The sequence below is a fragment of the Physcomitrium patens genome, chromosome 10, assembly GCF_059467195.1.
Source record: "Physcomitrium patens ecotype Gransden chromosome 10, ASM5946719v1, whole genome shotgun sequence".
In the NCBI taxonomy this organism is placed as follows: Eukaryota; Viridiplantae; Streptophyta; class Bryopsida; order Funariales; family Funariaceae; genus Physcomitrium; species Physcomitrium patens.
In genome coordinates, this window is record NC_143419.1 from 4770607 (window position 1) to 4842181 (window position 71575).

At 35.3% G+C, this 71575-nt stretch overlaps 6 protein-coding genes and 1 long non-coding RNA gene across 13 annotated transcripts; 4 read left to right on the forward strand and 3 right to left on the reverse strand.

Annotated features, from left to right (window-relative positions):
- Nucleotides 1-260: 260 nt before the first annotated feature.
- Nucleotides 261-4349, forward strand: LOC112287689 (uncharacterized). Its single transcript, XM_024530971.3, has 6 exons — nt 261-430; nt 865-1022; nt 1196-2477; nt 2639-3154; nt 3272-3889; nt 4070-4349. The coding sequence occupies exons 1-6, from the start codon at nt 397-399 to the stop codon at nt 4072-4074; spliced, it is 2613 nt and encodes an 870-aa protein (XP_024386739.1). The 5' UTR covers nt 261-396; the 3' UTR covers nt 4075-4349.
- Nucleotides 4350-6223: 1874 nt separating this feature from the next.
- LOC112288097 (pumilio homolog 23) lies at nt 6224-10477 on the reverse strand. The gene is made up of 8 exons (XM_024531949.3): nt 9843-10477; nt 9087-9395; nt 8783-8953; nt 8451-8594; nt 7965-8273; nt 7659-7810; nt 7328-7510; nt 6224-7087 (listed from the first exon to the last, which is right to left on the reverse strand). The coding sequence occupies exons 1-8, from the start codon at nt 10422-10424 to the stop codon at nt 6451-6453; spliced, it is 2487 nt and encodes an 828-aa protein (XP_024387717.1). The 5' UTR covers nt 10425-10477; the 3' UTR covers nt 6224-6450.
- Nucleotides 10478-11442: 965 nt separating this feature from the next.
- Nucleotides 11443-13101, reverse strand: LOC112287822 (uncharacterized). The gene is made up of 7 exons (XM_024531287.1): nt 12980-13101; nt 12723-12895; nt 12361-12608; nt 12156-12256; nt 11920-11957; nt 11728-11805; nt 11443-11597 (listed from the first exon to the last, which is right to left on the reverse strand). The coding sequence occupies exons 1-7, from the start codon at nt 13099-13101 to the stop codon at nt 11443-11445; spliced, it is 915 nt and encodes a 304-aa protein (XP_024387055.1).
- An 11388-nt stretch (nt 13102-24489) lies between these two features.
- Nucleotides 24490-28153, reverse strand: LOC112287195 (putative L-type lectin-domain containing receptor kinase S.7). Of its 2 annotated transcripts, XM_024529956.3 has the most exons (3): nt 27640-28127; nt 27244-27358; nt 24490-27064 (listed from the first exon to the last, which is right to left on the reverse strand). In XM_024529956.3, exon 3 carries the CDS (start codon nt 27023-27025, stop codon nt 24716-24718), a length of 2310 nt encoding a protein of 769 aa, XP_024385724.1. In that variant the 5' UTR covers nt 27026-27064; nt 27244-27358; nt 27640-28127; the 3' UTR covers nt 24490-24715. The 2 variants fall into 2 exon arrangements, with proteins under 2 accessions (XP_024385724.1, XP_090109643.1); XM_090253517.1 differs by lacking the exon at nt 27244-27358 and having other exon boundaries at nt 27640-28153.
- A 13961-nt stretch (nt 28154-42114) lies between these two features.
- LOC112287518 (uncharacterized) lies at nt 42115-43997 on the forward strand. The gene is made up of 2 exons (XR_002971314.2): nt 42115-42860; nt 43096-43997. It is a non-coding gene; the product is annotated as an uncharacterized LOC112287518 (long non-coding RNA).
- A 6126-nt stretch (nt 43998-50123) lies between these two features.
- LOC112287646 (ABC transporter C family member 8) lies at nt 50124-58345 on the forward strand. Of its 5 annotated transcripts, none has more exons than XM_024530866.3 (17): nt 50124-50883; nt 51006-51134; nt 51291-52431; nt 52558-52885; nt 53127-53390; nt 53620-53889; nt 54049-54369; nt 54494-54580; nt 54847-55500; nt 55660-55824; nt 55947-56241; nt 56364-56578; nt 56685-56786; nt 57034-57237; nt 57458-57521; nt 57680-57919; nt 58089-58345. In XM_024530866.3, the coding sequence occupies exons 2-17, from the start codon at nt 51113-51115 to the stop codon at nt 58193-58195; spliced, it is 4479 nt and encodes a 1492-aa protein (XP_024386634.1). In that variant the 5' UTR covers nt 50124-50883; nt 51006-51112; the 3' UTR covers nt 58196-58345. The 5 variants fall into 5 exon arrangements, 4 of the variants coding, with proteins under 4 accessions (XP_024386634.1, XP_090109644.1, XP_024386632.1 ...); XM_090253518.1 differs by having other exon boundaries at nt 50174-50785; XM_024530864.3 differs by having other exon boundaries at nt 50217-50883; nt 56352-56578.
- A 10839-nt stretch (nt 58346-69184) lies between these two features.
- LOC112287477 (uncharacterized) lies at nt 69185-71017 on the forward strand. Of its 2 annotated transcripts, none has more exons than XM_073536590.2 (3): nt 69185-69493; nt 69574-69725; nt 69978-71017. In XM_073536590.2, the coding sequence occupies exon 3, from the start codon at nt 70120-70122 to the stop codon at nt 70777-70779; it is 660 nt and encodes a 219-aa protein (XP_073392691.1). In that variant the 5' UTR covers nt 69185-69493; nt 69574-69725; nt 69978-70119; the 3' UTR covers nt 70780-71017. The 2 variants fall into 2 exon arrangements, with proteins under 2 accessions (XP_073392691.1, XP_073392692.2); XM_073536591.2 differs by having other exon boundaries at nt 69581-69725.
- Nucleotides 71018-71575: the final 558 nt, after the last annotated feature.

Consider the following 71575-nt stretch of genomic DNA (forward strand, 5'->3'; position numbering starts at 1 on the left):
GCTCCCGATGGAGTCACCATCCCAGCATGCATGTCAGAGGGTGACCAGCTCAAGAGTGCAAATTTAGCACTCTGGTGGCCATGTGTTCCCACAGTAGCACTGGCCTGCGGTGGACAGGCCAGGTGTCACTAATCCTGTGTGGCTTCTCCCCCTGGCTGCCACGTTCTCGACGCTGAGGTATGAGTTTTCGTTTCGGCATTTGACACTCGCTGCTCTCTTAAAACACCCTTACCCTTGACCTTGCAATTTAACCCAGCTGCTCTCAGCTCTGTGTATTACGTCGATTTCATTCCTCTTGTAAAGGACTCGGAGCTCTTGTGGATATTTTGTATATTGGTTTTGTGGAAACAAGGTGGGGGTTAGTGACAGTGAAGGCGTGAAGGAGTGAAGGAGAAGATGTCTTACGTGCACCCCCCAAGCGATGTTTCAGGTTTGGTTTTCATTTCTGTATGAAGCGGGGATGGGTGTGAACCTGGGTGTCGCCTAGAGTTGTCGCTCGGGTTGGACGATGGAAATTAGAATTTTTTTGCGTGACAGGTTTAACGATCTGTTGCTAGGTTGCCGGGCATTTTACATTCATCAATTGTTTACTGGGTTTGTCGCTTGACGGGTTTATGATGACAATTACAACCTGGATGCTGGGTTCTAGAATTTTTCCAATAAAAATGTGGTTGTCCTGATACATGGTTCTGGGGTCTATGCTCTTAGAGATGAGGTTTTGCCATTTTGGGTGATGAATTCACACGTAGATGTAAGTCGTAACCGGTTCACGCGGTGAGATTCAAGTTTGTTGCAGAAATTCGAACAGTTGTATGTGAATTCGTACATTTGTCCACATAGTGAAAGGAACCTTTTTTGGTGCAGCCGGTGAGAGTCACGGTGAGGGTGGCCACGGAGGTGGTCTTCTCGGGAAGCTGAAAGACAAGACCAAGAAGGCCACCTCGAAGATTAAAACCAAGGTTGGCAGGAGGCACGATGATCCCACCGATACTGATCCTCATTACGATGAGGAGGAGTACGAAGTAAGTCCACAATCTACGTGTGTTTCTCTGGAGCATCCTGAATTTGTTTGTTGTTTGCTTGTTAGTTTTTCTTTTTCTTTTATTTTCTTTTTTACAGATCCTTTTTCCCCTTCTTCCTCCTCTCTCTGTTTCGTTCTCTTCTCATCCTTCCATTCCTATTACACGTTCTGCAGGAGTCTCCCCATGCTAGCTCTCCATTAACAACCCCAGGGAGTCAAGCGACTCCATTTGACCAGAAATCGTATGATTCCAAGCCCAGTGCATTCGATGCATTCGAGCATCCCGCACCTGCGTCTTCATACACGAACACAGCTTCTTCCGCGACGTCGTTCCAACCTGAGCAGTCGCAGCCATCGCCCCTGACCTCACACAACAAGGGGTCGAAGTCTCAGGATGTCTCAGCTGGGAGCCCCTATGACTCCAGCTACAACAAGGTTCCTGAATCAGATGCTGTGATTCCCGAGGGTATCCTGAAGACGAAGCCTGGAGGTTTCGATACAGAGGGCGACTACCCTGCTGGCTCTATGGGTGTTGATGAGCCTAGTCCTTCCCCTTACGCCACAGGCTTATCTGGGGCCATTAATGCAGGAACCCCTTACAGTTTTGGCGACAACAAGGTCAATGAGTCGGAGACCAAGGTTCCTGAGGGAATTGTAAAGCCCGTCGGTTCTACTACTCAAACAACTGACGATATGTACAGTAAACCAGAAGAGTCTGACAAGGTGAACGATGGTGCTTACTATAGTAAGTTTGGCGCTGAAGGTGCATTGGGAAGGAGTCTGGGTGGCAAGGATGACGATGAACTCTCTGCCCGTGAAAGGATGTCGAAGTCTGGCTACGATGGTGAAGATACAGGCTATGGCACTTCAGCTTACGATTCCGCGAAGGACACGAAGGACACAGTTTCGTCTGAGGTCGGCGAAGGATATGAAAAGGCTAAGGACAAGGTGGGCATGAACCAACCATCTTATGAGTCCACCTCTGATTATCCTGACGTTCCCAGCAGCGCTACCGAAGCCACTTACCAGGCGAAGGATCATGTTCAGGAGAAGGCTCATGACTTGAACAATGCTACTGATGCTAACCAGACCTACACCGAGAAGGCTACGAACACGGCGTATGCTGCTAAGGACAAAGTGGCAGACACCTTGGGATTGAACCAGCCTTCAACGGGTCCGACCTTCACAGAGAAGGCAAAGGATACATTGGGATATAACCAGCCATCTACAGGTCCGACCTTTACAGAGAGGGCGAAGGATACCTTGGGCATGAATCAGTCCTCGACGGGTCCTTCTGTGGTTGACCAAGCAAAGGGCTACCTCGGAGCTGCTGCTGACACCACTCGGGATCAGGCCGCACGAGCAAAGGACGACGTGGCATCCTACACCGGAGCAGCTACTGACACTTCCAAGGATTACGCAGGTTCCGCCTCCGACACCACGAGGGGGAATACTGGTAATTTATACATTTCTAACGAATATGATCGTCTTTTCAGTATTTTTTTTTTATAATAATTGTGGTCCCATTTTCATTTTATTTTCAGAAGGTAATCGCGGATGGTTTTATTTCATTTCACTTAATTATTAACAACTTTTATTACTGAATTCAATCGACAGGTTCAGCTGCTGACACTACTAGAGACACCTCTTACCAAGCTAAGGATACTGTTCAGAGCAAGGCTGCCGATGTGAACAACGCCACTGATGATAGTGAAACCTATACCCAGAAGGCTGCCAACACAGCATACGATGTGAAGGATAAGGCTGCCAATGCTTTGGGACTAACCCAGCCTTCTACGGGTCCTTCTTTGTTGGACAAGGCGAAGGGGTATCTGGGAGGAGCTGCTGATACCACTAAGGACTACGCCGGATCTGCTGCTGATAACACTCGTGAAGGCTTAAACCAGCCATCCGGCGGTTCTTTGACGGACACGATTAAGGGATACACGGGATCTGCCGTTGACACAACGAAGGATAACGCCCAGAGGGCCACTGACGCAACCAACGATTACGCAGGATCAGCTGCGGAGAATACCCGGCAGGGATTGAACCAGCCATCGACAGGCCCATCCATGTTGGACAAGGCCAAGGGATACTTGGGAGTGGCTGCTGACACCACCATGGATTCCACAGGTAAACAACGCCTTCAAAAGTCAAAAGCTGTCTGAACTTTCATAGGAGCTGTTAAAACGGTTTGTGTGATTTGCTAATTTGAAACTTACTATGCATGCTGTGAATGTGGGTCTACAGGCTCAGCTGTTGACACCAGCAAGGAATACGCTGGAAAAGCTTACGACAACACTGCCCCATACGGCCAAACTGCGAAGGGTAAGGTAGCAGAGAACACTGCTGTGGCGAGGGACGTGGCTTCAGAGAATGCTGTTGCTGCTAATGACAATGCTGCTGAAGCTGCCCAAAGGGCTACTGAAGTTGCGAAGGACTATGGCGCCAAGTCATATGATGCATCAGCTCAATACGGCCAAGTTGCAAAGGAAAAAGTCACAGAGACTGCAGCCGTTGCGAAGGACAAGGCCGTCGAGGTTACCACCCCAAAGCCAGAGGACAAGGGACTGAGTGAAAAGATCACTGAAGCGCTCAGCAACTTGCCATTTCAAGCTAAGGATACTGCTGCCGCTACAGCTCAAAATGTTGCCCAGACCACCACAGACAAGGCTCATGAGGAGGCTCACAAAGATACAGTTCTTGGGCGATTGACTGGGCTTCTCGGATTTGGATCAAAGCAGCCAGCAACTCATGATGTCAACCCTGCTAGCCAAGTAACTAAGGATTATACCTCACCTGCTGGCTCTGCTAGGGATGATACTCCTGCCGCAGCTCCTCATGATGTTCCATCATCTGGCCCAACTCGTAAGTTGTTGCATTGAGCTTGGTATTATTATTTGAGTGGTTTCTTCGAACCTGAGTGCACAACACTTTCAAAGCAAAAATGGAAATGAGTAGAATTTGGTCTGCAAGGTCAACTTTATAACTTTATGATTGTATTATGTTGCAACTTTCTTGTATTGATCTTGTTTTCTGTGTGAGCAGAGTAAATTGGACGAGATTCGCCACACAATTGTTTTGTAAAGCTTTCGTTTACTCTTTCTATGTAGAGGTCTTGTAATTCGGGGTTATTGGAGGTTACGAAATATAATATGTAGTTGATATATGTTTAATAATCTCACAGTCCTCTCACTAGAATGCGGCAGCCTTTCGAAGTTTTCCGTCGTAATTTTCTCATTATTTTCTCTGAGGAATCTTGTTTCCTCGAGGGAAAGCTGTACATGGTATCAGTTTACTTTTAATTCAATGTTTTCATCTTTTCAAAGGTCTATTCTCAAAGTCACCAAGTGTTTCATAGCATGTAATGAAAAATGATACATCTTTTTTCTGTTGTAATATGATATATCGGTAGAACTTGAGCTGTACCTGAATGTGACTTCATTATAATTCACATTTACAAATCTTGCAGATAATTAAGATGAACACCCAACCCTCAAAAAAATGAATCCTTTTAATGCTAACAAGTGCATTAATTGGGGCAAAAAATTGTTGTTTCACAAAAATCAGAATATGCTTCATAGAAGCATGTTAAAATGGGGTTCACCCGATGCATTGATAAAGTAAAATGATACAATCAGCAACTTAACACCTAATATTCACAGGGCGGAGTAACGAGTAGTATGTAATATAAACATTTTCTGTAACCGTTTCGTTCTTCCAATTCACATTAGAATCTTCGATTGAAGCTATATGGGTTCCCCCTTTTATGATTTTACAAGTTTGCCTCTATTGTCATCTCATCCGTGTTTGCATTTCCAGTTCTGTTTCCTTCACTATTCATGCTTGCAAGCATCACTAAGTTGGAGTTTATCTCTAGCACATACTCTGGGTGTGCGTCCTCATTACATCCATGAGTTTCTTAATTACTAATTATAATCCTGATTTACGTTACTTTTTCGTTTCTATAAAATTGCGAGTAAAATGTTCTGAAAGTCGGGAATGACTTTTTGTTTTGCATTATTCTGTTTGTGGGTTGCCAAAAGATCTTAAGTAGTATCTTATCTCATTTCATTATCCTCAAAGATCTGTAGCAGTCCTTTACTTTTTTCAAATATTCAAGGAACGTCTGAGTGAAGAATATTATTTGTTTCTTGTTTTCTTTCGAGCCAAGACTTGATAAAAAATAAATAAATAAATAAATAAAAACAACATTTTCTAATGTGGGAGGAAGGTGTGACGAGCATGAGTGATAATGAAATTGCTGGTCCTGAGAGTCAGTATCCACATCCTTGTTTGTACTGACCTGTGCTTCCTAGAGTCCATATTGGTCATCTTCTCATAATGTTTGGTCACAACAGAGAGCATGCAAATGGACCCCCAGCACCGACAAGGATGCTAGGTTTCTTTAAATAATTTATTTCATTTGACCTACCATGGCTTTGATCCAGTTTGTAAGAAGTTTGTATGAAGTTCATAACATCCGTTATTTTGATCCTTTGCTTTATCTGCTCTCTGTTTTGCATTGGAAAATAATTGTGTCAACGTAGTGCTTGCTTGATTGCTCATATGGAGGAGATTTCCTTGCATGGGCAATTCTGTGCTTGATTTTGAAATCAAGATTCTCAGTATTGTTTAAGTGGTTTCCAAGCTGTGGACTTCTTTTGGCGACAATGGGAAGGGTGTAAAGATTCACTCATCATGCCACCGGAACCTCGAGTTTCCTGACTGCACATTGATTGAATGTTTTCTTGAGTTGCTTAATATTTCTAGTGGGTATGCTTGCTACATTAGTTACCAATTCATTATATGATTCACTCTGAGAAAACGTAAAGTATTGCTCAAGACCTCACACGTAAATAATTCAGTTGCAAAGTACTATCCAGAATTATGGACTAATAATTGCATCTAGGTACATTTGTAGTTCTTCCTGATGCAAGTTTTGCAAGATCTGATATTCATCCTGGTGTATTGTAAGCTGGCATGCGACCAAGTTCAAATTCAGCGCTCACGATTCCTGATGCTCGCCACTCAGTAGCGCTGGTAATTAGGTTGACAGTCTTCGTATCACTCGAGATTGCAAACAACTCAGCAATGGGCAAATGCTGTCTGAGAAAAAACTGAAAAAACCAAGCAATCATCACGTCCCAGGTGGACAGGGCATCCGCGTACACAAATGGGTCACATGCGGCAGATAACGTGTTGTCTAAGAGAGGCACATGTGTGATTGCCAAATATCCAAAACTCTACAAGTTGAATATTGTACAATTATTTCCTACTAAATACTCAGATCAAATAAATCGATGACTGGTAAGAATTGGATCCAGTTCAAGTATCCACGCTACAAACTCAGGTCCTAACTACTACTACACACCACTTATATATCCTAAGGCGATCAAAAATTGGTGGACTAAACATAAGAATCAGTTTCAAATCATCACGTTCTGGGTCCTCTGCTTGCCAGACCCATCACTTTTCTTCTTTTTATTCTGTCTTACTCCCCCTTCCAACGCTCCCATTACAGCTTTCAGAGAGTCGGCCACAGATGCACTCTCAGCTTTGACGGCTTCAGGCTCTACTACACTCTTCACCTCCCCTTCTTGCTTGTTACGTTTCTTACCCTTCTTCTCTTTCACACCTTTTTCTCTCTTGTCTTTTTTAGTCTTATCTCCTTTTTTCTCCTTGAAAAGAGCATCGATCTCGTCCTTTTTCACAACTGCACCTTCCTCCGGCTCAAACAAAGTCAATTCTGGTTGTACGGCAGCATCTTTTTTCTTGCGGCCGTGCGGAAACTTGTTAGGATTGAAACCTAGTTGTGCCATTGTTCCATCTAACTCCAGCGCACTGATAGATGGAGGCTCCCTCACAATACCTGGCACTTCACTCTTTTGTTCTGTTTCCTCTACGAACTTTCTTTTCTTCTTTCCTTCACTTGCGGCTGGTACAGCAGTAGAATCAGTTTGGGTGTCTGGAACATCTTCTACTTGAAAAAGGTTGGCATAAGCTTCTCTAGTCCCTGCCTTCGAACTCTCACGCGTCCTCCACTGCTCAGGACCCTTGGCGTATCTGTGAACCAGTCAAAAACATCCTTAACACTTGTGCGCGGATAATGAAAAACTCAAAATCGTTATCTTAACATGAACTAAAAAACTCCGCAAAAGCATATTGAACTCTAGGAACCACGCATTTCCATTCGACACTACGAAGGGCAGTGATTTGGCGAATTTCCTAAAAACAGTAATAAATATGAAGTAAATATTGACCCTACGCCTATTGCTAAGAGGTGACGGGGCACAGAGCACACACAGGGCAATGTCGCATCGTTTCAGCAAATATGGACCATGTCGAGTCTTCGAGATTTCTGGTTGAGATAAAGCCAGTTCTGCAGCTATCATCTCCTTTATCTTGATGTCACCAGTTGAAAAACATTTCTCTACGGTGTAAGAACAGATCGGAGAAAGTGCAAGTTCTGAAAAATGTCCCTTCAACCTGCAGCAAAATTTGTCGAAGAATTATCAGGAGAAGCGACGTCCTTCCATTCCCACCCGATGTATGCAAGACAAGCACCATAATTCACTCTTCGAAAATTAGTGCATAGATACAAAAATTTGCATACCAAAATTCCCAACAAGCTTACTTTGATATCAGTCGATGCTTATGTTTCATCGGAGCGGCAACAGAAGAGAGAAAAGCTTCTATTACTCGGCTACCTCCAGAATCCCTCACAGTCTCTAAGACATCATCAGGCTCTTGCGCTGCCATGCTTGCACAAAACTGCTGACAGCAATCCTGCATAACACAAAATGCATTTAAATCCACTAGTGGAGAAGGATTAAACCATATTCAAGTCCAATGTTTAGTGACATATTAACCAGACCATTGAAATAGATCGCTGACAAGCCGAAAAGTTAGGATTAAAAGTTTTTATGATCAGGATATGTACCTCGGGATAGCTGAAAGCAGTTTGTAACATAGCACACCCAAGCACTGACATGCGAGAGCCAAAAGGTGCCTTCCAATCCTGTGGAAATCTTCCGGTTCCTGCTAGACCCTCAAGAAATAGCATCCGCGGAACAATGCGGTTTGGTGAAGGTGAGTCGGGATTGATGGCACGAGTGAGGGCTCGACAAACCTCACGCTGCTTAATTCGAAATCGTAAGCAAGCAGCCAAGAGAGACCCAACTACGGTGCCCCTGCGCTCTGCGAGAATCTCGGAAAAACTGTTCTCTAGCTCCTCTAAAATCATCGTAACCTGCACTACATGAACTGTGTTTGTCAAGAAAGCACGGGTCCATCACCAAGGCCTTCTGAATTTCCCCATTAAGCGCAGTTCGATCAGCATCCAAAAAGCGCAAACATGTGAAATAACAAGAACATAAAACTAATATTCAGCTTAACAAATGGCGTCGGGAGAAGGAAGGGAGCGGACCTGACCCGGATGCCTTGCAGCGGCGATTAGTGCTTGTACCACAAAGTTAGCTGACGGATGGATAGATAACTGAAGCAGACGGTGCCTAAAAAACCGTTGAAATATCTCCAAGTACAAAGCATCTGATGCAACTTGGATCATTACCTGTAATAGCATAATACAAAAGTTATCAATTTCCATGAACCTAATAGTTATAAGATGCAAGTGCCATGACATTTCAGTGCAGACACGTTACTGAAAACCCATCACATTCTCCCACATTGCGATCCAACAGTCTTTGAAATTGTGGCTGTCACAAATGTCCCATGAAATATACGGGAAAAGCAACCAACCTCCATGAGATGACTGCTGCTAGAATCTTGTATCATTTCCACTATCTTTTCCACATCACCTTTCTCCAAGGCCGACCCTTCCTTTGGCTCATCCTCTCCGGCACAATCCAGCATCAATGCTATGCAATGACTCACAGCTGCTTCGTCTCCTTGAAGGGCTCGCAGCATAAACTGCACGAAAAATACAAATAGATCTCATCATATGGAGAAAAATTATGAAGAAAAATCACCATCACTCTTACATCTTATTACTCAATCAACTTGCATCAGCATCAAAATCATTTAAATAAAAAAAAGGCTACACCTGTAGTGCTGGACCTCCTGCTGAACTAGCCCGCAAATCTTCCATTTTCCCTTCACAACTTTTCAAAAGATTTCCCACGAGCGTGTGCAGATGCTCTCCGAAACGATGACCCCGAAGACGTGCTGCTCCAGCACCTTTAAATTTCGATCCTTTGGTTCCAAGGCGTTCGGCGAGGCTGTTGCTCTTACCTCCAGATTTACACAACGTTTCAATAGGAATACCACTACACAAAGAAAGAAGCTGTCGAAGTACGTGGGAGCCATATCGATTATTCATGAGGTCGGATCCAGTGTAACCTTCTCCAAGAGCCTGTCACATGAAGTACACAATATTGCTATGAACGAATATCCAATTCTGTAACTAAATAAATTATGAATTAAATGGGTGCTATTCACATAACTTCATCAACGTCTAAACACGAGAGAAATATGAGCAGGACCAACGCAAGGTGATATTGTAAGACTAGATAATAGAAGTCAGCGTCCACACAATTTATTTTGTGTCAACTCAGACCGTCTCATGTGCGTCACGCGCAGATTTCAGAAAATTTAGAACCACCTCGAAGTAAAAGAGTGCTATAGAATTTCATTTCCAATGACCTCACTAACTTCACTGGTGATTACAGTTAAAAAGACCGTAAATAGAGAAGAAATGTATTAAAAGAAAAGAAGAAAAGTTAAAGCAGGTTACCCACAACCTAAAACCCTAGCCCCCCTCAAATCCCAACCTCTGTGAGACCTGCCAAAAGCGACCCACCTCTGAAATTTTTGATAAAAAACGCTCCACGACGGGATACCATTCCTGGTTGCGAACATTACTACCTTGCAAGGCATAGGCAATAGCCTTCAACGCAGCCTCTGCAACATGAGAGCCTCCAGGGTCCAATGCCATGGACACAAAAAGATCAGTGCATCGCTCCAAAAACAACGCAGCGTGCATGGTTTCACAATTCATAAAAAGGGTCTCCAACACCCGACCACAATAGGAATGGCATGCTAATTGAAGCTCCTTTCCTCGCGTTTCATCGAGCGCATTCCCTATCACGATTCCCCGCTCCTCTGGATCTTCCACCGTACCCCCTCCCTCGCCAACTAACTCATTGATCTCAGCGAAATATTGTTGAGTCTCGGGATCCACTTGCCCCCTGCTGCCGCCGTATGATACCTGCTCACCCTCATCCCTCCCATAACGCTCACTGGCATCACCGCCATATCCATGGTCCGATTCCCTCTCGTGAGAACCTCTTCCTCTCCCTCCACCTCGGCCTTCCCCTCTTCCACCTCGTCTACCAGGCTTGCGTGATGCTCTAGCGAGCTCGTAGGATTCCGTCATGGCCATGGCCTGCTGCCACTTCCTCCGAAACACACAATCAACTTCGCTCCGAAGGGTTTAGGGTTTATGCGTCGTCCACAGGCTGCGAAGCTTAAACCCTAGCGCTGCCTTTCACCGTGACCATCTTGTGACCGCTGCTCACATGCACCCCCTATGGCCGCATCAAAACCATCTACTTCGTTAGATGTTAACTTTGAGGCTCTCTCTCACATTTACATGCTGGTCTCGTTTTTATCATTATTGATAATGAAGTGAAGGTATGGTGATATAATGCATTGTGATGCAGAAAATATAAATCGTCACATGATGCAGAAGAATATTAAATGTTAATATTTTTTTGGTTTCTTGATATAGGATTCTTATTAAATTTTTTGGAAAAAATCTGGATTCTTGGATAATACCCTTTGTGTTTCCTATCAAGTTTGAATACATCATTGCACCCTTTCCTACCAGCGGTTTGATATGATAAAAAACAATCATGAACCATCATATTGCATACTTATTACATATTGCATATTGCATATTGCAATGGATTGTCCAGTGTTCTTTTTTGATATAAATTAAGCCTATTTGGGGATTGAAGGCTATTTTAATCCCCAAATGCCCACAATTAGTTTACAGCAATAGCCCACTTGGAATGCATGGAAACTTAAAAACAAGAAAAGGGCGATATCTTGACTGATCAAACAGAAAATGTCAATGCAACTTCAAAATATGGCACATGTTCTACGATTGGGAAGGATGAGAAAATTCAGAACATTCCCATTTAACTCGAAACTTGTTACAGTACATGGATGAAGACCACTCAATCTTATCCCAGAGAAGTCTGAGAAGGGCACAGTGCGTTCATCCAAATGACATGACATCTTCTACTCCTTCCTTACAAGGGTTCCAGAAAAGCACCGATGAACAAAAATGCAACATGATCGACATATTCCAGTCTCGGGGAGCACGAAGGAGATCCACGCAATCCGTTGTCTAGTTACCGCGATCAGATATACGAGCTAGAGCCGTTGTTGGCAGTTCATTCAAAGGCGCCGGTGAAAACAGTTCCGCCCTTAAAGAGCGTCGTATACTTGGCTTTTGTTTCAACGTATGGCCAGATCTGGGTGGGTTTGTTGACTGGGATCCGAATGCACTCGCCTGACATGCTCTCGTCGTCTAGAAGGTAGAAAGCAGCTGGTGCACACACCAGGTTCTGGTCAGGTTTGCGCCTTCAATCTATCGCACCACTTCGATGTGAATGAAGGAAGTTTTGTTGAAAGCAATTGACAGCAGATAGGACTGTTTTGGTGGAGGTCATGCTTACCCGCAAGTACTCTCTCCATTTTTACAAACCCGAGGTTATCGCGAGGAGAGTCCATAAGGTGAGCGGTGTTTCCACGTACTGTATAACACACACGAACCACCCACCATCTTCAGAAAGACTTCTCGAACAAGATGTTCGGTGTGCAAGGGATTCTACATGGAAGTACGAGAGATTGCAGCGACTGCATCATACTCTGCATTAGGAAAGCCATCGGGTCAGTGATCCTAGCTCTGCACAAAGTGCATTCACCCGAATGCCCATACCTGTGTTAAAGAGGGACCTCGTGAATATGGCCACACCAGCTGCAGACAACATATTTAAGTCGAGTCAGTGGGAGACGCCGTGACATTTCAATTGTTTGCTGGGACCTCGCCCAAAATTTCAGAAGGACTAGAAGATGGATTGGATAAAAGTCCAAGGCGTATTACCCTTTCGTTGCAGCATAAACCGGCATATACGGCACAGGCCCAAGGCTAGCCCCATATCCCAGAATCAATATAAAACCTCCTTTCTCTTTCATCGCTTGAATCTGAACAAAAACGACCAGGATGAGGTTTCTCTTGATGTGGATGACGGGAGCGTTGAATGTGAACACAAGAGCGATGAGAGTTCTGGAAAGACGTGAAGATTTACCGCTTTGGCGGTGCCGTCAATTAAGGCGACGAGATTGAAGTCAATCACTCTGCGCCAGTCTTCACTATTGAAGAAAGGCTTTCCTTCCCCTATTCCGGCGTTGTTGATGCAAACATCAAGGCGTCCGAACATCTCCTGGTGGCGAGAGAACGCGGCAGCCAGCTCATCTGGGACACACATCACAATCACCCATTTTGCATTCTTCATCAGGCTTACCTGATCAATGAGGCAGCGACGCGCCGATCCAGCTGTGGAATGCAAAGCATAACCAGGAGTACATGATGATTCGATTACGGAAGACAGCACAATGAAAAGCGTGAAGAAGCAAAGTTGTACCAAATTTAGTATGTAAGGAAGCGCACCAGACTTGGTAACATTACAGCGAATGAAAATCGCCGAAGGAGATCTAGGCTTATAAAAGATCTTTTCATGCTGCTCTTCCACCAACCGAACGGTTTCTTCACCCTGCGCGACCTTCAAATCGAGAATCGTTACCTGCACTCCTCTACTTGCCAGAGCAACTGCCAAAGCCCCCCTGAAGAATCCACATACAATGTGCTGTGAAATGTTATTGTGAAAATAACATTCGAAACAGAACATGTAGAACATCTCTCAGAACCCTCGTACTCGGAGAACCGCAGGCTCCAGACGAGCCCAGTTTGCCATGAAGCTAGCAGACATACCAATTCCTCCCGCTGCTCCAGTGATGAAGGCAGCTTGACCTTGTTCGAACTTCACCATTTTCCTGGTTCCTAGTATCTAGACCTGTAGACAAGACAAGAACCTCTCAGAAGAATTCTCTAAAACTTTTCAACCTCGCAATGTGCATTAACTGGTCAGAAAAATATCGATCCTACGTGGCAGCAGTTGGAATTGCAGCAACCGAAATTCAAACCGAAATGTAGCTCACAAGCAGCTTTCGCCATTGGAAAACTCTGTGACAGAGATCGCTGTTTGGAATCGAAGTGTGAACCGAATGACCGAAGACGCACACACCCACAGATTCAAAATACAAGAGGGATGAGAATGCATGAGCTCTACGGCATCTCTTGTACCCACCACGGAGTACGTTGAACACAAGGAACTTTCGTTGGCGGCGTCGAAACCAAGTCACCCAAGTGCAACGTCAGTAGGGTCGCCCCTCAACGAAAGACTTCGAATTCCGACAGAGTCAACCGTGGAGGATGACGCCCAGAAATCAGCCTGGGATGTGCAAATTGCAACGACGGATCACCGAGGAACGACTGCCCAGGCACCATGGCCACGATCGTCAGCGATTACCTTGGAAGTCAATGACAGTGCGATATCCAGGCGTGGAGGCGCTGCAGTAGCGAATCTGCGCGTGACCGTGACAATGGAGACCTTGTTGTGGCGATCGATTTGAGCAAGAGGTCAAAGGGTGCGCCGGCGGTGGCGAAGGATCCGTGTAACGCAATGCTGATGCGTGGACGCTAACTAATGCGAGAGCCAGGCCCACCGACAAGCTTCGAGGGGATCGATGAATTAGTGGGATAATTTTTGGAGAGTTTACTTTGATTCTCTAACATGGATAATCAGGAAAAAGTTGTGTGTTGCTGTTCGACGTCACGTCGTTATCTCCCGAGTAATATAAGATAATAACTGACTAGAATTGTATTGTAGGCTTGTGTTTGTTTTGTACCGACAATGTTCTACCTAACATTGTCCTAAACTCAGTGCAACCACTTCATACCAAGAGCAGTTGGTCGGAAGAGAATGAAGAGTGTTTGAAAATGAATCTGTCTTAGTACAATTAGAACCATGCAACTATGTGGATATGCAACATCGTCTTGTAGTAGTGTTCATCATTGTTTGGATTCTCTTCTTTCTTGTGTAAAATTAGTTTATCAGGGTTGTAAAATTTCTATCTTATTAGATTTTATAAATTTTGCTTAAGTTTTTTATGGAGCATTTTTTGAGTGTGACAACATATTTTGGGTGCAATTGACTCAACATATACACATGGAAGTAATAATTAGTCTTTATTTTTTTTAGAAAATATCATGTGAAAGTGTATACAAACAGAATTATCAATTAAATATATATATATATATATATATATATATAGTGATAAAGGTATGATGATAATTTAAATTTTAAATTTTAAACTTGTGTACTTATTTTTGTTAGAAAAGTGTAATTCTTAAATAAATTGAGTATTTTCTAGGCTTTAATTTTTTAAAATATAAGTAAAATAATATAAAATAAAACACATGTCTTGGGTTTAGAATTATAAAACTTTTATCTGTTGTAGCATGTGTATTTAAGTAAGTTACAAAGTAAATAAAATATATTTTTATATTTATATCACACTTATTTTTATTCAAGTAAATGTTTTAGTAACAACCTAGAATAACATAACAAATTTTAAGTCTTGCTAGAAAAGAAAACAGCAAATACTTAGTTTTCACAATTGCATAATAGAAACAACTCAACCATTTATTTGACTAATTTATGACTTATTATAATACAAATTAGTTTTCTTTAACAAACATATTGATAAAATTTAGAAATTATTTTATTCAACATTCAAAGTTTCTTAAAAATATGTCAATCTTTTTTGTAAAGAAAAATAATGAATCCTTCAAGATGTATATATATATATATATATATAGAGAGAGAGAGAGAGAGAGAGAGATATTCCAAAATTAGGCTAAATAATAATGAAGAATTATAATCCTTTAATTTTTAATTATATTTTTTTCTTGTAATATGGAATATATGTATTATGATGTATTCATAGAAATTATTAAAATTTGACATATTCCTACAATAGTCCAAAAACAATTGTTAAGAAATTCTAAATTATTCTAAATTACTTAATTTCTAAGCAAATACAAGATGTTAAGTTTTTCTTAGAATTTTCTAAAAACTATCAAATATTTATCAAAACCATTCACATTCATGTTTTATACAAGAAATTGATTTGTAGAGACAAAATAAAGTAGAATGAGAATAAAATATCAATACTTTAAGAATAAAAAATAATATTTACTAGAGCTCTAATTTTATATGGACTAAAGTACATTAAATTTTTTATTATATTCAAAATGATTACAAATAAGTATGTATGAAAATATATATATTATTATTTATGCAAAAATATTATTTAAAATATTAATTATAAGAATTATAATAAAAAAATCATAAAAAGATTTATTTTTAAAATAATATTATTATTTGAAAGTATCTCTATTATATTCATAATTTATTTTTTTGTCATATTAATTAATATAGCTAAAATTTTGAGATAGATAGAACTTTAAATTTGAAACAACATCAAAGTAATTAAAATATCTAGCACATTGGTGCAAATATGATGTTAGTAAATGTGCATGAGTGTCACGGCCATAATCATGTAAGCTAATAATTACATATAGAAATAGGTAGAAGTAAGTAAAAGTAGATAAAAGTAAGTTAATTCTATAATATTTAATATGGAAGCTTCCTAGAAACTTCCTAGACGCTGCTTTGACTTCATAGGTGTCTTTAATTGACTTTTTGGATTAGAAACGTGGTCAACAAGTTGGCCATGTGCCACACATGTTGTTAGCTTGAAGATCAAGGTAACTATGTAGCCCACACGTAGAAAAACTTGCCTTGTAAGTCAAGGCATGTGTCCTACAAAGTCAACACATATTGGAGGTCCTATAGAACGTCGCCACGTAGCCCCTAGTTAGATAGTATATATAGAGACAAGAGTGAAGGCTTCTTCACTCTTGTCAACTCCTTTCTTGCTTCTAGTCCAGGTTCAAGAGTCTTTAGTTTCTTGTCTTGTGGCAATAGCCATTCCAATTTCCTTTTAATATACCTACTTGTTTATATTTTGACTTATTATATCGAGATAGCCTTTTGGTGAATATTTTCCCTCATCGAGTCTTTGTCCTTGACAAATTGACAAGAGTACACTTACAATATCAGAGCTTTATTTTTCTTGAGTAAGAGTGGATTACCCCTTTCTCTTGACAAGACATAAGCGTATTAGAAGTTTGCGGATTATCCACTTCTAAACTGATATTGTTCTTAGTATCTTCTTTGTTATCAAGTCTTTCTTTTCTTTTGTCTTGAGCAATATCAAACAAATTTTTCTTCTTAGTGTCATTATGGCAGAGCTTGTTGAAATGAAGAGTGCAATGGCACAAATGCAAGAGCAAATGAGGGAGTTAATGCTTGCGATGCATCAACTCAATTCACCAACACAGGAAAGAACAAGAATAGCAGAAAGTGGAGATATAGAGATGATCGAAGCTGCTTCAACATCTACAACAAATCACATTCCTTCTCCAATTGTACAACACCCTATAAGCACTAGAGAACCAAGAATTGCCTTACCTGAGAAATTTGATGGTACGAGATCAAAGTTTCGAGGGTTCATCAATCAAGTATAATTGGCAATTGAACTTCAACTGCAAAGCTATCCAATTCCAGGATCACAAGTCAGGTTTATTGGCACTCTACTTTCTGGTTCTGCATTATCGTGGTTTTCGTCTTTTCTTGAACAACGAAATCCACTATTGGACAATTTGGAAGCTTTTTTGGCGGAGTTTCGATCTATGTATGGTGAATACGATGCAACTCGTGTTGCAACAAATAAGATCCGAATTCTGCGACAAGGAAATCGCTCAGTAACAGTATATGCTTCACAATTTTGACAACTTGCAATTGACATTAAGTGGGATGATGCTGCACTCATCAGTCAATTTCTTTATGGATTGCAATATGAAGTAAAGAAATTGATGCTCAACTTACCTGATCCTCAAACTTTGAGTCAAGCAATCGATTTTGCGGTAAAATGTGATAATCGACTTTTTGAATTTCGATCTGAGAATCATTCACGGGAACCTCAACGTTATTACTCAATGGCAACATCAACATCTTTGCCAAACATACATTCAGAAGTACAAGACATGCAAATTGACGCGGTACGTTTTAAACCCCTAACTAAGCAAGAAAAGATTCGTCGTCGTCAAGAAGGATTATGTTTATATTGCGGAGAACCTAAGCACACTGCTCAACATTGTCCAAAGAAATGACGCAACTATAAAATGAGGGGTACGACGGTCAAAGAAGACAACATGTCGGAAAACGGATTCGTCCAGCTACAATAGGGACCGTGCAGCTGGAACCTTGTATAATTCCTAATGAAGGTCCTATCCTCTCCTCAGAACCCTCTCCTTGTTTTATAATAGACTTATATTTAGGACCTAAGAATTACAAAGCCTCTGCTTTATTAGATTCGGGAGCCTCAGCATGTTTTTTAGATGAACAATTTATTAAAAGTCGTAAAATACCCTTTGTACAGAAACCTAAACCAGTACATGTAGAAGTCATAGATGGTCGTCCCTTGTCTTCTGGAGATGTCACTCATCAAACTCATCCTATAAAAATAACAATAGACTGTCATGATAGCTACAAAGCTTTTAACATAATTAAATCCCCGTCAAATCCAGTTATTTTAGGTTTATCCTGGCTAGAAAAATATAACCCTCGAATAGATTGGAATTCGCGTAAACTTGACTTTTCCCAGAGCATTATTAATAGTTCTACCAACCAAGTAAAAAATTATAAGTCTAGTATAGTAAAACTCGTACTGATAGGTGCAAAAGCATTTATACACGCAGCAAAAGAAGGATCAACTTTTGCTATTTATGCTGCACCTATTTCTGAAAACGTAAAGACTTCAATTAGCATTCCAAGTCAATATCAGGAGTATCAAGACGTTTTTGAGAAAAAGAATGCAGATATTCTTCCTCAGCATCGCCCATATGATTGTTCAATCGACCTCAAGGAAGGAACTCAGCCACCATTTGGACCAATTTACAGTTTATCGCAAGATGAAATGGCTGAACTCAAGACATATATTGACGAGAATTTAGCGAAGAATTTCATACGCCATTCAAAATCTCCAGCAGGAGCTCCAATTCTATTCATAAAGAAAAAAGATGGGTCTTTACGAATGTGTGTTGATTATCGAGGACTCAACAAGATCACAATCAAGAACAGGTATCCATTATCTTTGATATCAAGACTCCTTGACCAGTTGAATCAAGCTAAGATCTATACAAAAATAGATCTAACAGGAGCATATAATCTAGTACGGATCAAAGAAGGAGATGAATGGAAGACTGCGTTTCGAACCAGGTATGGACATTTCGAATATAATGTCATGCCCTTTGGACTCACGAATGCACCAGCTGCTTTTCAACATCTCATGAATGATGTATTTCGTGAATTCTTAGACAATTTTGTCGTCTGCTATCTAGACAACATCCTGATCTATTCTAAGAACATCGAAGAACATGAAATACATGTTCGTCAAGTATTACAAAAACTTAGAGATGCAGGATTGTACGCCAAGATGGAAAAGTGTGTATTTCACACCACTCAAGTTGACTTTTTAGAATACATCATTTCAAATGATGGTCTCATGATGGATTCTAAGAAAGTCCAAACAATCATGGATTGGAAGATTCCAAAGACAGTAAGAGATGTCCAATGTTTCTTGGGATTTGCTAATTACTATCGGATCTTCATCAAAGATTTCTCACGAGTTGCAGCTCCACTTACACGCTTGACTAGTAAAGATAAATTCCAATGGAATCAAGAAGCGGAAGCAGCATTTGAAGCCTTGAAGACATCGTTTGTCTCTGCACCAGTCTTATATCGTGTTGATTTTTCCAAGGCATTTTTTATGGAAACTCATGCATCAGATTTTGCCTTGGGTGCAGTTTTATCACAAATGGGAACAGATGACAAACTTCATCTGATAGCTTTTCATTCAAAAAAATTCTCAACAGTCGAGATCAATTATGAGATCCAAAATAAAAAACTTCTTGCGATCGTGGATTCCTTTCAAGAATGGCGTCATTATCTAGAAGGTGTTTCTAGTCCAGTCATTGTGTATACAGATCACAAGAACCTCGAGTATTTCATGTCAGCACGCGTATTGAATCGTCGTCAAGCTCGTTATAGTATGTCTTTGTGAAGATTCGAGTTCATTATCACTTATCGGCCAGGAAAACAACAAGGTTTGTCTGATGCCCTATCTAGACGTTCTTATTTTGCACCAAAAGAAGGAGATGCAGCTTTTGAGCAACAAAGAACGGTCCTCTTGAAACCGGAGCAATTTCATCTCCGAGCAATGAAATCAACATTGATTGATGATTCAACTTTTCTCAAGCAAATCCAGTCTAGTATGTCCTCAGACCCTCTTGTTTATGATATCGAGAATAATTCTTCCAAGTCTCATGATCCTTCTAAGTTCGAGTTCAAGAATAATCTATTATATTTTGAAGGACGCCTATATGTTCCAGAAGGAGAAGCACGTTTACGTGTTCTTCAAGCACGTCATGACTTTCCAGCAGCAAGGCACTTTGGATATAATAAGACTTTGGAACTCATATCAAGAGATTTTTGGTGGCCACAAATGTGGAAGTCAGTCAAAGACTTTGTACAATCATGTGATATTTGTTCAAGATCAAAAATTCCTCGTCATCGACCTTACGGACTTCTTCAGCCATTACCTATACCAGAACAACCATGGTCTTCTGTTTCTATGAATTTCATCATAGATCTTCCAAGCTCAAGATCTTATGATTCTATATTTGTGATAGTAGATCGCTTCACCAAGATGGCACATTTTGTACCATGTACAAAACCTATCACAGGTGAAGAAACAGCTAAGCGTTTTATTGATAATATCTATCGCTATCATGGATTACCTAAAGATATCATATCGGATAGGGGAACTCAATTTGTATCAAGATTTTGGAGGACCCTTTTCAAGATTTTAAAAGTGGACATAAAGCTATCTTCGGCTTTCCATCCTCAAACTGATGGACAAACAGAGCGCGTAAACTAAGTCTTGGAGCAATATTTAAGGTGTACTATCAACTACCAACAAGATGATTGGACAACCCTTCTGCCATTGGCAGAGTTTGCTTATAATAATACGGTACATTCTTCCACGCAACAAATACCTTTCTTTGCCAATTATGGCTATCATCCACGACTTGATACTTTTGATTTTTCAAAAGTTGATAATCCTGCAGCAAAAGATATGGCAAATCGGTTGTCAGAGTTACATGCAAAAATGAAGACGCAATTGAAGGAAGCTCAAGAACGACAAAAGATAAACGTAGATCTATATCGTAAGGAGCAACCACAACTCAATGTGGGTGATAAGGTATGGCTGCTTCCTCACAATATCAAGACTACTCGACCTTGTGACAAGTTGGACTATCGTAGGCTTGGCCCCTTTTCTGTTTCTGAACAGATCAACCCAGTTGCATATCGGTTACATCTACCGGAGTCAATGAAGATCCATCCTGTATTCCACGTGTCTCTTCTTGAACCATATAAGACAGTGGATATACAAGAAAGAAGACAAATGCTATCGCCTCCTATAGAAGTAGATAATAATGAAGAATTTGAGGTGGAAGAGATATTAGACTTAAGGCGGCGCCGAAATAAGCTAGAATATCTTGTTCATTGGTGCGGATATGATATTAGTGAACGCACATGGGAGCCATCCAGGAATCTAGCAAATGCATCAGCTAAAGTCAAAGTTTTTCATCAATGACATCCATCAAAAGTAAGATGAAAATCTCTCTTATAAAAGAGACAAGATTGACGCAAGATAACATTCAATTTCTTATCCTTATTTGTAACTTCTTTGCATTTGTGACGCTAATTAGATGGAGAGCCAACAACCAGCGGATTCAACTCAAGAACCTTCGTTTGCTGACCTGTCGGACGAGACATTACGATTGTTACAACCTTCAAGACGACGCAATCGAGATGAAGATCTTCAAGAACAACATGTTCTTCCTCGAATAGATGGTGAGATACAACGCGTTTGGTATCACGATTTGGGAAGGGACTCTCGATGTTTGGTGATTTTGCTAGAGGTAGGAACAACTCCTGATGGTGTTCCAAATATTCTATTCGAAGGAAGTTACGAAGGCCTCAACAATGATCAAATAACTGGGTGGTCTTCCCGCCTTGGTATGGGACACTACCGATGGTTGAGAGGCCCTATCAATCATCTTCGAAGAGAACAGAGATCAGAGTATGTGGCGAATACAATTCGTCACATCATAGATTTCCTCAACATATGATGACCGCTCCTCGTGGAACTCGTCTCTAGAAGGGGGGTAATGTCACGGCCATAATCATGTAAGCTAATAATTACATATAGAAATAGGTAGAAGTAAGTAAAAGTAGATAAAAGTAAGTTAATTCTATAATATTTAATATGGAAGCTTCCTAGAAACTTCCTAGACGCTGCTTTGACTTCATAGGTGTCTTTAATTGACTTTTTGGATTAGAAACGTGGTCAACAAGTTGGCCATGTGCCACACATGTTGTTAGCTTGAAGATCAAGGTAACTATGTAGCCCACACGTAGAAAAACTTGCCTTGTAAGTCAAGGCATGTGTCCTACAAAGTCAACACATATTGGAGGTCCTATAGAACGTCGCCACGTAGCCCCTAGTTAGATAGTATATATAGAGACAAGAGTGAAGGCTTCTTCACTCTTGTCAACTCCTTTCTTGCTTCTAGTCCAGGTTCAAGAGTCTTTAGTTTCTTGTCTTGTGGCAATAGCCATTCCAATTTCCTTTTAATATACCTACTTGTTTATATTTTGACTTATTATATCGAGATAGCCTTTTGGTGTATATTTTCCCTCATCGAGTCTTTGTCCTTGACAATGAGTGTAATTAATTATTCTTGAAAAAATCTAAGAAATATATTTTTAAGACCTTTCATTATCAATTTCTATATAAATTAATAATCAACTATTAATATTTATAATAATATGTTACAAAGCTACAAAGAAAATGTTAAAATTTTATTTTTTTCATATATATACTACATTTTTTTTAATAAATTTAACTTTAATAACTTGGATAATTATCAACCAGTAATTTTATATTGAGAATTGTGATATTTTGTAATTTATAGATAAACCATCAAGTTCTTATAGTCTTTATGATAATAAAGCTAAAATTAAAATTTCTATGAAATACATATTTTATCAAATTCTTTCTATCTTTATCATTTAAGATTATAATATGATTGTTAGTTGCATATTATTTTTAAAAATCAAATTAGATAGTATATAGATAACTTCTTTTAAATCAATGATATAAAAAAATTTAATAATTTTTATTATTTATTTTTTATTTGTTGATTAATATAATTTTATAAATAAATATTTATATTACAATTAAAGAAATATTTTAATATATTAGAAATAAGATATTAATAAAAGAAGTAAACTAATTTATTCAATATCACAATGTTCCTTATTTGAAAGAATCTAAGCGAAATTTAAAACTTTGATTGAAAACAATAATGAAACTTAATCAAAATCTTTCTATGAGATATTTTTTAGATTTATTTAATTTTTTATTAAAAAGTAAAATATAATATTTAAATTAAATTAATTTTTATTTAATATCTGTTATGGATATCTTTTTATTGTAAGAAATGCCTTTTTTAATACTTTTTTAAGGTCATGTTTAGTTTTCTATCTATCTCAATTTAATATATTAGAAGCATTCTAAATTTCTTTGATTGCTTTTATTTGTATTTATTTTTAGTTTTTATTGATTATATTTTAGTGTATTTTTTTTGTAAGTAATTAATTTCAGTTTTTTTAATATTTGTCTTTTAAATCTTACTTGATTTGAATTTATCAAATTTTATATTTTTTTAAGTCTTAATTAAGTATTCCTTCATTATTTTGGATTTTTTTTTTTTTTATTAGTTTAATACTTATAAAAATTAGCCAAATGTCAAGGACGTAAATTAAGACAAAATTTGAAAGAAAACACATTTGTATGTCACTAAAGAGAAAAGAAAGTAAAGAAAAAATATATAGGTATATGATAGAAATGAATCATAATGGCTATTGCCAAATACAAAGAGACTAGAGAGTATTGAACTAAGGTTGCAACACAAGAAACATATTGAGAAGAGTATGGATGGCCTCAATCTTGCCTTAAATTATACAAGCTACAAAAGATGTCTTGTAGGATCTTCCTAGAGACTACAAGGCTCAAGCATCAAGTTGCTTCGAACATAACTTCTAAAAAGTATAAAACTTTTTTGATAACTGCATGACATACATATCTAAGACAGATATGTATGTACTTCTATCATTTCTATTTAATTGATATGTTTAGAAAAAGTTTTAGAAATCATGTAAAAAAATTGCTAAAAATTTATATTAAAAATTTAAAAATATTGTATATATATATATATATATATATGTGTGTGTGTGTGTGTGTGTGTGTGTGATTGTTAGAATCAAAATATTAGCAATCTTATTCAAGATTATGAAAAAAATGAAAATTTGGTTTATCTTAATATCTATTCTCACTTCATGCTATATCAAGGCTTCTGAAGAATGTATTTTCTCTACTAAGTACGAGGCCTTTAGAAGGCATTTGAACCATGACTTTTTGTAGTAATGCTTTTGGGTATAAAGATCTTTAAATAAATTTTATTTAAAATTTAAATAACTCATGTGATACTTAAATTGTAAGCAACAAAGTTAAATAAATAATGCAAAATGCATAAAAAAATATGAATTGCTTGCATAATATTGAATAATCAAATTCTTCAACTACATAACAAAACCATGTTAATGGTGCATAGTTTTGGGTGTAACTTTCAGTATACATACATGTCGACCAGTGAAAAAAACCAGTATTAAAAAATAAAAATAATGATGCAGGTTGCAAGGTTTGAACACAAACAACAAAATAAATAGACAGGTAAACAACGATTAAAATTTAAATCTTCTAACTTTTTTGCAATGCAGACAATCGACGAGAAAAATAGAAAGCAAACTTTCAAGTCCGCTTATGAAGCCAAAAAACGTAGCTGTGGAGTTTCACAATGAATAAGCATGCTGACGTGAAAACAAACTGATGTGATGCAAAACATGCCAAAAAATCAAATAAAAATAAATAAATAAATAAAATCCTGCAACCACTCCACAGACGTCCACTTCATTTCAACATCTTACTTTTATGATGTTTCAGTGAAGCCTTCAACACTATTAAGTCTCCTTTACACATGAGCTCAGCCACACCAAATCGAAATTCAGGACTTACCGAACTCGGCAACCTTTCAATATATCAGTTCGTCAAAACTCAACAAAAGTAGAAAGACAGAGGAGCTCCATTGACAGGTGGAAACAAGAGAAACCTCAGCAGGAGGAGGAGTAGCAGCGGAGGCAGTTGCGTCGCGCATTCAAAGCTAATAAGCCTACGAAGAACCCAAGTGGGATTCATCAAAAATGAGGGGCCTAATTAATTAAATAATCAAAGGATAGATTTAGCTTGAGAGGAGAAGCTGTCGTGGTCTGTGGTGCTGTACCCGGTATTGGTGCTGTAGCTACTATACTTGCTATTGGTGTTGCTGCTGGCTTTACTGATTGCCTCGGGCGGGTCGTAGCCATCGCCGTGCGAGGTGTCGAACTCGGAGTAAGAGCCATACTGCGAGTACACTGCACACTTCACAACCGGCTTCTCGGTAGGGACCGGGGGAAGTGGACTATCGCCCGTGAGGATTTGTCGTGCGTTGCGCATGGTGGGTCTGGAGATTGGGTCGGGATGGCAGCACAAGAGGCCGAGGAGAAGAGTTCGCTCGATTTGCTGTGCGTCTCGATCGTCGCGGATTTTGGCGTCCACGACGCAAGAGATGTCATTGCCAGCGTGCGCGGCCCAGACGCAGTCGAGAAGCGGCATCTGTGTGTCGCGGTCGACGTCTGTTGGCCGTCTGCCGCAGATCATCTCCACGATTAGAACGCCGAAGCTGTATACGTCCGTTTGCGTGGTTGCCCTGCCAGTTTGCGGAAGCTCTGGCGCCATGTAGCCCAGTGTGCCCGCCAGCATTGTGGTTGCTGCCGCTTGGTTGTGCTCGGTGAGGCGCGCGAGACCGAAATCGGCCAGACAGGCGTTGTAGTTCACGTCGAGAAGGATGTTCCCGGGCTTCAGATCGCGATGCAGGATGCACTGGCCGACCTCCTCGTGCAAATAAGCTAAGGCTGCGGCGACGCCAGTGAGAATGTTGTAGCGCGTTCCCCAGGGGATTACCGTGTTCGGTGCTTGCATTTCTTTGCGCAGCAGGCTGTCAAGGCTTCCATTTGGAAGATACTCGTAGACGAGGCAGAGCATCCCCTTCTCGTTGCACCAACCTTGCAATTGCACCAAGTTCCGGTGTCGGATCTGGTTTATGATAGACACCTCCGCCTGGAATTCTTTCTCCGCCAGTTCTTGTGACCTGTCAGCCTGGATCATCTTCACCGCGACCATGGCTCCAGAGTCGCGAAGAATTCCACGGTAGACACTTCCTGAGCCTCCTTTTCCTAAAAGCTCTGATTGACTGAAGTTCTTAGTGGCTAAGCTGAGCTCTTTGTAGGTAAACTTCCGAGGTCCAACCACTGCGACACCTCCTGGAATCGTTTCTTGGCTGTATGTTCCGGCTTCTGAGGACTTCCCTCTGCAGCAAAAGCATCCTAGTCCTAGTCCAAGCAAGAGCAGAAGACCACCAGCTCCACCAGCAGCGGCACCGTATATGAGGCCCTTGTTGGAAGAGGATGTCGAATTAGAGCAGGGAGTTGATGTGCAATTTTCTCCTGGTGTCAAAGTGACAGGAGCGGACGGGTGTGTCGCTGGAGGGGACGACTGTAGGGGTGGAGTGGACGGCTGTGGCGCTGAAGATGGTGTTACAGGTGATGTAAATGTGGAAGAAAAATTCCAAGAATAAACTGAGTCTTCTTGCGGTGTAATGTAAATTCCGGAACCGGAGAATCCAACGAACATTTGGTCGTTCATATAAGGGTATAAGTTCTTTGTAGTATTTATTCTTCCCACTGACTCGCCCCCGATGTCGAGCAAATCCACAAGGAGGATATGGCTGAGACCGTTGTAACGGATATGAAGCGTAAACACTCCCCTGTTTTGAATGCACGGGCTTGTCTGACTGCCAGGAGGGGTCGCCATGTCGAACACAGGGTCGGACCTCATCGTTGTGAGGTCAACCCCAAGATGGCAGCTGCTGGTATCATTGTAACCAGGGAATTCGCTGAATCCTGTGTCAATCTCGATGGCAAAGACTTTGTTGGAAAAATTATCAGTTGAGCTATTCATTAGGCCCAAGTAAAGACCGTAATCTCCAATCGTTCGATTATCAGGGAAAATACCCCAGGCCATGCCGGATGGTGAGCTCAAAGCGAAATTTCCGAGTTTCGTGTCGATGGAGAACGTGAAGGAAGTTTCAAAAGAGGCCATCGTTGCCGTGGTTGAGTTCCGCAATTGGACTGGAGTGGGGTACAGTGCTCTTCCAACAGATGTAACTTGACCCTCCACATCAACGGATATGTTGCACAAACGGAGTCTGCCATCGGGCATGATTCGGGAGTCGCCCACAAGTGTGACAGAGCCAGGACCGAATTTGGAGTACGTGAAGGAGGTATCAGGCTGGCAGGTCACCAAGGTGGTGAAGAAGAGAAAAAAGCACAATAATACGGGAAGTCTATTTATATTAATGCCTTCCTCCAGGGTGAATGTTCTACTAGCCCGTCCTTCATCGAAAAAGTAGCTGAGGATTCTGCGATGCTCAGAAGCCATTGGACTTCACATTTCCAAAAATTTATTCACGGTTGATATCTGTTCAAAACAAGGAAACTTGTGAGTTGCAGCGCAATTGGCGCGATTGTCATTAGAAATCTCAGGGTTCCAGCTACTGCAAAATATTCCTTCTACGGGATCCGATTAGGGAAGTACTATTACAATGACTATTCCTTAGTTTTCATAATTTGAAATTCATATCTTACTTTGTCTAGTACCTTCCAAATGTAAACAACGGAGATGATGCAGGATCTACACCTCCACCAGTTACAGATAGATGGATCATTCTGATTGAATATTTTCTTTATTCGACACTTCATGGTAGGGTATACACTGTATTTGTAGGGTCACGATCCGGCAACGCAGAGGTCAAGCCAGTGGAGTGAGGCAGACACACACATCACCATAATCATCATCAGCTCGATTCTGAAGATTGTCACACCCAGTTGCCGCTACACCCCAAATCCATCGTGACTGCATACGTTTGTCACATGCGCCCCTGAACTTACGAATCTTCCCCTAGAGAAGCCAGACTTATATCCCCACCCTTTACATTTGCAAAACCAAAGTTCCAGACACCACGAAGCAAGTGGAGGTAGATCCAGGTTGCTCACCTGCGGCAATAGAGAATACGCGCTCCGGTCTTGGTCGCCTTTACAAAAGGCGCGTAAAAAAACGGACCTCCAAGGGCTTCATCACGAAAATGCTAGCCCAAATCTTGCTCCGAAAATTGTTCAACTTGCCTCTCCTTATCGTGAACCACCATCGTTCTTCTCACATACAAAAGACCATGCACCTAAAATGGCGATGGGGCAGTGGCCAGCTCGAATGCAGGTAGTCTACACAAGATCTACGGCTCGGTTAAGCTACACTTCGAAAGAAGCAGCAAGATTTCAGATGCCCCCACAAACTAGGAAACCACTGCACCAACTGCACCCAAAGGCTGAGTGCGATTTGGGAAGAGACAGAGATTCGAGAAGAAAAAAATATATCTGCAAGAGAACTGAACAAAAAAATAAAAAAAATAAAAAAAATACGAGAAATGAGAAATGAGCAAGACAAATCCCCTCAAATCACAGTCTGGGCGGCGCCAGCTTCACCTGCTAGACAAAGTATCCTACACCCTCTTCAAGCTGACCACGCCGATTACAAAGGGCGGGAGTTAAGGGGCCTACAGAAGCGAATTCGGAGTGGCATCTGTGGACTCACCTGCACATGCTCCCCAATGCTCGCATCCGGAAGCGAAAACGGTTTCCTCGGACCCAATAGTCAACGGTTTCAGTCCATTTTATACTCCTCACGCACACTTCGGCCACCGAAACTCGCCCTATCTCTGGCGCAGTTCTCCTGTTTTCAAGAGTCGTCGACAAGTCTGGGTCCCCCTTTTGGTCTTGCCCAATTTCTGCGCAGCGTTCGAGGCTCTAGCTGTGCTGTAAATGCACACAATATTTAGTAAACTTGTTGTAATATTCTGCAAGTATTAGGGTTAAAGTTCTAAAACGCTGTTTTAAGAGATAAATACTTTGATGTGATAAATGTTTAGATTTGAACATGCTATTGAGTTTTTTGGGGGAGATAGAGATTTACACGGGAATATAACTATGTTGCTTCTTTTCTAGTAATTAATCTTTAGGGATACACTTTAGAGAAGTAATTATCTACGGCTCTGAAAATCAACTCATCTCAGCAGAGAAAAATTTTGAAAGATAGTTTTTTTTGTTATTCTCTTTCCTCGTGTAATAACTATAAAAATCGTGTTTGTATTTTTTCGATGTATTACTGTTTTATTGAAAAATACGCTGATCCAATTTGAGCTTGCATATCGCCATGAGAAATTATTTTAGTGAAAATAATGAATCCTTTCGAACATATACATCAATGGATGAAATGGAACGTTGTTACTGTCGGGATTTCAATGAAAATCCAAAAGGATTTGAAAAGTATTTCCTACTGATTGTGTTACTTTCTATTCTCAATAAGTTCTAAAATAAGACAGTTGTAAAACAATTGTTTCTTTTTCATCCACTTTCATCCGTTTGTTTGTTTCAACAGTGTATCCTTGTGTTACGAATCCTGCTCATTTGTGTTAATGGATCTGCGTAATATTGTATAAATTCATTTAAAGAATTTTGAAGCTCAATAAACATAGACTCAACAATTCATTAGACTTTTTAAGGAAAAATGCAAATGTCAATTAAATTTTATAACAATTAGATTTCTCCATGATTGATTTAGGTTGAATTGTAAGATCAATTGTTTTACAAAACCATAATTCCAAATTAAAAGAAATGAGTTTTGTACAAAAGAAAGCCGCATAAAAAAAAGAAATTCATAATTTCAGTGCTGCATATTTTCTTATTATTATTATTATTATTATTTCCTTTATTCTTTCAGTAAGTTCCAAATAATATTTTATAGATATTGTGGATAATTATAATATATCAAATAAAATTAAATTTTTGTAGATAATCATTATGATACTAAAATCCAGTAGCTCTACAGTTTTTAAATTTAAATTTTTCAAATAAAATCACATAGTTTATAAGCTTTGTTGAATACAAAAGTGAAGAGATGTGTTACCAAGAAATATGGTTTGATAACAAAATATTTCATTGACAACCTTTCTGTTGATCAAGATAATATATGGGCTTTGATTAAAGTTTTATTGGATCCAACTACAATATTACAATCATTTTATGTGGAGTTTGTATGCATAAAAAGATCATTTTTGTCAAAATTTTATTTAAAAAAAAAAAAAAACTTTTGAATGCTTATAATGAAAAAAATACCTTAAACATAAAAATGAACATAAATAATTTACTTCTAAAAAGGCTTTTGATTATTATTTTAAAAAATGTTGTAGTTTTTTTTTAGTTATGTACAATAACTATATAACTATATAACTATATAACTATATATTTATATAGTTGTATGAAGAAATGACATAAATTGAAGGTGAGTTGTGGAGTATATTAAAGATAATTTTATTATTGCATATGTACGTATTTTTTTATTTTATTTTATTAGTCAATTGTACATTGTTAGGATAGTATATTCAAATCATGTATTGTACATAAAAGATACATTTATTCATTAGATTTAGATATAAATGAACTTTTAAAACTCTATTAATATGTAAGATATTTTTAAATATGATAATATTAAAAATTATTATGTATTCATACAATTAAATCTGATTTTAAAATTATTTTTTAAAAACATAAAGTATACATCTCTCTTAATATTTTAAAACATTAAAGATTACAATTTTAAAAATAGATAGAAATTATATTATTTAAAATCGATATATATATATATATATATATATATAGTTTTCAACTCAAAATAATGATTTATTTTTATTTCAAGTCAAAGCTTTCATTTAATTTGATTTTTTTAATATTATATCTCTTATTGTAAATGACATAATTTTTTATACAATGATATAATAAAACATGAGTATTTTAAATTTCTAAAAATTATGTTTAGGCAACTGTTATAATTTTTTTTTAGAGACAAACGAAAAAAGAAGTGGTCAAATAAAATTACATGTTGATTGAATTTAGGATCAATCAAATTATATTTATTATAAATTCTAATCAATGTTTTACTTGAAGCTTATTGTTAAGTACTTTGAGCCATTAATCATGTCCTATATTCTAGCAAGAAGACCACCGAATTATTTTATTATTATTAATACCTTAATAATTATATTTTAATAATAAATTAAAATGTGATCATGTGTAGTATCTATTTGCAACAGTCATATAAAGCAGTAAGACTTTCTACTAAAATTTTAATATAATTTGTACTGCATTATACCATCTATTTAAAGAAAATATATATTTATTAAAAATATCTATCTTAATTTTAAATTTGAGAAAAATTTAATGGTTGATTTAGAAGTTTTTTAAATAATAGTCCTTGAAATAAATATGTTGCCCAGTGGTTTATTATCTTGTTTCAACAAAAAAATTATGAAAGATTTCTCTAAGTAGAGGCAATAAAGAATTCATTGTTGAACCTTTTTATATTATGTATAATATGTTAATATTTTTTAGTCTTTTTTTTTTTTTTTTTTTTTTTTTTTTGATAAATTTTGAAAATAAAAACCAACAACTAATACTAATGCATTTATGAGATCCTTAGATGACCTTTGTGTTTACTTATTAATATTACATACACCATGGCATAAAAAGATATTTTGATTTTTTTAACATTGTATAAAATCTAAACCTTATTCTATCTTATATTATCAATTACTAATGGTTTAAATAAGAAGTGGTGGTAACTGCTTCTCTTAAAATATACTAAATATATTATACAATTTATTAAGAGACATATAGAAAATATGATGAATTTTTTAATAATTTAAGTAATTGCAAGCAACATACAACTAGATTATTATTTTTTTAGATAATAAAGATTTCGAGTCTTTGATAATCAATATAATTATAAGATCAATTGGTTTTGATGTTACATCAAAACAACTAAGTTTTGTCACTATTTTGAATGGATTTTTTTTTTTTTTTTTTTTTTTTTGTATAAATGTTTTTTAAACTTTTATCTTTACTAGTGTATAAAGTTCTGAAATTTAACTTGGAAAAAATTATATTTTAAAAATCAAAAATATAAAATCATACATGTTAACTATAATTGGAAACAAATTGTGCAAATGAATATATTATATTATTACATAAAAATCTTACTTAAGGTAAGAAAGTTCCATATTATCTTGAAGATAATTAATAAAATATTATTTTAAATCTAAATTTAAATATTTTTTAGATTTGATAATAAAAATTATATATAATTTAATATCAAATTTTAATATCTCAAAAAGTGCCATTTAAAATTTTTTATAAATAAAAATAATTAGTTAAGTATAAAATTGATTAATAGTCTATAAAATTAGTAAATATTATTTAGTATTTTTTTAGAAGTTTCTTCGTTAATAAAAATTTTCATACAACAAATAACATATATATTTTTTCATAAAATAAATCATCTATTGTACAAACTATTTTATAAACATTTGAGGTCAAAGGATCTATAATGAATTTAGATAAAAGATGAAAATATTTTTATTATAGAATAAGTAAAAAATTGAAAATTTAATTTATATAATGATATAAAGTTTTTACTAGAGAGTAAGTCTCATACAATCAAATAACATATTTTAACAGATTTTCACATTTGAAACCACCAAAATCTTTTTAAAATAGTTATAAATTTTTATTGTATATGTAATAATGTATTGCTAAGAAGTCATGTTCTACTTAAAAGGCGTGTGATTGTGCTTGACCTTTTAGAATATATAAACATCATTTACATTATTTTATTTTTTAAGTATATCTTATATAATGAATGTAGTATTCGAATCTTGCTAAATGGTTATATATTTATTCTTTAATAATCTAGCTGTATTGTGGCTATATACTTATTTTAAAGATATTGCCTTTTTATTTTTAAAGATTTATACTCTTTTTAAAAGATTTTTTATAGTATTAAATAATATAATATGATTTTTTAGAATTAAAGAAAAAAATTTCATGTTTCTATCATTTTTTTTTTTTTTATCATATTGTAATATATTTAAGTTTTATAACATTAATATGTATATCTTTGAAATATGGTTATATATCTTACATAATTGAAGTATTTGCTAAAAAATATTCCAATATTTAAATATAGTCAATCAACTTTTTGATTAAGGTCCAAAAAGTAAATTATCTCATTTACTTAATAAATAAATTTTTTGACTTAATATCAAGAATTAATCAAGTTGAACAATAAAATATTTATATTATGTTGTAATTTGTAAACAAATAATGAGCACAACTATTCTACTTGATATCAATTATTACTTGTTGAAAGTATAACACATGTGAAAAAAACAGATGTATATATGTATATATATGTATAATTGTAAAACTTATATTTTATCAATTGGTATAGCTTTTTATCATAATATTTAATCCAGTTTATTAGAAATAACTTAAATATTAGATCTAAATTATCTTAGAATAATAATAATAATAATAATAGATATAATAACTAAAGTTTTAATAAAGTGAACTTAATATGCTTGAATTGGATAACTAAGAAGTTAGAGTTCTATAATAAGTTTAATTGGATTGATGAGTTCTTTTAATTTTTATTTTATACTATTAAATTTCTCTACAAAAATAAATTTAAGTTCAATATTTGATATAATTGTATTAATCTGAATTATTTAAATGATTTAGTTGCTAAAAAAACTTCTATTATTTATTTACATATTTTTGTTATAATAATTTTTTTTTCTTTTAATCTCTTCTAAACCATAATAGATCAAAAAGTTATATATTTAAAAATAAAAATAAAGAAACAGTAAAATTTTAAGAAAAAATATAAAAGTACCAAATAGAATAGCTATTTCTAAATAAAATAAAATAAAAAACTAAAAAGACTTAAATTAAAATGGGAGTTTTAATAATCCATTGATTAGATTAAGGATGGTCATAGTCTTGCTTAGTTACAAATATTCATCTAAGAAGGCCATATAACAGCTTTGTAATAACTACAAAGCTTGTGATCTAAGCATCTAGATTATAATTTTTTTTCTATAAAGACTTCATGAAGTTAGAATTATTTTTATGAGATTTTTTAATAACCACATTGCAAATCTCAAAGAACATACAGAATTGATCTTTGTCTAGAAAACTTCTCCAATGTTTCTTTAAGATAATTTTTGTCTATTCAATATATTTTTATTGAATTTCATTTGTTTCTATATATTTCTTTTTACTTTAAAAAGAAGATTTTCAAATTTTCGATTAATAATATAATATTTAAAGAATATTTAATAATTTTTTTAGCTATGGATTAGATTTAAAGCAAATCCTTTAGATGTATTATGTGGGTAATAAAATTTCTTCCATAAGTTCTAAGATTTAAATAATAATTTTAAATTATTCTAAAATTAAATTTACAATCCTTGTAGTACTTATGAAGCTTTTGTGTGGTTTTTTTTGTGAGCTAATATAAATATAAATAAGATCTAAGCAGACTTTATCTTAACAGTGTCTTTCTTGTGATTCAATATATTTTTATGGTTTCTTAGTTTTCTAACTTAATATTAATTAATTTAATATCTTTTATTTTTTAAATATATATATATATATAAATATATATATATATATATATATTTATAGATAAAGTATTTACTAAAAGCTTATCTAAATTTATTTCTTTGATAGATTTACAAGATTATAAGTTTTATAAGTTTTAATAACAAGTTTTACTTTAATTTCATAATAGTTAGAATATTATTTTTGCATGTATTATATCAAATAGATTCTAAAAAAACATATTTTTTTCTTCTTGATCAATAGTAATTATCTTTTTCAAATCCTCTTAGGTAAGTGAAGTATCTTAATTTACTAAAAATTATAATTTGTATGGAAAAATAAATAAAATTTATATTTTGTATGGCAAAATACAAAAGTCTATTTTTTTTAGGATTTTATTTTATATTCATTAGCATACGGTTTAATATAATTTTTTTATGGTTCTAATTATAAAAAATATGATATAACATTAAATTAATTAATGAAAATTTAAAAATATTTAATTTATAAATGGTCGATTTAATTTAATTTCTATAATAATTATAACTATTTTAATTAAAAAAAAAATTATGCCAATATATGCTTATTAGATATTTTACATTAAGTGATTGACATCAAGTTTTAAGTTGATCTGAAAAAATTTGGATTGACATCAAAATTAATTAATATTTAATAAATATTCTTTAAATAGTTATATAATAAATTTAAAACTTATTTGGTTTTTTGATCTTTAAAAATTAGACCAAAAAGATAATTTTTTATGAAATTCAAAAATTAAATATTTGATTTATATATATATATATATATATATATATATATATATATTTAAATTCCTTAATTTTTCTATTAAATTTTTTAGTACACAATTAAAGAAAAATAAAATTGATTACATTGACTTTGTATATTCCAAAGCTTTCATAACAAAAATATATAAATTTAATATGTATATAAGAGATTGTTCTTGTATTGTGTACAATCTAAATATATTTTCCTATATTATCAAAGATTTGATGTAACTACAGAATAAAGCGTACAATTTAAAATAAGAAACTATAATTTGTAACAAAATAATTTTTTCCATTATAATAAAGACCATAAAATTAGATTTTTTCACAATTTATGCTGCACTTTGTGATAAGAAGGCTTTTATTTACTTGTAGGATAAGAAATAAGGAAAATCATGGAAGATTAATAAGAAAATATCTCATGTATATTTAAGTAAAATTTGAAGGTAGTTTACATAAATAAAATTGGATTGATATCTTAGGAGAATTATTTATAAACCAAGATGAAAACCAAACTTTGATGCATAAAATGTGCATCTACAACAAATGCAAGGTTCTTTTGTCAATTAAATAGCATAATCAAATGAAAAGTTTTAGATATTTACTACATGCTTTGATTTTGAACACTTTTAGTGAGTAATGACTTTGTGGGAGCTATAGAAAGTTAGGATTGGATTTTGGTGATTTTGTTTTAAGAAATAATATAAGGTTTATACTTTGAAGAATGTTGTGAGTTATATAGAAAATCTATAAGTAAAAATTTGAGTATTTGTATACATACTTATGCTAAAGTACTAACATCAATTTCAGCTCAATTGATTGGTGACATTGAAAATTATCAAAATCAAATTATATTAAGGTATTAATAATTGGTATTTTTAGAACCAATAAAGATTCTAAATTTTGCAAAAATTAGGACATATCATTAAAATCTTCATTGGCCTATTAAATTTTTTTAAGTCCTTATTAATCTATATCACCTAATTGTGCATGCTACAATTGAGTTATATACATTATGTGTTTTTTCCTGATTACATAATATAGTAATTTTATATACTATAATACCTCCTATAAGTTTATAATTATTATTTTTTAATTAATAAAAAAGTTATTTTAGAAAATTTTAGAACTTGCTTATTTATTGCATGTTAAAAATTGATTAATTTTGGTGCAAATGGAGAAAATAAATTCTTATGTATATATATATATATAATAGAAAATAAATCAATTTTATCAATTATCTCAATGCAAACTATGTCAATTTTGATAGTCTTAAATAGCATGTTATTTTCTATCAATACAATTCTACAAATATATAAAATATAAAATTATAACTAATATATTTTTTATTACACATACAATATAAGGAATCAAAATCAAGAAACTATGCATTTCAAAACTTGTCACTATTTGTGGTTGCATTGAGAATAATTCTATAAACTCTAGTTGAATCTATAAATTGATCTTTTTTAATATTTTTATTTAATATTTTAGTTTTATGTCAATATTTATAATTTCATAATTTCTTATATTGATATCACTTAACCTTTAATTTTTAAAATTAAGTCATAGATTTTGATTTAGACTTTTTTTTTTTTGTTATATCTTAAATCCATTGTTTTGAATCTTACAGTTTTATTTCAAAATGTAATTCATTAATATTTGGTCTCTTATTCATATCAATAGATGAGATAGAAATTTTTATTTCTTGAAGCTCTGTCAAATCATTCCATAAAAATAAAATATTATTTAACACTTAAAAAATAGAAGCAAAAAATTTAGTAACAAATTAGCTTTGTCATCATTATTTTACTTGAGATTGATATTTGTCAACTTTTAAACAATCTTATTGAAGATATATAAGTGATTCAATATAATTGTGCTTTCTATTTAAATTATTATAATGTAATATACCTACTTAATAAATTTATTATTAATAATTAAGAATATATAAAAAGGAGTCAAGTAAAATATTAATATATATTTTTGTAGTCCTTGATATTAAATAACTTAAACTTGGCTACAAAATTTATATTGTGTAATATCTTTTGTATCAAAAACAAGACTTCTATTGTTTTGGTATGACTATAATTAGATTAAAAATATTAGAACAAGTAAAAAACTACTCAAATTATCTCTAAGACAAAGTTAATGGTAGACTCTTACAAACTTTTTTGTAAAAATGATAGGGTTGAAATCCAATTAGTAACCATTTGTGAGACATGATTGAAATTTGACTCTTAGGCACCAAAACAAAGACCTACAAGAAAAGAAAAGTCCTTTTGATAAATTAGAGATGAGGTTATATAGATAATTTAAAGAACATTGTAAAAATATAAGTTTTCTAAGTATACAAAATAAAAAGGAAATAAAGTTAGGATTTTATTGATAAATATTCTTTGAGTTAATAAAGAATAAATTAAAATTTAGATTTAATTTCAATACTTATGTTTGATTTGTATTTGGATATTTTGTGATTGTATAAATGTACAAATAAGATGTGTGATTATTAGGCTTTGTATCATTTGACAATAAAATTAGAGAATATTTGTTTACATATACAAGAAGGAATCAAAGTTGGTCAATTCAAGATCAACTCCAATTACTTAGATAATTGAAGATTTAATAGCAAGATAAATAGGATATTCAATGTTTTTAAAGAACACATCACAAATGAGCCTTAAATTAAGTTTAAATATAAATTAAAAACTTTATAATAAGAATTGAGACCTAAAATACTTTATCAAGCTTAGAATAGGAAGCTAAAAAATATTAGTGGAAGTTTTATTGCAATAATTATCAATCACTGGGTTAAATTGCTTTCAAAGTTTTTGAATCTATAAATTATTTAATGATAATAATAATTTTTAAAATTAAAGATAATTCAACAATTCAATTAGATATTTTATTTATATTGAAATCTACCAATTAGATTTTGATTTATGCCTAGGACTTTTTAGAGTTTAGAATTTGACAAGGTTTACAATTTTGAATTTAACAAGAGCTAAGATTTAGAACGTGAAAAGATTTAGATTTTAGAATTGATAATACAAAAGTTTTAGAAGTTTGATAGGATATAAATTCTAAAATTGATTTAATATAGATATATAATATATGATATAGAATTTCTTTTAAAAATATAAAAAAGTATTTTTGATATGGTTAATTTTAAAAAATACGATTTTTTTAAGCATCTTAATTTTTTAAATTATAAAATAATTTTAAGCTATAGAAACTTTTCTTCTACAACTAAATTTTTGATGTATTTTTAAATCAAGTTTTATACAATACGAAAATAAAAAAAAATTAAAAATTAAAAAAAATTAAAGAATAATTTATTAAGCAATAATATAATTTAAATAAATTTTTTATAATTTTGCTTATAGCTTTAGTATTAAAATTTTATAAATTATATAATATATCATTGTATGTGTAAGACTCAAACATATTATATTTACTGGTCTTTGGCTAATGTTTTTCTACTTATTTTTATTCATCTTTGCAAGCTTTTTTTCCTGCAATTTGTAGAATAGTTATTGTATAAAAACTTATTTTACTTTATTCTGCCACAATCTATAATTATTCTTTTTGTCAAAACTCTCTATCTTAAAGTTTTTATTTAGGATCTATATTGCTATTGGATCACCTCACTTTGCTTTAATACTAATTGTTGTAAAAAGCATACACTATGCTATAGGGATAGTGTCTCATTCTCCTCTCTGCTGATAAAGAACTAGAATAATGTATCTATTTTCTCTTAGAATCCCTATGGGAGGAATTGATCACATGGAAACCAAGCCCACTAATATTTATACTAATTTAGATAAAGTATAACATATACTTTTTTTAGTAGCATAAATATTTGGATGCCGCAATATATCAGATCTTATTTTAAAAGACTTTCAACTGATTTAAATGTAAAAAATAATTAAAAATATTTAAATTATTTCATTATTTTTTATTGAGCAAATAATCCAATTTTTTTACCATAAAGATTTTTCTAACAATTATTTATTCTTTATTTATTTATTTTATATCCTTTAATAAATTATACTAAAAATCAACTTCATATTACAAAATTTTATTTTGTAATAGTAAATTATTTAATAAAAATGGTATATTTTTTTATCATGTCTAAAGATTATGCAAATTATAAAAAGAAATATTGTAAAATTATAAAAATAAATTAAATTTAAGTATTAAAAATAATGAAAATATTAAAAAAAATATTCTGATATTTTTTTTATTAGTAGTAGTGCTCCTTTTTTTAAAATTTTGAGATTTTGATAATTTAGTTTTTATTTATGATTTTATTTTTTTAGATAATTTTATCTTAAAAATTACAAATACAATCTTATCTCATTTTTAATTACCAAACATCTTTAAAATACAAAATTTGGTAATACATTTTTCTAATATTGAATAAAAAAAAATTGATGCAATAAAAAACATTTGTTATTTTAAAAATTACTCAAATGAAACTTTAATGTATATGTATATATGTATGTATATATGTATAATTAAAGTCTTGAATAATATTTTATATTTTATTTTATTTAAAAGTAAACATGATAAAAGATAAGTGATTAGATAAAAACTATGCAAAATTTATTATAGTTCTAATTTATTTTTAATATTACAAAGACATAAAAGCATTTAAAATTATGGTGTGTTATGTAAATAGAAAGGGGTGGAAGATGGGAAGGAGGACTAGGAATGAGGGACAAGGGCTAAGGACAAAATTGGAGACAAGTAAAAGGTACATAATGAATCATGAGGTAGAAAGAAGGGAGGAAGGAGGAAGGAGAGGGATGTGGCATTAACAAAATCGAGATGTAACTTTAACAACTTGTTCTTAGTTTCCATTCCTTGTTTCTATCTCTTGTCCCTTATTCCCAACCCAATCCCACTTTGTCCTCACTCCACCTTGGCTTCTCCTTCATCCCCTCCCTTCCTTCCTTATTTCCAGCCTTGACTTAAGTTTTGAGTTTTTTGAACAAATAAAATAATAAATGAATTTTGCATGTAACAAAAAGATAATTTAGATATTAATAATAGTTGTAATAAAAGAATTTGAAAGATAATAGAATTAGAAATGATGATAATAATATTAATTTTACCAAAAAAAAATTAAGTGTATACTTAGTTATAAGAAAAAAAATTATTTGTTTTATATTTCAAAATAAAATTTTAAATCAAACCATAAAATGTAACTTATTTATATTTGTGACTTATTTTCATTATTTTTCTTAATTTTATTAAAGAAACTCTCAAAAAAAATCATATAGTTCTATTTTTTAAAAAATAAAAGAGTGGGATTTGAGAGCAAACTTTAGGAAAAAATTTTAAGTGTTGGTTTCATATCATTTGGATTAATATTGAAATTTTGAAAGATTTTTAAATTTAGTAATATATTTGGTGGATTTAGATTTTGAGAAATAAAAGCAAATTTACAAATTTTAAGATTTTGTGATTTTTGTAGCATGTTGACATGTGAAAATTTGGAGGTTTTTTGTTGTACTTGTTAATGTGTGTGAGAAACTTAAGGTCAATCAAGCAATTAGATTGAAGCGTATCAATGTTTTTAAGGATTATGGTCTTAAAAAATGAGGTTCAGAGGACCAATAAAGATTTCTAAGACACTTGTCAATCTACTAGTTGGATTGAAATACAATTTTTCTCAAAGGTAGCTAGCTTGATTTTCAACAATTTTAAAAATTTTGGAGGAAATTGAATGGTGAAATTAAGAGATTGTGGCTCAAGAATATTAATATCAAGGTTAGAAAAGAAAGTTGGCTAACCTCCAAGTAGAATTTTAAAATTATCATCTATTTGGTATATACAATCTTCTTCAAATTTATTTTGTGCTTGTTGCTAACTTAATTGTTGTAAGATATGCAAATTTTGAGTCAAAATCAATAGTTCAATCATTGATTATTGAATATTTAATCTGTTGTAGGATTTGTTAAGAATTTCTTGAAGATTTAAGATTTAATTAAGGATTTATTAAGATTTATTTAGGATCTTAGATTTGAATAGGATTTGTCTCAGATTTGGTTAGGGTTTAAAGGTTTATAGGGGATTGGCCTAGGATTTGGTTAAGATTCATTACAATTTTAATTAGGGTTTGATATAGAATTTGGTTAAGGTTCATTTAGATTTTAGTTAGGAATAAATTAAGATTTGATTAAGATTTATTTAGAATTTATATTTTTAGCATTTCTTTAGGATTTTTTGTTATTTCTTTAAATTTTTTTATTTCTAGTATTTCTTTAAGATTGTTGTTATTTCTTTAAAGGTATATTTTTATATTTCTTTAAGATTTCTTTGTTATTTTTTTTAAATATTAATTTATGACTTCTTTGTGTTTCTTTTGTAACTTCTTTTAAATTTATTTTGGATTGATTAAAGTTTGATTAGGATTATTAAAGATTACTTAAAGTTTATTTAAGACTCTATTAGACTTAGTGGAATTGTTTTTGTATTTTTACTTATCTTCTATAGCTAGGTGCTTGATGCATTCTCAAGCAAGAACGTAATATAACAATGGAAGACAAAGGTTGGCAATGGGGTCAAGGGACATGGATTGAGAATAAGGTTGAGGACAAGGGACAAGGGACGAGAGTTGAAAGTGAGATCAGAGACAATGGACATGTATGGAATGAATCATGAAGTGAGGTGTAGCATAAATAAAATTGGGATGTCACTTTAAAAACTCACTACATTTAAAAAAGAAAACAAGCAAACATTAATATATGTATCAATTCATGATGTAATATATGTGTCAATTTTTTAAGGTATGTTATTTTTTTTATGAACATATATCTATTTCATTCTTTAAATTATAAATTCTATAAATAAGCTAGTACTATCTGGAAAATAAAATAAAAAAAAGAACAAAAAATAGTTCAAAAAAAACAACACATTATTTCCAAGACAAAGACCCAATATTAGTACGTATCTATACATTTATACGTACATATTTTTCTGTGTGTGTTAAAATACACACCCCGTTTTTTTCTGTAAGATCTACAAAACCCATGAACAATCTCGACTTTGTTGATGGTTGACCAAATGAAACGGTGCTCCATCCTAACATCGGCATTGTCACCGAAGAAATTAGAAGCTGGTGCAACAGATAAATGAAAACCAAAGGGAAAACAAACAAACAATCAACCACACAAACAAACAAAGCAGACACACACAACAATAAGAACAACAAGACACACTCACACACACACACACAGCAAGAATGTCAGAGTAGAGTTGGAAGTGGGAGTGTCTGTGAAGGAGTGGGAGTGCAGTGGAGTTTCTGGTGAATGAAGACCCCCCTTTCCGATCATGGGAAGAGTGCTGGGTGGGTGCATACGAACCTGCCACACGGAAAGCGTGGCAGTTGGGGTGGGTGCGTAGGATCGTGACTGACGGGAGTCGGCGTTGCTTTCTCAGGCGCCTTTGAACCCAAGTGTGATTGATTGACACGGAGTTGCTTACTTGATGTGCAGTGTTTCACCCCCCCTACAAAGGTGTGAGATGTTGACTGATTCGTGATGACCAGCATCGATTTCCAGGTTCAGATTTGACGTGCATCGTTCCTCACTGACACTTGGGTCGGGGTCGGGTCGGGTCGACTCGGGTGAATAGGATTGTGAGTAGCCCGCCTGATTTCTCGCCGACTGCCATTCTCCGATCCCATCTTTCGCTACCCCCAGAGATGGCAGGTTGTTGGATAGTTGGGAACGACGTTGTGGGCCCCATAGACTGATTCCGGACCTTAGAATCAGATTGGCGACGTCTACATTGGAGATTATGTGAGGCATTTGGTGGGCATCTTGGTGGGCACTTGGTGGGCACTTTGTGGGCACTTTGTGGGCACTTGGTGGGCATCGAGGTAGTTTGACCTTGTATTCTCTTGCACTAATAAGCAGTGCAGCCAAGGTGAGAGCATGCTTAACTACGACCGTTTGTGCTACATGAATTTGTTTTGAAGCGACTTAATCCCCATCATCTTCATAAATCACCAAGCTTCAGATGCAGGAGGATCGCCGCTGGAAGTGTGCACTGAATACTGTGAAACTCAGGATGGCATCACAGTTCAGAGGAGGAGGTCCGGGTGGCTTGTTTTAGGGTTTGGATTGCTGACAGTGGATTTTCGTGTGCATGCTTCTCACAGATCGCGTGCTAGTGGTGGATCATGCCAGATGAACACGGACGGCCTATTCTGAGAGCGATTTCGGGAATCCCATGGCTTTGGTGTGAAAATCAGGACTATAATTGGATGAACACAGTGTCACCAGAGAATAAAAACCGATTAAGGCAACTCCTTAAGTCAAGATGGTTTGGGAAAGTGTTCGTCCATACCTTCGCATGTGTGTGCGACGATCTCCCTCTCCTGAACCGAGCGATTACACCTTTATGCAAATGCTGGGCCATGGCAAGCCTGACATGCGGCTCCTCCATAGTGAGAGAAACAGAATCTTAAAGAGGTACCACTTCATTTGGATTCCAACAATGGTGTTATGCTGGACCGCTATGAACTAAGCCTTTTTCTCGAAGAGAGCTACCATATCTTTCTCATGTGGCACGAGACCCCTTTTGACCCTTAAATCTCTCATGGCAACATGCTTTGCGCTTCCGGCAGCCATGGCTTGCTGCAAGTCCATAAGCCTCACATTCTCTAGTCAAGTCTTCACTGCTCGTATCATCGATGATTAGATACATCCTAAAATCATCTCTTCTACAACTTCAATTCATAGTCGACTGAGAAGTTCCAAACACGATCCTCGATTCTAAACTGTTTCCATTCAGAAGAATTCCACACCATGAGCCACTCCCTCTTCCTCCAGGAAAACTATGCAGAATGCCATTAATTGTGTCAAATCCACTCTGACTTCAGGATCCACCGTCAATGACGAGTGTTTATGCAGAGGTTTAGGGTTTCGACCAATTCTCTTCCAAAATCTCTGTTCAACATGTTGATTAATTCCTTAACTGTTTTCTGGATTTGTATCAATTTTGGTGTACCTTTTCGTTACGCATGAAATGCCAGTTATATTTAAAAGTGTTTTCTAAAAATTATCAATTGTATGTCCATATTTGTATTTCAGCTTATATCTTCTTAGAATTTCTTTGAACAATTCCAAACTAATTCTTTTAGAAATCTGAAGTCGACATATTTTTACTGCATGAACATGCACATCTAAGCACAAATTGTCAGATGTTTTATTGCAAAGAACAAACCATAACTTGCAGAAATCAAAGATATTTTCATTCAACATTTCATTGATTCCACAATTAGTTAGAAAATCGTGATATGATTGTGACGTTAAAGTGAATTCCTGTCTACTTTGAATATCAATTTCACATTGATGTGACAATTTCCCACGTGCTTTAATGTCATATGAAGACTTCAAATTACGAATTATGCAACTTTAAACACTTCATTACTGTGCTCACAGTTTTGGTATTCATACAGAACTAGTTTGTAACATCTTATTACAAAGTGATTATTTTATATTTTCTATTAGTTATTTTCATCTTATTCACATTGGATTTGGAATTAGAACATTATTCTTAAAAAGCAAAAATAATAAATTAAATTAAATTTATTATTTAATTAAAATTTTATATTTAATTTAATTAAAACTTTATATTTAATTTAATTAAAACTTTATATTTATGATTGATCGGTTTGTGGAAATTAAAAATTTATCCTAAACTATTCAATAACTTTTAGCATAATATGTTTTTATTTTTATAATTATTTCTTTTATGGATTGATGCATAGAATTTATGATAAATTGTTATTCTAAATCAAATCCAAGTAGTAACAATAAAATAAAAATAACTAATATAAGGATCTCTGAATCAGAAAAAGACAGAAATCTTACTGGAAATGAAATGTTGAAGTGCAGTATAATATTTGCAGTCTATTCTAGCTTTATATTATTGTTGTAGCAATGTGTATCTAAGATTTTTTTTTTTTTTTTTTTTTTAAATATTTTTTTTTATTCTGGTAAGTTAACAAATTGTGGTAAGCTAACAAGAATATTCAACGTAAGATTTTGAACATGCATATACCAACAAAGTATACTAATAACAAACTTGAGAATTGTAATCAAAAAAAGAAAAAAGAAAGAAAAGAAAAGACTACAAAGTGATTCAATACATTAGAATACAAACGATTTGATGAAAACAATGACAACAACAGCAACAATTTTGCATGTTTTCTTAATATCCATACAAGATAGATAAATTTATTTTACACGATTTATTCCAAGTGAAAAAACATTATATGAGTTTACAATTAATCTGCTAAATTTTGACCTTTTTTTAGTTTATAATCTTAGCATTCTAATTTAGTTTTTTATTTTTATTTTAAAAGAAAAAAAGAAGAAAAAAAAACTTATCAACAAAGTTTTCTGGAATATGTATATACATATATATATATATATATATAGGTGGCATTTTTTCATCTAAAACATTGTAGGTGGATAATTTTATATTTAAGTCAACTAACAAGAAATACTTTAGTGACCAATACTATTCACATTTTGTATACTATTGGTAGAAAAATGTGTCTTCTAAGTAGAATTTTAGAGCTTTAATCTACAAAAAAAAAATCAAATCAAATTTTGATGCCATAAAAGCCATACAAATAAATAAATAATGTTTTACTAAGTTTGCACTTAAGAATGTTTCTAATAACTATTAAAATTGATCTCTTAAAATACAATGGAAGTCCAAATTTCATGGACAATAACTCTTATATATATATATATATATATGTGTGTGTGTGTGTGTGTAATCTTGTACTTTAATAAATGTATTAAATTATAAATCATTAGATATTATATTCACTTTTTGATTTAAATATATTTATATATTTTTTTGCAAACTTAATAGAATCAATTTTACAAAGCTTCTAGATTTTTTCAATTGAATCCATTATGATTCATTTTAAATAATTTTTGAAAAAATATATTCCTTTCATGCTCCATTTTCAGTGATTATTTTTCAAGTGATATTGATTATAAACACAAATTTGTATTTAGTTAAAATCAATTAGTAAATTCAGTTAATTAAAGGTTTATAAAATATTCATTTATGTATACTATTTTTAAATTATATATATTTATATATATCTTAGAGAAAAAAATGTTTATACAAGTATTTTGAAATATACGGTAAAAGAAATTTATTGATCATATTTTCAACTTATTAGTTTTTTAGGTTCATCATTAAGAAGAATTATATTTAAATGACTTTCTAGTGTTTAAAGTTATAATTTTTCATTTAAAGTCAAACTTTTTCAAAATAAATTTACTTTTCTTATAAAACCATAAAATACCAAAAATATAAATATAAAAATTAAAATAAAAATTCAAAATAATAATCATATTGTAAACCTTCTCTTGCAATGAAGCTTTTGATTTCGTTTAATGGTTTGATACCCATTCTTTGTCTTTCAAAACCAATATGTACAAATCAGCATTATTTTTTTGTAATTCTGGAAAAAATGCTATAATTAATCTATAATAATAATAATAATACTATACAAAATTGAAAATATTGTAACTAATAAAAGATTTTAAAAGAACATTTTTTTTGTTTTTAGTTTGATATAAAGGGAAGGGATTGATGCACATCTCTTTCAAATCAACCTCATATTAAAAGCTTTAAAAAAGAGACAAAACTGCACCACAACTTCAAACAAACATGTTATGGTGAGTCCTTCACAAACTTCTTCTGACTTTATTTTCACTTTGGGCTTGTCAACTCAGAAGGCAACATGTGGATCATTTGTATCCCACAGAAACGATAAGGTTTCTTTTTGACATAAAAATAAAATAAAATAGAATAGATTAAAGCAAACAAGCACTTTCAAGCCTTTTAATGGATGGTCACCATAAAGTGCCACAAATATAGACGCATAAACAAAATCCAATGCTGATTCGCAACAACCCCACAAAATAAGCGAGAGCATTTAGTCAAAAGATTGGATCCAATAAGAATCAGACTATTAAGTTTGCATATTATGAAACAGGTCACTGTGTTCACAAATGGACTTCTGACAACTTAAAATCATTCACTAAACCCTTATCCACAAGCCACCTCTTTTGAACCTCTGTAAATATACCAATCACAACTGGTTATAGTCCACATTAATACTACAAGGAACACCAAAAGAAAAATAGAGATGGCGAGCTACGCGTCATATACCACACCACAAGTTATGTATTTATTTATTTATGTATGTATGTATGTATGTATGTAAGAGGTATTCAGTTCCCGGAGGTTTCAATTGTGGCTCCTGCCATTATTTCAGAAAAGCCTCCTCAATGACACTGTTGATACCATAAAACCGAAAGATACTGTAGATGCTATTATACGGAAAGATATGGAAAAAGGGTTTTCCCTCTTGGACAAAGCAAGGAAATCAAACACAGCCATTGGAAGCGCAAGTAAAAGGAGGAGGGGTTTGGTGGAGTTCGGTAGTGATACAAGCGCATATAGCGGGGGTCGAGGTGGAGATACATACAGTCGTGGCTGGTAGCCTCGCCCCGCTACAGTGTCGGCCGTGTCCCACCACCATTCCTCTCATTCTCCGTAGCGCGAAGCGAAACACACCATCCATCCATGAATTCATCCATTTAGTAAACACACATATCGTGCATTTATTCATTCATCCATTTCGTCCAGTTATCGAGAGGGCGAGGTCCTGAGCTGGTGAATGGGGCCTTCCTTATCCAGCAAGGGAGCTTCGGATGGACGGAGCGGTAGAGGCCATGTAATATGACGGGGATGGGAGGGGCAGTCTATACCGGGATGGGACGGCCCTGCATGCACAAGTTGTGTAACGGAGGGACCCGCCCTGGACAGTGATGGACCTTGACACGGCCCTCCTACGTCACTTTAAAGTTTCATCTGTTTGTGGCCTTCGCTGACAAAGCACTTCTGTTGGAGCGAAAAGGATAAAGGCAGAGGAGAATAAAGGATTAAAGTAACAGGAAAAGGAAAAAGTGGGAGGTGAACTCGTAGATTCTTCCTCTCCTATCGACTTTTTCATCCATCCATCATCGACTTTTGCAAGAGTTTCAAACTTTGGTTGTTACGCAAAATGTCAACATTGTGAGTGATCGTAAACGTGGGGATTCAACTCACAACCTGCAGATTTACTATTTCCTTTTCCCTTTTTCTTTTTTCCATTTTTACCTTTTACTTTTTTATTTTAATGTGAGTTGTATGTGGGGTTTTAGCGTTGGTTCTAAGCAATGCATTTAGAATTTTTGCCAACATTGTGAGTGATTTCAAACGTGGGGATTCAACTCAGAACCTACAGGTTTAAAATAAAAATAATAAAAACGTGAAATAAAAAGTATACAGTCTAATTTTTGAATTTTCTTGTTTGAGAAGTAACTGGGAATTATAATTGGCAAATTTTTTCACAATCCTGTTTGAATTAACAAATTTCCCATGGATGCAATTGAGGTTTGAAATATTAGTCAAAGAGACTCAAGAGTAAGTAGTATTTAGCTAAGACCAGAGTCTAGTTGCTTGTTGTGAACTTTACATCAGTAGGAATCCTAACTCAAGGTACTTGTATATATGTTTATACATATATTTTTAAATTTTACACAATGCTAATCCCTGATGAGTGTGGCAAGTTGGCTGACAAATTCTAATTTTATTTTTCCATTCATCCTACTATTGAACTTCTATATACAGCACAAAAACTTGCATTGGGTAGTGCTCACTAAATTGTAGAGCTCGTTAAGTAGAAGTTGTGAATTTAAATTGCTTCATTTAAAATTAAATTGAAAAGAAAAAAATAATGCTTTTAATAGTGGAATCTCATAAATCATGTGATTAATAAGATAATGCATAAATTAATGCATGCTTTTCAGCATCATATTCATAAAATGTAAGTGTAAAATGTAGAACTTTCTAACTACCTCCAAAAAAAATTACAGTTCAAAAACCACAAAGCATTGACCAATACATTCATTTTCTTTTCTTGATTTCAAACTATTCTAATTCTTTAGGTTTGAGTTTTCCTAAGAATACTTTAATGTCTACAAAATTTGAAACCTACAACCATATCAAACATAATAGTGATATATATATATATATATATACACACACACACACACACACATATATACATGGGTGTGTGAGTGTTGATACATTTGTAGACATGAATGTGAAGCGAACTCAAAAAGACACATTTTAAACACAATGGGGTTTAAAATTTTCAAGGTTGGCACAAGAAGTTAACTTGTTGTGTTAAAAGGAAAATGTAGAATCCACTGCTAAATTATTCTAAGCTCTTCAATAATGATATTCTTTGTTCACGGCATCATTCAAAATACTAAAATAACCAACATAAATATTTTCACACTCAAAGAAATGCTGATTACAAGGACACAATAAAGCAATATATGATGTCCACAATTTATCCTCTATGGTCCCTTTCCTCATTGAATCTTTGCATCTTGTAAAATACTATATGTAAAGTAGATGCAAAATAAACTTAATCATATGCATGATTTTTGCAGATGATTAATAAGAATTTATTTTTATTTTTATTCTTTACTCTTTGCCTGAATCAGCTTTTCAATTTCCACAATGCCAATGTGCCACACTTTGCACATCATATGAGCCAATCATGTTAAACAACAAGACATATAAGTTCAAAAGAAGATATTTGTTTTAATGATGCAACAAAAAGTATCACTAAAAAATTAAAAAATTTAAAATTAAAAGCAAAGAAAGAAATATATAAAAGGTAGAAAAACAAAATGAAACCAATTGAAAGAAAGTGAAGGGAGAAGGGACTTGTTGGCCTCACAGACTCCACACTCACTAAAGCAGCTCCAGCCCTATAATTCATCTACTAATTATAGATTAATTAAACATCCACGATTCATCCATCCATGCATCAACTGCAGCGCCGCCATGCCGCGAACAGTCGCAGAATGACGGCGGCAGTCGAAGCGGTGACGCAGAGTAACGACGTCACCCACTGCTTAGCTCGAATCATGAGAACGGGTTTGCAGGGTAGTAGACTAGCTCGAATTAGCGAAGCTGTCGCGAGCCCGCACGGGATCCGGCGGATTAACCGTAAGTGGGTACATCCACGAATTCGGAAATGACACTTATTGTGTGAATGCGCCAGGGTCTTTTTTAATGCTCGAAGTTTGCAATGATAAGCACGAAATTGCAGCCAGATTGTCGCGGGATCGTTTCAAAAACGTTTGTGAGGGCTTGTGGGTGGGTGGGCTCCGGGCTGAAGGTCTACCAGCAGCGCGGAGATGCGGCTCAATGCGGCTCGTCGACTGTAGCAGTACTCGATAGCACGTGGTTCTGTGGGTGAAGCATCTCGCTTCAGACGGCATTGATGAGTTTGCAGACTATGGATGCTTGAGAACTGAACGCTGAAGTCCGACCTGAAGGAGCAAGCGGAGTTGCCAGCTGGGTCTGTCCTGGCGACACGGCCATGATAGACGCTAATTCACCTTTTCGATTTCTTTGTAATTTCCGTGCGATTGAGAGAGTGTGCCCTAGACACGACAATGGGGAATTTTACAGCTTTCGGGGCAATTTTTCATGAAGCATGAGCAACGTGGGCTGCTGCGGTGGCGGATTCGGAGTGCTCATGCGTGAAGCTTGTTCAAAAGGTTTTCTGCAGCGGGTTTAGTCCCTTGATGCGATCTCGTTAATTGGAACTATCTGTATGGTATATTATTTCGGGTAAAAGCCTCTTCTGTGTCGGACTACGAGGTTCCGTCACCCGCTGAGGGCCTCTCCATTCTCGAAGCACAGTTTCCTGGGAGACCTGTGTGAGGATCCCTTCAGTTGAGGTGTTCGATCAACAACCATCTGAAGTTTTTCCAATCTCGCTCTTGCGATGAACTAGTTAAATTGTGCATTTCTTTCTGCTTCAAGAGTCTCTGGCCGGGTACCGAACTTTCCACTTATCCAAGTGATCACGCCCACGGTTGTGTGAATCAGTGTTTTGTTTCCATCAGTATCGATGTTTTTGTTATAATCTGACCATTTGTGGGAATTCTTTTCATGCAGACTGTGCTACAGTCATGGTGGTTGCCTCACATTTCCACTTGTGAATTGGGAAGTATTCTTTTAGCTGGGTGCACGGGGGAGGAATTTTTGTGGAGAGTGTGTCAGCTATGGCACCTTATCGAGTTGGAGGTGAGAGGAATATTCAGGTTCTTCAGACGTTTGAATAGAGCTATTTTTGATAGAGAACAGTTTGCGCAATTTTTTTGTTTGTTTGTTTGTTTGTTTGTTTGTAGATCCCTCGGGTGAACGGGATCGTTTAATTGACTCAACGTGCATCGCTCTCAGGATTACATTTTGAGTTCTCATCAAAGAGTTTCCAGCACGTCTTTGTGTGCTATGGCCAGCTTCTCCTCCTCATCACCTTCCTTGTCCTCCTCGCGACATCTATGAGAACTCCCCACGGAGCAGTAGCTGGAGCCCAACTGCTGTCAATTTTCGAGATGCGCTGCGCGTTGTACAATGTCACCTCTGTTCTCTCTTTGCTCCTTGGATTGGCAAATGCTGCGCTTGGGGGATATCAGTACCTCAGGGCACCTCTTGGAGAAGATCCACTCGACCCAGTTTCTTTTTTGGTGCAAGCGCTGGCTTGGATCGTGATTGCCGTTTCCTTGAGTATCAAGCTCCGCAATCCAATGAAGAAGGTGGTGTGCGTGTGGTGGGTACTGACGTTTATTCTCATTACTCTAGCGAGAGTTTTCTCTCTCATTGACCTCTACAATGGCGCCATCGCGCCCTCATCAGAGCTCTACATCGCAATTGCCGATTGGCCGGTGGCTTTTCTTCTCCTGGTATGCGCCGCAAGGGAAGCGAGATTTACGGCGGCAGATGGAGAGTACCAACAGGATGACATCAACAAGCCTCTGCTCAATGATACTGCAAACGGAACAGCAAGAGAAAACAGTACCTCCGAAAAGACAGTCTACGCAACCAAAAGCCCTTTCTACGCAACCAAAAGCCCTTTCAGTGCTTTAGTCTTCAGTTGGTTGAACCCTTTGCTTGCCCTCGGGAACAAGCGCCCCTTGGATTTGGATGACGTCCCAGATTTGAGCGATGATCTCCACGCAGAAACTGCCGTGCACAAGTTTCTTCAAGCATGGGAGGCTCAGAAGGAAAATCGCCCGGAGAAGGAGCAGTCCGTGTTCAGAGCGATAGCGACTGTGTATTGGAAGCCAATGGCAGTGAATGGTCTCTTAGCAATCGGGAAGTGCGTAATGCTTGTTTTCGGACCCCTGATCTTGCAGCGCTTCATCAAATACGAAAGTGGAGAGCGGCTGTTTCAGTATGAAGGCTACACTCTTGTGGCAGCTCTGTTTGTATCCAAGATTTTGGAGTCTGTTTTCCAACGGCACTGGTATGCGGGAGGAAAGACAGTGGGCATGAAGCTACGTTCGGGCCTCATGGCTGCCATCTATCAAAAGCAGCTCAGGTAAGTTAGATTGCAAAATTCCCAGCTACAAAAATTGGCATTCCAATGCTTGATTCGTGAGTTCATTCGGATTCGAATGTGAGGCTAGATTGACCAAAGGTTGGTTGATTTGATGAATGGACTCAGGTTATCTAATGCGGGTCGGGCAAGGCATGCGGCTGGTGAGATCGTGAATTACATGTCGGTGGATTGCTACAGGCTGGGAGAGTTTCCCTGGTACTTCCATCAAATCACCATTGTACCGCTTCAACTTTTGATTTCGTCTTCCATCCTCTTCTCCACTCTGGGCTGGGCCACCTTTGCAGGGTTGGCATTGATCTCCCTCACAATGCTGATCAACTTTCCCCTGGCACGAGCTCTACAAATATTTCAAGTCAAGTTAATGGGTGCTCAAGATGAGCGTGTCCGAGCCTCGAGTGAGATACTCAACAGCATCAAAATCATCAAACTCCAGGTTGCTTTGGGACTCCTGACATCGTCTTATGTTTTCCAGAGAGCGCTGATTAAAACCCGCAATTACTTTCTGTATGCTCACATAAGCCCACAGACAAATAACGTTCATGTCTACGAAAAACGCTTGTTCAGATCATGCATTTCTCTTCTGATTGCGTTGCTTCATTAAGAAGTGTACAGAGCCTGGCATCTTCACCGGTCTCATACCATCTGAGGCTCATACTTTCGATGCGTGTGTGTAGGGATGGGAGGAAAAGTTCAAAGCAAAGATGATGAAGCTCCGTGAGAATGAGTTTATCTGGCTCCAAAAATCAAACTTGAGACGCTCTCTAGGTACAATCCTGTATTGGATGACGCCTGTGCTTGTTTCATCGATAACATTTGCTGCCTACGTTCTCCTGGGCCACCACCTCACCCCTGCCATAGTCTTCACCTCCCTCTCTGCCTTCCGAATCGTCCAGGAACCTATTCGCCTGGTTCCAGAGCTTCTTGCGATTGTCATACAGGCATGCTTTCAATTCTCTTCACTAATGTTGTAATTATTATTTTTATTGTTATTATTATATCTCTCTTTTCATTGCTTCTCGGGAGGTAAAACTAGCTCAGATAATTTCAAAAGTCGGACACGCAAATTTTATGAACTCTCCAAACTCGTGTTGATGGCAGTGTGCTCTTACAGAGTTGGTACATTTGCATGTTGCGCAACATTAACAAAACAACGTGTTTCTTTTGCAGGTTGAAGTATCACTTGGTCGGATCGAGAGGTTTCTGAAAGATGACGAGCTTGACAGTTGCGTGGAGCGTGAAGAAAATGCCGACCGTGCCATTGAGATGCGTGATGCAGCCCTCAGCTGGCAACCACAAGAGAGGATCAAGCCAACGCTGCGTGGTATCAACCTTGACGTCAAGAAAGGTGGCCATGTAGCGGTTTGTGGAGCAGTCGGATCAGGGAAGTCGACACTATTGTATTCCATACTCGGAGAGATTCCGAAAGTCTCTGGCAGAGTGAGTGGATCAATCATCTCCTTGAATCCACAAAATCTTCAACATAGTTTAATGAACCGCGTGAACAAAGACAGAACAATCAACCAAGAAACTGAGTTTTGGATGTAATCCTTCTATTCACCTTCTTGTGGGTTTGTTTGGTTGTTTGTTTACTTGTAGATAATGGTGTCAGGGAAGCTGGCATATGTAGCCCAATCACCTTGGATCCAAGGAGGCACCGTCCGGGATAATATTCTCTTTGGGCTTCCAATGAACTACACTCGCTATGATTCTATCCTGAAATCGTGTGCACTGGACCAAGATATAGCAACGTTTCTTTTTGGGGACCTGACGGAGATAGGCGAAAGGGGGATTAATATGAGTGGAGGCCAGAAGCAACGAATCCAACTGGCTAGGGCCATGTACGCAGATGCTGACATTTACTTGCTGGACGACCCTTTCAGTGCCCTGGATGCACACACGGCTGCCAAGCTCTTCAAGGCAAACTTCTCTCCCGACAAGTTCTTCTGTGTCTGATACATTTTTCTGATATAGTCACTGAGTTCGACATTTACACTCCAAAGCTTGCGGCATTCTTATCAAAGATCCCCGAATTTATGCGCAGGACTGTGTGATGGGTGCCCTGAAAGAAAAAACCGTCATATTAGTCACACATCAAGTGGAATTTCTCCACTCTGTCGACCTCATTCTGGTACGCCGTGGATCCAAAGTGTGAGAGGAATAAAATCCTTTGCCCAGCTGAGGATTTCAATGCTCTCTCTCTCTCTCTCTCTCTCTCTCTCATTTCTGCATTGTGCTAGCAGCAGTCGCTACTTTGCTTGGCTACTATGAAACCAATACCTAGAACCGATAATTGAAACTTTGAAAGAATGAAGATTAGGTTTCTGAATAGAGCCACAGTCCCGGAATCGACGCATTTACGTACTCAGTCTATTGTGGTTGATTGCTTTTCTCAAGGTGATGGAAAGAGGAGCAATAGCACAATCAGGAACTTATGACGCCCTTCTCGATGAAGGCCTTGGGTTCAGGGATCTCGTAAACGCACATGAAGACGCTATGAGCACCGTCAACCAACACGAAGTAGAGAAGAAGCAAGAATTAGCGGGGATCGTTGAACCAGTGCTCAATGGGTCGGAGATCAACGGCGAGACTATGCTGCGAAATTTAAGCTTGGCGAGGTCAAGGAGAGGGAGTCGAAGAGAAATTGTGCCTGCAATGGGAGCTCCTGCGACCCAATTGACGCGCCAGGAGGAGCGGGAGGTTGGCGACCAGGGCTGGTTCATTTATCTTGAGTATGTCCGCGTGGCCCGGGGCTGGTTGATGTTTTGGGGGGGGATCATCACCCAAGCTCTTTTTGTGATAGGCCAAATGTCGGCAAACCTGTGGATGGCAACCAAAGTAAACGACCCCGAAACAGGCGATGCTATGCTGATCGGCGTCTACGCGAGCCTGTTCATCGGTAGTGGAATTTTCGTCTTCATGAGGTCGCGGTTTAGTGTCTACCTCGGCTTGCAAGCCTCAACGAACTTCTTCCATCAATTGATAGATTCGTTATTCCGAGCCCCTATGTTGTTCTTTGATTCAACGCCCACGGGAAGAATTCTGAGCAGAGTAAGCTGCGTGTCTTGCTCTCTGTGTGTAGGGGTCTCTAGAGAGACTTGTCGCACAAGTGAAAGGCTTAAGACGTGTATCTTAAGCTGTCCTGCGAAGGACTGATATTAACAATTCGAAATATGAACTGGGCAATAACAGTTTTGATTGTTTTGGCAGTTATCAAATGACATGACCTTGCTGGATGTGGATGTTCCCCTTGCATTCGGATTCGTCTCCCAAATTGGCCTCGAAATTGCGGGTGTGATCGCCATTATCAGCCTCGTCACGTATCAAGTGCTTATCGTCGTTCTTCCGTTGCTCCTTGTTGTCAGATGGCTGCAGGTAATAATCTATTACTTCTTCCTGATTCGACCTTTTTATTTTATCCCTATTCGTTCCTGGTACTGTCTAGTTGTGTTAATGTCTTGATTCATTTCCCTTCCCCTGTGTGTGTGTGTTTGCAGAGATACTACTTGACCTCAGCTCGTGAATTGATGCGAATGAACGGAACCACAAAAGCTCCAATCGTGAACAACTTCGCTGCAACAATCAGCGGTGCAATGACGATCCGAGCATTTGAGAAAATCCCCAAGTTCGAAAAAAAGAATCTGCAACTAGTTGATATTGATGCAAGCCTCTACTTTCATACCTTCATTGCCTACGAGTGGCTTGTGCTGCGGTTGGAGACCTTGTGCGCTATTATCCTGGCAGCCTCTGCTTTTTTCATGATTGTCCTTCCCGCTGATAGCATTGATGGTGGTAAGCCTTAGTAGATTTCATTGTAACATAAACATTCAATAATTTATTTTGTTAGCAAGTCGAAAATTTCCTTTATCAAACTCACAATCCCTACTGAATGATCAACTCAGTTGCTTGTGCAGGATTTGCCGGATTGTCACTTGTATACGGTTTGACATTAAATGGTGTCTTAGTTTTCTTCATTCAGTATGTTTGCCAGTTAGCAAACCAGATAGTTTCGGTGGAGCGCATTCGGCAGTACATGACGATTGAGAGCGAGGCTCCAGCTATCATTAAAGAGAATCGTCCGTCGACCCAGTGGCCAACTCAAGGCAAAGTGGAGCTTCAGAACCTGATGGTTTGTTACACTCCAATGCTCTCCATAAGTCCCGGCTTATATCTAAATTGATATTGTGGAGTTTGAACTGGCCGTGACGTTCATAATTTGCTGTTTATTTTTGTAGATCCGATATAGGACTGGAGCTCCTCTCGTTTTGAAAGGCATCACTTGTACATTTGAAGGAGGACAGCGAGTAGGCATTGTTGGTCGAACCGGCTCAGGGAAGGTATACCGTTTATTTACATTTTTATTTTATGAAAAAAACAAATTTCACAGCCGGTGGCTAACGTGATGAAGATGAGTGGAATTGAGACCACTGTGATAAAGATAAATGCTCTAGCTTCTCATCAGAAGCAATTAGTATTTGTTTCTAATTGAATGCGGAGAACTGGGTGCAATTCACAATTGTCTGTAGCATGGGTTACATCAATGGGCTGCGACCTTCACTGAAAACTAATATGTGGTTGCGACAGACCACTCTGATTAGTGCTTTGTTCCGCCTGGTGGAGCCTGCGGGAGGGCGCATTCTGATCGATGGGCTTGACATTACTTCCATTGGCCTCCGTGACTTGCGATCTCGTTTGGGTATCATTCCACAAGAGCCTACTCTCTTCCGCGGAACTGTGCGTTCCAATCTTGACCCACTTGAAGAGCACGAGGATAAGCAAATTTGGGAGGTAAGTACAGGACGACAGGCATCTCATTTTAAGTATTCTCTCAATTTCTCTTTTGGTTTCATGAAAAAGAGGCAATAGTTTCAATATACTTGAATCAAACATCTTTTTCTGCAATAATTAGAATTTAAGAGAATGAGTTTCAATGCACCTCCACTTTTTCGGCAAGATTGAATTTATTCAGCATGATCTTAAGAGTGGTCTATGTTCGATAACCTCACAGGCATTGGAGAAATGCCAATTGGCAGATATTGTTCGATTCATGCCTGAGAAGCTCGATGCTCCAGGTATCGATTTCTTAAACATCTCCCTTTGCAGTCACCATGTTCATATGCACATCATGCCGGAGTTTGAATTGATAATTGTGCTGCGAGAGAGAGAGAGAGAGAGAGAGAGAGAGAGAGAGATGGCTGCTGATCACGTTTGCTTGAAATTCCAACTGCAGTGACGGATGAAGGCGGAAACTGGAGTGTGGGACAAAGACAACTGTTCTGTTTAGGCCGAGCTTTGCTGAAGCGTTGCCGCATTCTCGTCCTGGACGAAGCCACAGCTTCTATCGACTCGACCACCGATGCTACCATTCAGAAGCTGATACGATACGATTTTAAGGATTGCACGGTGGTCACAGTGGCCCATCGCATTCCCACCGTCGTTGACAGTGATATGGTGTTAGTCCTCACTGGGGGTATGTCTTCGATTCTAGTATGATGGAATTCAATTTTCGTGTGGGTTTTTTGAATCCGAATAGCATATTTACGTGTTCTTTGGTGCTTTACTCTAATGTCTCAACTCAAAACGCGTTCTACTTTTTAACGTTTTTGTTTTTTGTTTTTTGTTTTGTTTTGTTTGTGTAGGGTTATTGGCTGAATACGACACCCCACTTCGACTACTGGATAATCCTAACTCACTCTTTTTAAAACTTGTTAATGAATACTGGAAAACCACCCAATGCTTGGAATAGGAGACGATTAGAAATAGGACGATCTTTTATTCTCGGCTACCTCCTAGGTGGCATTGTTACAAATATACCATTTTAGAATTTGAGATTGGAAACAATGATTTTGTAATCGAAACAAATTAATATTCTTTGATAATTTTCTCTGTTCTACTATTTCCCATTTGCGAGAAAATGTTTGGAACTATCTCTCCGAGCATGTCATATCTTATTTCATGAAAGTACAGCTTATCCTGCTCCTTGGCCGTGGAGTACTTACATTTGGTTGATAGACGTAGACACATAGCTTCAACAAACAGTCACAGAAACTTCTTCGAACGGGAAGAAACAAGAAGCTGCTATTGATTACCTCGGTGAGCCCAACTAGATTCATCGAGCTCCCACGGTGAACAGCACGATTCCAACCACCCAATATTCCAATCCGTTAAGTCGAGGGAATCCAACTTGCAGAGAACACATTGGATGTGGTGGTGATAGGTCAGCTCACACGATGAACTGGTTGAGCATTAGTACCGCCAACGAGGAAGAGCACTTTCGTGGCGAGTTTTGAACCCAATGAGACGTCTGCCAAAGTTCAACAACAACCACCTCTCACATTGAAGAATCTCCACACTAGTAGGGCAGCCTTTAGCCCCTATTTGCCGTGGATTTCATGCATACGAGCCTTTCTGGTCGGTCCAAGGAACTGCAGCATTCGAACCGCTTTCTGATCGATGCAACGAGGCGTTGTGAGCGTCGTTCAGAAGAAAATATATTCTCTGCATGGTTTCCCATCAGTTCTACACTGTCGGTACTGGTGGCGATAGAGACGCAGTAGCGTTGTGCTTTTTGGCTTCGGTGTCTATTTGTCTCTTGGGGTCATGGCCTGGCAAGTCACCAGCGTGTCCCATATCGTTTGCATGTTGTCGGACTTTGGGATTTCTGTGTGAGAGGTTTGATGGAAGTAGTTCCAGCTTCCATTTTACTACTTGGGGGTGTTTTTACCACTCTGAAATGTCTCAAGAGTTGTGTTCAAAAGTTTTGTAAATGTCATGTTTCTTGTTAGATGAAAATATTATTTTTATTTTCATTTTCATTTTTTAATGGTTAGAAGACTAGCATGTTTCAATAAAGCTTGTGTTTGAATATAGGTGGTGGTACAAGATTCTAATTTTAATATAATCTACTTTATAGACTAATTAAAATTTTATTCTTGGACTACTATTTAGTATGCTACTCTCACAGCATTTAAAAACCTATATATTCAATTGGAGCAAGTATACTCGAAATTTCTAAACTTAGTCAAATGATATTTGGATGAATAATAGTACTAAATATTTGTATTCTTTAGTGTCTGATTGGGAATTTGATTTACAATTGCTACAACCTTCCTGATATCATGTAGAAAGAATTTTATTTTACTTCATTTGGTTAGTTTTGTTATATATAAAATTAATCAAAGAAAGTTCTTTGATTTCAACCAAAGATAAATTTTGAACTTGACACCTCTTATCTTCTTTCCTAAGTGCAAAGATTTCCTCAGTTTATTTTGCTAGAAGAAGTTGGATCTTTATATATACGTATATATGTGTGTATATAGTTGTGTATATGTAAAAGTTTTTAGATAGGAAAAGATAAAACAAAAAACATGAAGTAATTATACTTAAGAGTGTTGAACATTTAAAATAATAAATAATCATTTAAAGAATTTTGAACATAATTTTTTTTGTAGTATGCATTTGTGTTTCATGCTTCATAGAATCTTTTGATGAAGATGCCACTTTTCTACTTAGAACAATTTTTTTCCTTCTTTTATTTATATACAAGTACACATGAAATTAGATAATAGAATAAAAGGTTTTTGGAATAAAATATTATTTCAATCAGATACAAAACTAAACAAAAATATATGACAAGGAATCCGAAGTAAGGTAAACTTTATATTGAGAACAAGAAATACATTAAAAATAAATTATTTTAGGAAAATTTTAAATAACATATTTTGAATAAAATTTAAATATTATAAAGTATAATGTAGCTATTGTTTAATTCCATGTTTACAGATTTTACTTGCATTTTTTAAAGGATATTGTACAACTATATATATATATATATATATATATATATATATATTTCTTTGATTGCATACAACCTCAAGAAATTTTAGCTTAAAATAGCCAATTTATAATATATTATTAATATTCAATTTTATCAATAGAATGTAATAAAAATAAATTTTTTATTTTTTAATTATCTAATGTAATCTTCTACAATCATGACTCAAATCAAAGTTTCTTAAAAGAATAGCTTTAAAACATATTTTAATAGAAAGTAGTTACAAAATATATTTTATAACTTATTTTTTTAGAATCACTTTTTTTTTAAAGAATTGAATATAAAAAATACCTATAAAATATTTATAAAAATATTAAAATTGTTTTATTTAAAAATTAATAATGATTTTATTAAAATATTTTAGTAACTATTTTTTTAAATAATAAAAATAATTAAAAATATATATATTATCTTATTAAAAAAATTACAAAATATATATTTGGATTATGTAAATTTTATAAAAATAACTTATTAGTCTAATTTTATAATAAATTTTATTATTTTTAGTTTTAGTTTTTAATAGTATATTTTTTAAGTATATACTTTAGTTTTTATATACTTAAAAGTATTTTATAAAAAATAATAAAAGAAAAGACATTGTATAAATAAAGATTGTTATATAAAATAGATCAAATGCCAAAAATCAACATTAAATATGTAATCAAAAAACATAATAAATACACCTTGAAGATACAATAAATGAAGGATGTAGTATTGCTTGCTATAAAATATCTTTATTAAATAGTGCCATGGCTATAAATATAAGCTTAATTTATAATCTAGCTAAAAATATTTTTGTCGAAGACTTAATAATAGCTTAAAATACTTCTATAGATGGTATGGATACCTTGTTTTTTAGCATATTGCTAGCTAGATGAAAAAATTGACATGGTATAAAATCTTTAATTGGCATCTCTACTAAGGAATATATAGGAATTTGTAATACTTTAAAAGCCAAAGTGTAAATTAAGTCTCTAACAAAAACTCTTTTAAATGGTATTTTTATTAAAAAATGAGACAAAATATCAAAAATATTATTTATAAGATCAAATAATAAAGAAAACTATAATTATTTAATTTAATTTGATAAGTCACTCTATCTATCATTTGGAATATCTTTAAATTCATCTACTATTGATATCACCAACATATCTATTATTTAAGCATGTTTAAAAGTAGATGCCATCATTTTCTATAGATACTAAATATATAAGAATCTATTACAAAACCATTGACTTTAATTTAAAAAGTTATTCCAACCTTGATAACTTGATCAAGTAAATCTATAATATTTTATCTCTTCTCAAGCTCTACAATCTTTGCATCTAATATATATATATATATATATATATATATATTTTTAAAATAGGTTAATTTTTAGGATGGAGAATAAAATAATAATTGATATTGTAATTAAGCCTATTACATTTTGTATACTTCAACTATTCCTACTTAGCCTTCTCTCTTATTTTAGCCATCATTGTCTTTAATTTGGCTTCTCCAAAGACTAAGCCTTCTTCTTCATTGAATATTTAGAGTTATTTTTGACATATCTAGATTCTCTTCACCTTAAAAAATCCAAAGTCTTATTGAATAGACTATCTATCATATTGAATGATGTAGCACTCATTAGCCAATTTTTCTAAAGATTATAATATGAAGTAAAAAAATGATGTTCAATTTATCTAATCCTTAGACATTGAGTCAAACAATTGACTTTGCTGTAAAATGTGACAATCGGCTTTTTAAGTTTTGATCTGAGAATTGCATAAGAAAACCTCAATATTATTACAATTCAATGACAACACCAACGACTTTTCAATCTAAACATTTGGAAGTAGAAGACATGCAAAATGATGCAGTAAGTTTTAAATGATGCAGCTACAAAATGAGAAGTACTCTTGTTAAAGATGAAAACATGTCGAAAAATGAATTTGTCCAACTATAATAGGGACCTTGTGGCTGGAATCTTGTACAATTCCTAATTAAGGTCCTATTCTCTCCTTAGAACCCTCTCTTTGTTTTACAATAGATGTGCATTTAGAATCTAATAATCATAAAGCCTCTCCTTAATAGATTCAGGAGCCTTAGCTTATTTTTTAGATGAAGAAATTGTTAAAAGTCATAATATACAGTTAGTACAAAAAATTAAACTTGTATACGTAGAAGTTATAGACGGCCATCTATTATCTTTTGGAGTTGTTACTCATGAAATACTTTCTATAGATGTAATAATAAATGGTCATGATAGTCGTGTAATTTTTAATATAATTAGATCTCTTTTATTTTAGATTTATTGTGGCTAAAAAAGTATAATCTTGTGATAGATCGGATTTCTTATAAACTTGACTTTTCTTCAAACTTCATTGATAGTTTTTCTAATCTAGTAGAAAGCCATGAGTCTAGTATAGCCTAACTTATACTTGTAGGTGTAAAAGTTTTTTTGCATATTGCAAAAGAAAGATCATTTTTTTATTATTTACGCTACATCCATTTTAAATAATGGAAAGATTTCAAATAAAATTCCTAGTCAATATCAAGATTTTCAAGATGTTTTTGAGAAGAAGAATGCAGATATTCTCTCAAAGCATTGTCCATATGATTGCTCAATCCATCTTAAAGAAGGAACTCACATGCTATTTGGTCCAATCTATAGTTTATTACAAAATGAGTTGGCTAAACTTAAGAAATACATTAATGAGAACTTAGCTAAAAATTTCATATGCCATTTAAAATCTTTTGGAGGAGCTACTATCTTATTTGTGAAGAAAAAAGATGGATCATTGCAAATGTGTCTGGATTATTGAGGACTCAACAAGATTACCATCAAGAATAGATATCCTCTGCCTTTGATATCTGGACTTTTTGATCAATTAAATCAAACTAAGATCTATACTAAAATAGATGTATAAAGAATATATAATCTGGTTTGCATTAAAGAAGGAAATGAATGGAAGTCTGCATTTCGAACAAGATATGGATACTTTGAATATAATGTCATACCTTTTGGACTCACAAATATACCACCTACTTTTCAACATCTTATGAATGATGTTTTTCATGAGTTTTTAGATGATTTTGTTGTCTCTTACTTAAATGACATTTTAATCTACTCTAAAAACACAAAAGAATATGAAGTTCATATTTGTCGTGTATTACAAAAACTTAGAGATGTGGAATTGTATGTCAATTTAGAAAAGTATATATTCCACACTACTTAAGTTGACTTCTTAGGATACATCATTTCAAACAATGGTCTAATAATGAATCCTAAAGAAATTCACACAATCATAGATTGAAAGATTCCAAAAATAGTAAGAGATGTACAATATTTTTTAAGATTTGCCAATTAGTATTGAATCTTCATCAAGAACTTTTCTTAAGTTGCAGCATCACTTACATGCTTAACTTCTAAATATAAGCTTAAGTGGAGTAAAGAAGCAGAAGCATCATTTGAAACTTTTAAAAAAGCTTTTACTTTTGTACCAATCTTGAATTGCATCGACTTCTCCAAAGTATTTTTTATGGAGACATATCCATCTAACTTTTCCTTAGATGTAGTCTTGTCACAAATAGGAGTACATGAAAAATCTCATTGAGTAGCTTTTCATTTAAAAAAAAATTTAGCAGTCGAGATTAATTATGAGATCTATGATAAGGAACTTCTTGTAATCATGGATTCTTTTCAAGAATGGCATTATTATTTAAATTTATTGGACTTAAAGTGCTTTAAGTCTAGTCACCATATATATGGATTACAAGAACTTCAAGTACTTCATGTCAACACGTATTTTGAATTGTCTCCAAGCTTGTTGGAACATGTCTTGTCAAGATTCGAGTTTAATATCATTTATTGGCAAAAAAAAAAACAAGGTTTGTTTGATGCCATTTCTAGATGTTCTTATCTTAAATCAAAAGAAAGAGAAGCAACTTTTGACTAATAAAATAAAATTTTATTGAAGCCAAAACAATTTCATCTCAGAGCAATGAAATCAATATTGACTCTTGATTTGTCTTTTTTCAAGCAGATCCAAGCAAGTATGTTTTTAGACCTTCTTATTCATGATATTAAAAACAATTCTTCTAAATCTTAAGATATTTCCAAGTTTGAGTTTAAGGAGGACATACTCTATTTCGAATGACACTTATATGTTCCAGAAAGAAAAGCACGATTACATACTCTTGAAGCTCATCATAATTTTTCTACAATATGATATTTTGAATATAATAAGACTTTGGAGCTTATATCTAGATATTTTTGGTTGCTTAAAATATGGAAGATTGTTAAAGAATTTGTGTCGACATGTGATCTTTGTTCAAGATCAAAAACTCCTTGTCATTGATCTTATCGACTCCTCCAACCATTATCTATACCAAAACAACAATGGTCTTCTGTCTCTATGGATTTTATCACATATCTTCCAATTTTAAGTTCATATGACTCTATATTCGTGATTTTAGATTGTTTCACCAAGATGGCACATTTTGTATCATGTACAAAATCTATCACAGGTGAAAGAACAACTAAATTCTTCTTTGACAACATCTATCGCTGTCATGGATTACCAAGGAATATTATATCAAATAGAAGAACACAGTTTTTATCATGATTTTAAAAAACTCTTTTTAAGATATTGAAGGTAGATATAAAACTATCTTCGGCTTTCTACTTTCAAACTGATGGACAAACAAAGTGGATAAATTAAGTTTTAGAGTAGTATTTGAGGTGTACCATCAACTATCAATAAGATGATTGGACAATTCTTTTGCCATTGGTAGAGTTTGCTTATAATAATTTGATATATTCTTCTATTCAACAAATACCTTTTTTTGCCAATTACGATTATTATCCACGATTTGACACTTTTGACTTTTTAAAAGTAGATAATCTTGTAGCAGAAGATGTGGCAAATTGATTGTCAGAGCTACATGCCAAAATAAAGGCACAATTAAAGAAAGTTCAAGAATAACAAAAAGCCGACTCAGATATCTATCGTAGGCTTCCAACATTTGTGAACACATCAATCTAATTGTTTATTGATTACACCTACCAAAGTCTACGAAAATCCATCTTGTATTCCATGTATCTTTATTTGAGCCATACAAGACAATGGATATATAAGGAAGGAGACAAATGCCACCACCTCTTATAAAAATAGATAATAATGAAGAATTTGAGGTGGAAGAAGTCTTAGATTCAAGGTGGTGCCAAAATAGATTAGAATATCTAGTACATCAGTGTAGATATGATATTAATGAATACACATAGAAGTTATCAAAGAATCTAGTAAATGCATCAATTAAAGTTATAGCATTTCATCAATGATATCCATCAAAACTAAGATGAAGAGTCAAGAAATTCTTTGTTATAAAGCAAAGGAAGTCCAATGGAGATTTCATTCTATCTTGTACCATTGTTTCTTTGGATTTTTTTGTGCTTAAGAGATGGAGAACCAACAACTAGAGAATTCAACTCAAGATCTATCATTTGCTGAGCTATCAAACGAGACATTGTGACTTTCACAACCTTTGAGATGGTGAAATCGAGATGAAGACCCTCAAGAACAACATGTTCTTCCTCAAATAGATGGCAAGATACAATGCGTTTGGTACCACGACCTTAGAAGGGATTTCTGGTGTTTAGTGATACTTTTGGAGGTAAGAACCACTTTTGATGGTATTACTAATGTTTTGTTTGAAGAAAGTTATGAAGGCCTCAATAATGATCAAATATCAGGCTGGCCTTCTTGCTTTAATATGAGACATTATTGATGGTTGAAAGGACCTATCAACTACCTTCATAGGGAGCAAAGTTCAGAGTATGTAGCAAATACAGTTTGGTGCATCTTAGACTTCATCAATATATAATCACCTCTCCTCGTGGAATTCGTCCTTATAAAAGGAAGGAGGGGGGGATAATGTCATGGACATGTATATTTATCTTGATAATTATCTAGATAATAAGAATAGATAGAAGTAAGTCAAAGTAAATAAATATGATAATATCTTATAGAAAGCTTCATAGAAGCTTCATAGATGTTGTTTTGCCTTTATACATATCCATAGGTGATTGGTAGGTTGAAAATTTGGCCAACAAGGAGGCCATGTGTTGACATGTTGACTACTTGTAATACAAGTTGGACATATGGCATACACCTAAGAAACTTGCCTTGAAAATTAGACATGTGTCCTACAAGTTAGGCGCATATGAGAGGTCCTATAGTATGTCGCCATATATTGCTTCGTTAAGTAGTATATATAGAAGCAAGAGTGATGCCTTCTTCACTCTTGTCAACTTCTTTCTTACTTTTAGTCTAGCTTCAAGAATCTTATGTTTTTTAAGGATTTTTTAATATTTCTTTGTAATTTCTTTAAGGCTTTCTTTTTAAGATTTTTTTTAAAAAAATATTGTGATTTTTTTAAGACTTTTAAAGTTTTGATTAGGATATTCATAGGATTTTTAAGGTTTAATTGAAGTTTATTTAGGATTTTATTTGGACTTTTAGGTTCTTAATTAATAATATAATTCACGTCTATCTTTTACAACCAAATACTCAATGCATCTCTAAATAATTTGACACGTAATACAACAATCTCTAATGAGGTGTGATATATAGCATAACTTACTCTATATTTTGCTTCTATATTGTTGCATGGTTTGTTTTTTTTATTAACATAAAATTTATTTTAAAATAATATTTTTATTTTTAGATGGCCTTATATAAGCTTAATTTATTTTAATCTAAGAATTCAAAAGTTTGATTATTTAGAAATATTTTCTTATGTTTTATATACAAAAAAAACAATCATTTTTATTTTTTAAAGTTCTAACAAGTTCTCAAATAATCTTACTTTTAGCATTACTTTAGTTTGATTGCTAATGAACTACATACTTTTAATATTATATATTCTTTAAATTTTTCTTTAAAAATAATTTATTCAATTTTTGTTTTGCTGCTATAGGATTCATTGTTTAAAATAATGAATTAGTCTGTACCATTATCAAAAGTCTCACTAGTTGATTTGATTTGAAATTTGGCAATAACAATTGTATAATGCAAATGTCTATTTTAAATATTATAGTGACTTCATTAAGTTTTTTCAATTAAATTTTTTTTCTTTGTACTAATTTGAATATAGATGTATTCTAAGTCAATCACAATCCATAGTTCTTTTGCATTTTTATTAGCAAAGTTTACAATCAAGACATTTATTCCTGTTTGCAATTGTCTTGCATCTGCCAAATTTGTAACAAAAACTCTTTTTAGGCATAAGCCCACGTCCCTCTCAACCTTCTCTGAATTCAATATCTTCTGGAGAGCAAAAATATTTAAAAAAGAAAAAAAGAAAAAAGAAAATCCCACGAAGAGAAAAATGGTTTCAGCTTTGATAGAAATCACAATGTAACACCTCAATCTCTGAGACTTCCATGGGAGGAGTTTCATCATACGCTCGCAAATGTGGGGCAACATGAACAAGTTCTTGTAGGATCCTCTCATTTTTCCATAGGCCTTTTCCTTGGAGATGGATCTCAGTTTCTGTGAAGTCACATTGAGGCAACATGAGCAGCATTTCCCATGGGGCTATTCCAAGCTATCCTCCCATTTTTGTAAGGTAACTTACACAGTGCAGCATCCCACCCTGATCACCAGTTCTAAACGCACCTTGGTCGGCCAGAATGTTAGTCCCAGAATCCAATGTTTGCTGAGACCTTAACCACAATTCTATTTTGTGTCCCATCTAAAGTTTGCCGAAACCTACCTAAATCTCTTGCTACCAGTTTGCAATGGCAAGGAGGTGCATAGATGAGCAACTCAACTCACAGGCTCTCGACTGAACGGCGTTACAATAGGAGCGTGCTGGCAAGTGATCGTACACTGTCGGAAGGATTGCTTCGAGCAGCTGGTCTCCAGGGCTCAACATATGGCCTAGATTTGTACAGTGGATCTGGAAAGATGACAACTTTGGCTTCTTTTTGAAACGTTGTGGGGCAATTAGATCCATCGCTGGCGACAAGAAGTGACCTTCCTGAGGCGATCAGACCTTCGAGTTCTGAATATTCAAGTCCATTGGCGGCCATCGTGTTCGAGTAATGGCTGTTTTAGATTCAACCATTTGTCCGGACTGTCATTACTGCTCCGGAGACAGCACCCAACATTGCACCAACTTGTTGTTTATTTTTGGAAGTAGCGCAGTGCCCCTTGGACGATATCAGGTTCAATCGCATTGTGGCAAATTCTTTTTTATCATCATGTGGTGCTGGAATCTCCTGTGAAGCTTTCAAAAAGTCCTGAGAAGTTGTGGAATATACGTTTGTCTTTGTAACATCTTGCACTGCTGGAGCAATTCCATGGCCAGCCACGGATTGAATGCTTGCTTGGTAACCTTTTTCCATGCTTGACATGATACTCTAATGAAAGAAACCACGACTGCTTCCAGCGTTTTTTTTTTTTTTTTTTTTTTTTTCCAAAAAAGGAAGAAAAGCACGACTTAGATCTGCTCAACAGTTTGATGAGATCGGTGCTACATTCTTTATGACCATGAACAAGTTTGATAAGCCGAATATGCGATGACACGCATAGAGGTGCTGCTGTTAGGATTCTATTCTATTGGGGTGTCTCAATCGTACACATTTATTGTGCCGATCTGTAGTGAATTTTTTAGCCCTTCCCAACTCTAGCCCTTTGGCCCTGCAAAGTGCGACTGAAGAGATGAGGGCAAACCTTACAGATGCCGAGTCTGCAGGGCTGGATTAGTGGTTCCATGATGCTCAGGCTGAAGAGATTTACTGCCCTTGACAGTTGAAATGCATAACGACCAAACGCTGCGTAGTGAAGGATAGAAAATCAAATACATACGTACATACATATATACACGAATATAAATCCGTTATGTTTGCGTGAAAAACATATGGTATTATCGTTCACAGCTTTGCCACGTGCGACACTCAGGATATGAGGAAGTGTCAGGCAAAACTTGAAAATGTGGCTTTAACAGTCGATGTTTGTGTGGTCAAATGGCATGTTGGCCACAATCTCAAGCTCGAATTCATTCAGGTTAAATATATTGTTTTAACCCGGAAGGTCGCAGCTTTTCCCATCCCAAGGAAAATACCCTTACGTTACGCCACAACCCAAATGAGATATTATAATTTCTATCCAACATGAGGATTAAAGAACGTGGGGGTGGAGACTATCATCTGTGTGGCAGGTGAGAAGGATTAATAGAAAACGAAATTTCTGGTTATATCATACAATATAGTATTCAATTATAACTATTCATGCTTTTAGTTTGCAGGTGTACAGGTGTGCCTTTCAAGCTCACCCCTGTTAAGGAATACAATAAACATGAAAATTTAGCTACTGATCCAGGAGTAATAATCAGCAATTCAGCAAGGTTTTATGATTCACATGGTACAGTGCAATCAGGGGGTTGAATTGAGGTAAGAGACTAGTACCCGTGATGGAGTTGCAGGAAGTAGCCTTGTTCTGGGATTAGGTTTGTGCTAAGATTGACTAAGCATATTGTCGGAATATACTAATCCCAAGAGGTAAAGTTAGGATCAAAATTTCTCATTAATTCCTGCCTACAGTGCGAAGTTTTTCGGTGATTCAGGCAATGTGTAATCCACTTAACTTGATGGGTAACAAAAACCTCAAATATTTATTATCTTTTCTTGATATCTCTTGAATAGACCAACCTCTCCAAGCTTGCTGTGACTTGGATGTTCAAGTTTCGTCCAAGTGGACACAGTCGAACCATGAAAAAGGTTTGGAAATTTTAGTCCAGTCCCAAGTAAGGTGGATTAAACGATAGAAGAAAACAGACCTGGGAGAATGAGTTCCGCATGGCCGAAAGATTGTTCCACCGATCGATCGTCTTGTCAATGGACCATGCATAAAAACCAGACACATTCACCGTATGGAAGTCGAGGCAAAGAAACTGATTCATCTGCTTCCTCGATACAAGTGTACTCTGAGCACACCGGTGACCCTTGTGCAAGCCCCCCCGACTGGGCTCACCACCCATGTCTAAAAACTGTGCCTCCCCAAGACCGAAGTATCTTTCGACAAAAAAATATTTTAAAGTGGATGGGGGAATATATATCTCCAACACCCAGTGAAAGTTTCTGCGACTACATTACGCGATGCATTGCGACTGCGGAGCAAGAGCTCAAGATGCAAAAGAAGTTGCATATTGGGGACGACTACCACCACCATGTGGATAAGCTTGTGTTTAAGCTTTTCTATGGTTCCCGGATAGCAATGCAACGACTCGGAATACAACAGAAGCTTGGGACAGAGGAGCTTGTGTTGCGGTTGCTGAGAGAAGAGTGCGCATCCCAGATTAGTCAAGGATTTTTGAGGCTTGACCCCAGTAGCTTCAACAATTCATCGAAAACGCCGACATGGCCTTCCCGAGAAGATGTCGCCCTCCATACTGTCCAACAAATGCCTCCAGGTGTTGAAAATTTAGCAGAAATGGATTCTCGCTAGTCGATTCATGGTGATTTATGGCAGAGTTATGTTGTGAGACTGTCGACTGTTAGATTTACTTAGATTGAGGTGAGACAGTGTGTGAATTATGTCCAGGGCATTCGGTGTGCTTAAAGCAGTGAACCCAAGTGTGATTGGTAAGTTCTTCTCATTCAGTTGTCGTCCCCCCAAATCTTCTCTTGAATTTTCTGAAAAGATTTAAGACTACAATTACATAAATAAAACATATTGCAAAGTAGTTCATGTGAGTCCCGAATTAAATTAAGCCATCATACATAGCACACACATATGGCGATTCCTTTTGAAGAGGAAACCTTCTTGAGTGCATAAACCGCAGTGAGAAAATGAGCGGAGAAATGTTTACTGAAAGGCATCTGCAGAATATACTCTGATTTTGAACTAGGATGTATGGTGTCCCTGTTCTGCTAGTTTCAAGTATGATCTCCTAAGCATCAATAAGAATTGATCAACAAGGTCAGGTACTCCTTTACAACCCGAACAGAAGTATTGAGATTTAAACTCCTCGACAAATCAGCATCAGGTTAATTAAGTGTTAATTTACACTGAACATGACTTTCTCGAAATTATGCTTTCGTACTTTCGGGCCCGACCATGAGATACCAAAAAAGAACTTCGCTAAGCACATCTACAAACTTTGGTTCTTCGCAGAGTTTTTAAAGACCCTCAACGAGATCTTGTGCGTCATAGTACAAATCCTTCAGTCTTAACCAGCATTTATATCTGGAAGGATAATGGGAACTCAATGATGTCTACGGTCTGTGCTCTACTGTCCACG

Coding starts and splice junctions, on each gene's coding strand:
- LOC112287822 (XM_024531287.1), bottom strand. CDS start 13,101: ATGGTGAAGTTCGAACAAGGTCAAGCTGCCTTCATCACTGGAGCAGCG. Junction 12,609..12,722: donor CTGTAATGTTACCAAGTCTG/GTGCGCTTCCTT, acceptor TGCATTCCACAG/CTGGATCGGCGCGTCGCTGC. Junction 12,257..12,360: donor TTGACGGCACCGCCAAAGCG/GTAAATCTTCAC, acceptor GTTTTTGTTCAG/ATTCAAGCGATGAAAGAGAA.
- LOC112287646 (XM_024530864.3), top strand. CDS start 51,113: ATGGCACCTTATCGAGTTGGAG. Junction 51,135..51,290: donor GGCACCTTATCGAGTTGGAG/GTGAGAGGAATA, acceptor CATCGCTCTCAG/GATTACATTTTGAGTTCTCA. Junction 57,238..57,457: donor AGGATAAGCAAATTTGGGAG/GTAAGTACAGGA, acceptor ATAACCTCACAG/GCATTGGAGAAATGCCAATT.
- LOC112287195 (XM_090253517.1), bottom strand. CDS start 27,025: ATGGCTTCTGAGCATCGCAGAATCCTCAGCTACTTTTTCGATGAAGGA.
- LOC112287689 (XM_024530971.3), top strand. CDS start 397: ATGTCTTACGTGCACCCCCCAAGCGATGTTTCAG. Junction 431..864: donor CCCCCCAAGCGATGTTTCAG/GTTTGGTTTTCA, acceptor TTTTTGGTGCAG/CCGGTGAGAGTCACGGTGAG. Junction 2,478..2,638: donor CACCACGAGGGGGAATACTG/GTAATTTATACA, acceptor TTCAATCGACAG/GTTCAGCTGCTGACACTACT.
- LOC112288097 (XM_024531949.3), bottom strand. CDS start 10,424: ATGGCCATGACGGAATCCTACGAGCTCGCTAGAGCATCACGCAAGCCT. Junction 9,396..9,842: donor TTTTATCAAAAATTTCAGAG/GTGGGTCGCTTT, acceptor TTCATGTGACAG/GCTCTTGGAGAAGGTTACAC. Junction 7,088..7,327: donor AAACGATGCGACATTGCCCT/GTGTGTGCTCTG, acceptor ACTGGTTCACAG/ATACGCCAAGGGTCCTGAGC.
- LOC112287477 (XM_073536590.2), top strand. CDS start 70,120: ATGAGTTCCGCATGGCCGAAAGATTGTTCCACCGATCGATCGTCTTGT.